This window comes from Leucoraja erinacea, chromosome 17, assembly GCF_028641065.1.
Source record: "Leucoraja erinacea ecotype New England chromosome 17, Leri_hhj_1, whole genome shotgun sequence".
In the NCBI taxonomy this organism is placed as follows: domain Eukaryota; kingdom Metazoa; phylum Chordata; class Chondrichthyes; order Rajiformes; family Rajidae; genus Leucoraja; species Leucoraja erinaceus.
Window position 1 is genome coordinate 19,063,318 of NC_073393.1, and position 72,089 is coordinate 19,135,406.

The 72,089-nt window shown below is 44.7% G+C and overlaps 3 protein-coding genes across 13 annotated transcripts in view; 2 read left to right on the forward strand and 1 right to left on the reverse strand.

Annotated features, from left to right (window-relative positions):
• Nucleotides 1-1,732, reverse strand: part of cnot1 (CCR4-NOT transcription complex, subunit 1) — a 145,052-nt gene extending 143,320 nt beyond the window's left edge. For 5 of the 11 annotated variants that reach the window (XM_055648725.1, XM_055648722.1, XM_055648726.1 and 2 more), the window contains exon 1: nt 371-1,033. In XM_055648725.1, the coding sequence (XP_055504700.1) occupies nt 371-472 (102 nt within the window). In that variant the 5' untranslated portion in view covers nt 473-1,033. The other 6 variants (XM_055648724.1, XM_055648729.1, XM_055648723.1 and 3 more) reach the window with 5 other exon arrangements.
• Nucleotides 1,733-13,807: 12,075 nt separating this feature from the next.
• On the forward strand, nt 13,808-42,025 carry LOC129705242 (lysosomal protective protein-like). The gene is made up of 11 exons (XM_055648737.1): nt 13,808-14,264; nt 20,834-20,945; nt 21,055-21,192; nt 23,616-23,774; nt 25,472-25,563; nt 29,815-29,899; nt 35,061-35,210; nt 37,170-37,300; nt 39,947-40,109; nt 40,592-40,681; nt 41,551-42,025. Exons 1-11 carry the CDS (start codon nt 14,110-14,112, stop codon nt 41,632-41,634), a joined length of 1,359 nt encoding a protein of 452 aa, XP_055504712.1. The 5' UTR covers nt 13,808-14,109; the 3' UTR covers nt 41,635-42,025.
• An 8,926-nt stretch (nt 42,026-50,951) lies between these two features.
• The window catches only part of LOC129705241 (lysosomal protective protein-like), a 23,225-nt gene continuing 2,087 nt past the window's right edge, over nt 50,952-72,089 (forward strand). Inside the window, exons 1-10 of the mRNA XM_055648736.1 lie at nt 50,952-51,209; nt 57,421-57,532; nt 57,639-57,776; nt 59,950-60,108; nt 61,858-61,949; nt 63,167-63,251; nt 64,595-64,744; nt 65,709-65,839; nt 69,578-69,740; nt 70,625-70,714. Coding sequence (XP_055504711.1) covers nt 51,055-51,209; nt 57,421-57,532; nt 57,639-57,776; nt 59,950-60,108; nt 61,858-61,949; nt 63,167-63,251; nt 64,595-64,744; nt 65,709-65,839; nt 69,578-69,740; nt 70,625-70,714 — 1,275 coding nt within the window. The 5' untranslated portion in view covers nt 50,952-51,054. The remainder of the gene's footprint in view (nt 51,210-57,420; nt 57,533-57,638; nt 57,777-59,949; nt 60,109-61,857; nt 61,950-63,166; nt 63,252-64,594; nt 64,745-65,708; nt 65,840-69,577; nt 69,741-70,624; nt 70,715-72,089) is intronic.

Sequence of the window (72,089 nt, forward strand, 5' to 3'; positions counted from 1 at the left end):
CGTTTCTCAAACTTACAACTCCCCCCCCCCCCCCCCCCCATCATCCCTTTCAACAACTAAATAACTAGTGAGAGCATTTTCTTTCCTTTCTAAGATTTGCTTTTAATACTTTGTTTCCCCTTAGGCTTCAGACTTCACCATGTGAGCGTCTATTCGCCGATCTAGTTTCTCGTAGTTAAGCTATCAGAGAAAGATCAGATCACAAAACTGCCTTTCAGTCCATTGTTTTTTAAGTTATTTTACAGTTTCTCCCCACTATCTCTCTCTCTCACACACACACATTGATACTCTCGCTCTCTAATGGAGCAGGCCTCAGGCTTCCTGGGCCTCAAGTGCACAGTGCGCGAGAATCGTTTCATGGCAAACTCACATGAGAGATCTCCTGTTGGCTGGATTTGTAATTCTTCTTGGTCAGGTTGTCCACAAGGTAGCTGATTTGAGACAAGGCCAGCGATAACGAGTCAAGATTCATTGCTGGTCGGGGCGGTCAGCTGAGGAAAGCGGGAAATGGTCATTATTCCCCTTTCTTTTACTGGAAAAAGAATTTTTTCTCTTCTCGTTTCAGCGCTTTCCTCTCTCTTTCATAAATATATATAAAAACGATGGAGGAGGGAAGGGATCGCCTTCTGCTAAGTGTTCTCACGGGTGAATCCGGAGGCCCGATGGTCACTTCAGGAGTGTTTGCTCCGCTTCCGCTCCGGTTCCTCTCAGGCTTCGCCCCCCCGAGTCTGTCTGTCTTCGGCCTGTCCCCGGCTCTCGGCTCACTTTTCTCCTGCTGCCGCTGTTCCTCCTCCTCCTCCGTGTAGCCTGAACATGGCGCTGCCTTGCCGGTGGGATAAGAGAGAGGCCGAGATGGGGAGGAGGGGGGAGGGGGTGAATTGGGGAAGGGAGGGGAGGATGGCGGCGGGGAGGTCGGGGGAGAGGAGACGAGAGAGGAGGCGGCCTGGCCTGGCCTGGCTGCGTTTACTCGGGCTCTCGGCTCGCTTGCTCGCTCGGTCGGCGCGGCTGCAAATGGCGGCGGCAGCGGGGCCTCACTCACTGCGCCATCTTGGAACCACCGACAAACACAACAACAAAAAAAACAAAATTAAAAATTTCCTCAGAAAACTTTTTAGCGCCGGCCAGACACTTAAAAAAAAAGCTCCACTTAAATTTACTCTTTAAAAAAAAACCGATACCAGAAGAAAACAATCCCGAGCCCGCCGATTAGTCGCGCGATTAGTCGGGCGAGAGCGAGACTGCTCCGAGTTTTTTTTTGTTGATTGGGGAGGGGGTAAAGTTGAGGGTTTCCGGTCAGCGGGTTGAAGCGGAGAAGAGTTTTTTTGGGGGGGGGGTTTATTTTTTTTGTTCAAGTTTCTTTTATTTCAGCAATAGTTTTTTAAACACCCCCTCTTTTCTCTCTCTCTATATATATATGATATATATAATTTATATATTTATATATATACGTATAACCAACAGAGCTGGTGGACGCGCCGCTCTCTACCCTCCAGCCCGCCGCCGCCAGCACGCCAGCTTCAACCTTCCCCCCCGCTCCCCCCGCCGAATCCGCGCGCCCGCCGCAGTGGCACAGTCCAACGCTCGCTCGCGCTGCCCGGCGCTAACACCAAATCGTGCCTGCATGAATTATATATATATTTTATTTTACATTAAAATCCATTCACTTTGCCACAGACTCACATCCCTCATTCTCCTGCACATCACTTTGTTGTTTTGAAAAAGAGGGAGGGAGATCTCGCATCACGTGACATTTAATCGGTGTGGATTTTTTTTTAATTGTTGGAAAAGGAGACGAAATGACTGGCAAATAAATATACGGCCTTTGTGTTTGTCGTGGGTTTTTTTAAGTGTGATCAAAATATAATGTGCAATTTTTTTTTAAAGAGTCAAATGGTTGGTGCAAATTGTGGTCATGTGGCTGGGTCATGTGACCAGACGGTGTCGCGGAGATTTATGCCTTTAGTTCCAATTGTCGCTGGTGTGTGCACTTTGCACCAACAATGTACTCTCATCACAATGATCCCTTCCACTTTATCCAACACCTTCATTATTTGCTTCACTTTCACCCATAACGTGCAAATGTTGATCCATGGAAGAGAGCAATGGAATGGACTTCCATGGCATGGAGAAGTGTCTTACAGTCTGAAGAAGGGTCTCGACCCGAAACGTCGCCTTATTTTCATAGATGCTGCCTCGCCCGCTGAGTTTCTCCAGCATTTTTGTCTACCTATGTGAATATTTTCAATTAGTTTACTTTATGGGCACAACGTGGAAACAGGCCCCTCGGTCCGCCGAGTCCACGGCGACTATCGATCGCCCGTTGTCATTTGGTCCATGTTATCCCCGCTTTCTCATCTCAGCTATTCCCTGTACACCAGGGGACATTTAAGTCCAATTAACCGACAAAACCACACGTCTTTGAGATGTGGGTGGAAACCGGAGCAAACCCACGCGGTCACAACCAAAGATCATAGATATGATCTTTCGTCACAACATACAGACAGCACCCGAAGTCAGGATCGAACCCGGGTCCAGCGCTGTTAGGCTATTCACACTTATGATAAACACAAAACATCACAAAACATAGCTCCATCAGCTATTATTTAGATTATTTGACCAAATTTTATTTTAAATCATACAGCAGTACAACTTTAAACCATAGGTTCTGCAATCATTTCAAGAGCAGAGATTTAACGCAAAGGTGAGAAAAGCTGCATTATATGGGCTATGCAGTCATAGAATATAGTACAGTGCAAGAACAGGCTCTTCGGCCCACAATATCTGCTGAACACGATGCAGACCATCTCTTATCTACCTGCACATAATCCATATCCCTCCATGTTCATATGCGCATCGAAAGACGTAAATGCCACTATCATATCTGCCTCCACCACCAACCCTGGCAGCGTGTTTCAGGCACTCAGCCACCCTCTGTAAAAACTTTACCCCGCACATCTTTAAACTTTGCCCCTCTCACCTTAAAGCTATGATCTTCATATTTGATATTTCCCACTTGGAAAAAAGGTTCTGCCTATCCTTTAAACTTATTCTTACAGTTAAATAAAAAAATAATTACATTTGCTCTTCATCTTATCTATGCTTATTGATCCCATGACTGTTATGCTTGTTGAACAAAAAGTTCAGGAGAATACGCCGAGGATACGGGAAGAACCAAGGTGTGTGACGGAGAGAAAGGGTGGAAATCGTGGAGTGCAGAAGACTCAGGTGGCTGTGCCTAATGAAAACAGGTACGCCCTCTTGGGAACTGTCCGGGGAGACAATGTTTCCAGTCCGAGTGGCGGACACGTCGGTGGCTCCAGTCCTAGAGATGGGACTCGACCGGCGAGACCGACGTCAGGCAGAGCCCTAGTGGTGGGTGACTCCATTGTCCGAGGAGCGGACAGGAGATTCTGTGGCGGCAGACGAGATGCGAGGATGGTCTGTTGCCTCCCTGGTGCCAGGGTTCAGGATGTCATGAGCCGAATTCAGAACATCCTCGAGGGAGAAGGTGAACAGCCGGCAGTAGTTGTGCACGTAAGCACAAACGACATCGGGAAAAAGAGGAAGGAGGTTCCCCAACATGACTTCAGAGAGTTGGGAAGAAGACTGAAATGTCAGACTTCTAGGGTGGTTATCTCTGGATTGCTTCCAATACCTCGTGCTAGTGAGGACAGGAACAGGGAGATAGGGGATCTGAATGTGTGGCTGAAGGGCTGGAGCAGGGAGCAAGGATTTAGATTAGATTTATAGAGCACTGGGATCTCTTCTGGGGTAGGGGTGACCTGTACTAAAGGGACGGGTTACACCTTAACTGGAGGGGGACCGACATTCTGGCAGGCAGGTTTGCTAGGGCTACATGTGTGGGTTTAAACTAAATAGTGGGGGTGAGGGATTGACAAATTGGGCGTATAAGGATGGAGTTGAAGGGGCAGTGGCTACAGGAAAAATTACAAAAAATTCTCGAATTAATGGGAAGGAAAGCTCGAGAATGGACAACAGAGTAAGGTCAGGGCCAATTGCGAGCGGATCGAGGGGGGAAGTGAATGCGGAGGTCAAAGTGCTGTATATGAATGCACAAAGTATAAGGAATAAAGTGGACGAGCTTGAGGCTCAGTTAGAAACTGGCAAGTATGATGTTGTGGGAATTACTGAGACATGGCTGCAAGAGGGCCAGGGCTGGGAACTGAATATTCAAGGGTATACCTCCTATCGAAAAGATAGACAGGTGGGCAGAGGGGGTGGGGTTGCCCTATTGGTGAGGAATGAAATTCAGTCCCTTGCAAGAGGTGACATTGAAACAGGAGATGTGGAGTCAGTATGGATAGAACTAAGGAATTGTAAGGGTAAAAAGACCTTAATGGGACTAATCTACAGGCCCCCAAACAGTAGCCTGGACATAGGACGCAAGTTGAATCAGGACTTAAAATTGGCATGTAGTAAAAGTAATGCTGTGGTTGTTATGGGAGATTGCAACATGCATGTAGACTGGGAAAATCAGGTTGGTACTGGACCCCAAGATAGGGACTTAGTAGAGTGCCTTTGTGATGGATTCTTAGAACAGCTTGTATTGTAGCCTACCAGGGAGAAGGCTATTCTGGATTTAGTGTTATGTAATGAACCGGATTTGATAAAGGACCTAGAGGTTAATGAGCCATTAGGAGGCAGTGACCATAACATGGTCAGGTTTAATTTACAATTGGAGAGGGAGAAGAGTAGATCGGAGGTGTCAGTGTTGCAGTTGAATAAAGGGGACTATGGGGCCATGAGGGAGGAGCTGGCCAAAGTTGACTTGAAAGATACACTAGCAGGGATGACAGTGGAACAAAAATGGCAGGTGTTTCTAGGAATAATACAGAAGGTGCAGGACCAGTTAATTCCTAGGAGGAAGAAAGATTCCAAGGGGGGGAAAGGGACGTCAGGGACAGTATAAAATTAAAGTGAAGAAGTACAACGTAGCAAAGATGTGCAGGAAGCAAGAGGATTGGGTAATGTTTAAAGTCCAACAGAAGATAACTAAAAAGACTTTGTGGGGAGAAAAGATGAGGTACGAAGGTAAGCTAGCCAAGAATATAAAGCAGGATACTAAACCCTTTCTTAGGTATGTGAAGAGGAAAAAATTAGTAAAGACCAAAGTTGGATTCTTGAAGACCGAAAAAGGTGAATTTATTATGGGGAACAAGGAAATGGCAGATGAGTTGAACAGGTACTTTGGATCTGACATCACAAAGGAGGACACAAACAATCTTCCTGATATAGTAATGGCTAGAGGATCTGGGGTGACAGAGGAACTGAAGGGAATCCACATTTGGCAGGAAATGGTGTTGGATAGACTGATGGGACTGAAGGCTAATAAATCCCCAGGGCCTGATGGTCTGCATCCCAGGGTACTTAAGGAAGTGGCTCTAGAAATCGTGGATGCATTGGTGATAATTTTCCAATGTTCTATAGACTCAGGATCAGTTCCTGAGGATTGGAGAGTAGCTAATGTTATTCCACTTTTTAAGAAAGGCGGGAGAGAAAACAGGGAATTATAGACCAGTTAGCCTGACATCGGTGGTGGGGAAGATGCTGGAGTCAATTCTAAAAGATGAGATAGCCGAACATTTGGATAGCAGTAACAGGATCGGTCAGAGTCAGCATGGATTTACGATGGGGAAATCATGCTCGACTAATCTTCTGGAATTTTTTGAAGATGTAACTAGGAAAATGGACAAGGGAGAACCAGTGGATGTAGTGTACCTGGACTTTCAGAAAGCATTTGATAAGGTCCCACATAGGAGATTAGTCAGCAAAATTAGGGCACATGGTATTGGGGGTAGAGTGCTGACATGGATAGAGAAGTGGTTGGCAGACAGGAAACAAAGAGTAGGGATTAATGGGTCCCTTTCAGAATGGCAGGCAGTGACTAGTGGGGTACCGCTAGGCTCGGTGCTGGGACCGTAGCTATTTACAATATACATCAATGATTTTGATGAAGGGATTCAAAGTAACATTAGCAAATTTGCAGATGACACAAAGCTGGGTGGCTGTGTGAACTGTGAGGAGGATGCTATGAGAATGCAGGGTGACTTGGACAGGTTGGGGGTGTGGGCAGATGTATGGCAGATAAAGTTTAATGTAGATAAATGTGAGGTTATCCACTTTGGTAGCAAAAACAGGAAGGCAGATTACTATCTAAATGGCGTCAAGTTGGGAAAAGGAGAAGTACACCAGGATCTAGGGGTCCTTGTACATCAGTCTATGAAAGCAAGCATGCAGATACAGCAGGTAGTGAAGAAAGCGAATGGCATGTTGGCCTTTACAGGCACGGAACTCACTATCATAATATGGAGGGGACCGGGGGGACAGGGGGGACACAATTTTTTGTCGGCCGCACGCGCATGTGCACATTCACACACACACATGCGCGAGGCTTCGGAGGCTCAATCCAGCGCTAAATTCAGTTCAACTCTGCCTGTCTCGCCAGGTTAACCTCCAAGCCCTGCCTGGACTGACGGGATACCAGCGCAGCTTCTCCGCGGACAGGCAGAGTTGAGCTGGGTTTAGCGCTGCTTCTGTATTGTATTGTATTCAAATTTATTGTCATTGTCTCAATTAGAGACAACAAAATGAATTTCCCTTTACCGTCAGTATCATAAAAATAAATAAATAATAAATATTAAAACATATTAAAAAAAAATAGAATTTAAAAAAAAAAGCACAAACACAGAAAGTCCACGACACAACACAACACAGTGGCACCAAGGTGAGGAAGGCACCATTGTCCAGCCAGCCTCCCCTCCGATCTGCGCTGGCTGTGGGCCTGGGGGTACAGCTCGCGTCTGACTCCCGACCTCTCTGGCCACTCATGGTGGGGAGGGGGGGCACTCTGGTGCGGAAGGGACAGCGCGGGAGACCAGGCCGGGATCGATCCTGGCTACATATGAGGCGCACGTCTCCCTCCACCAATCACCGCACTCTATCATCAGTCCCACCCCCCCCCCCCCCCACCATTCCACCATCCTCCAATCATTGCGCTAAATCATCATGTCCCGCCCCCATTGCCTGCTGACCGACATCTCTCTTGTCCAATCGGAGCCCTCGTTCAGCAGTCCCACCTCCACTGTCTCGCGAAAGCGGAGATTTTTAAATCGGGATGACAAAAACTTGGGAGGGGGGATGTCCGCCACTTCTCAAAACATGTGGTGGGGGGGGACGTGTCCCCTCTGCCCCCCCCCCCCCCCCCCCCCCCCGGTTTTCCGCCCCTGGGCCTTTATAACAAGAGGAATCGAATATAGGTGCAAAGAGGTCCTTCTGCAGTTGTACAGAGCCCTATTGAGACCACACCTGGAGTATTGTGTGCAGTTTTCGTCCCCTAATTTGAGGAAGGACATTCTTGCTATTTAGGGAGTCCAGCGTAGGTTTACAAGGTTAATTCCCGGGATGGCGGGACTGTCATATGCTGAGAGAATGGAGCAGCTGGGCTTGTACACTCTGGAGTTTAGAAGGATGAGAGGGAATCTCATTGAAACATATAAGATTGTTAAGGGCTTGGACACAGTAGAGGCAGGAAACATGTTCCCGGTGTTGGGGGAGACCAGAACCACTGGCCACAGATTAAGAATAATGAGTAAGCCATTTAGAACGGAGACGAGGAAACACTTTTTATCACAGAGAGTGGTGAGTGTGGAATTCTCTGCCTCAGAGGGCTGAGGAGGCAGGTTCTCTGGATGCTTTCAAGAGAGAGCTAGATAGGGCTCTTAAAAATAGTGGAGTCAGGGGATATGGGGAGAAAACAGGAACGTGGTACTGATTGGGAATGATCAGCCTTGATCACATTGAATGGCGGTGCTGGCTCGAAGGGCCAAATGGCCTACTCCTGCACCTATTGTCTATTGTCTATTGAAAACGAAAAAGAAAGTGCTGAAGTAACTGCAAGCTCTGAAGGTGGATAAGTCACCTGGACCAGATGGACTACATCCCAGGGTTCTGAAGGAGGTAGCTGTTGAGATTGTGGAGGCATTAGTATTGATCTTTCAAGAATCACTAGAGTCAGGAATGGTTCAAGAGGTCTAGAAAATTGCAAATGTAACTCCACTGTTTAAGAAGGTATACAACATTATGAAAGGCCTAGGTAGAGTGGACGTGGAAAGCATGTTTCCAGTAAAGGGGGAATTTAGAAATGGAGGGCACATGCTCAGAATAAAAGGATGTATCTTGACCTTTAGAATGGAGATGAGGATTTTTTTTATCCAGAGGGTGGTGAATCTGTGGAATTCATTGCCACAGACAACTGTGGGGGCCAAGACCTTTGCTATTTTTAAGGTGGAGATTGCTTGATTAGTAAAGGCGTCAAATGGGGTTGAAAGGGAAAAATAGATCAGCCATGATTGAATGGCGGAGTAGACTCAATGAGCTGAATGGCTTAATTCGGCTCCTATATATTATGGTCTTATATTAAGTCAGCAGATCAGGCAACATCGCTAGAGGACGTGGATAGATGACATTTTGGGTCCGGAAAGATGCCGACCTGAGATTCCAACATTTTATATTTTTGCATAAACAAGCATCTGCAGTTCCTTGTTTTTCCACCTTCTCGTGGGTTTTGTATTTGCAGTGGACCACCAGTCTTGCCAATTTGGGGATGGGGATAATTACTCTCTTTTTGAGTAAAGGGTTATTTTTTGCATAATGCAATACGTATAGTTGGCCTGATACCAATTTTAAGATTAAACTCCCTAGTTTGCACAGTGGATAAAGAATCTGTGCCACTTAAATTTGATAATTTTTAATCTTACATATTAAAAGCAATGTAAACTAGTCTCTATGACCTCTCCTCGATATAATCTTTTTTACTACGACACAAATAAAATGGTGCTTCTCCCTAAAAAAAAATATATATTATTTTTTTGGGGATGACACCAGCACTGAATATTGCAGGGGATCTAGCTGGTTATGTACAGCTGTAACAGGACTGCCCCCCATATGTGTATTCTAGCTGCCTTTGATAAAGGAAATCAATTTGTTAGCCTTTCATTAGTTCGCCATGAATACCTAACATGAACCTAAAAACTCTCTGCCAACCCAACTCCCCTCACCTGTATCCACTTGCCATGCTTTGTCTCTCTTTTCCAGGTTTCTTCCCACTAAAATCATTCTGAAGAAGGGTCCTAATCCAAAACATCACCTGTCCATTCTCTCCACAAGTGCTGCACGACCTGCTGAGTTTCACCAATATTTGCATTTTGTTCAAGATTCCAGCATCTGCAGTTCCTTGTATCTCAATTTCTCTGCACATCCAGTTTCTTACAATTTACTGGGTAATCGCTTCCTGCAGTCCAAGTGGACAACCTCATACTTTTCTGCATTGAACTCAATCTTTTTCTTCTCACCTCTTCAATCAATTCTGTTTTATAAAGTTTGATACCCTCCTCCATTATTTATTAACAAAATAGAATCTAAAAATCAGTACTACAGAAGACCATTGAATCACCACTGGTTCTTAGACAATAGACAATAGGTGCTGGAGTTGGCCATTCGGCCCTTCGAACCATCACCGCCATTTAATGTGATCATGGCTGATCATTCTCAATCAGTACCCCGTTCCTGCCTTCTTCCCATATCCCCTGACTCCGCTATCTTTAAGCGCTCCATCTAGCTATCTCTTGAAAGTATCCAGAGAACCGGCCTCCACCGCCCTCTGAGGCAGAGAATTCCACAGATCTGACTAGATTTCTCTTGGTAGAGAAATCTAGTCAGTCCCATTTTCTTGTCTCGATAGTCCTGAACTTTATCTGAAAATAATATCCTTTGAAAACTATAGTGAATTTCCATCCACCACATAGAGGCAGTGCATCATAACTAATGTACATTTTTGTTTTTTCATATATTAAAAAAATGTGTCCTCTGTTCTTTCACCTCCCTGCTAATGGAAAAAAAGGTTCTCTCTATTTACTCAGGCTTTATCTGCCATGATTTTGCACACCTTTATAAAATGACCTCGCAATTGTTTTTGCTTAAGATATTATAACCCTTGATTTGTTTTTATTGGCATCTATGCATCACTGATAAGGTGACTACTGTTGTCCTTGAGAAGGGGTTATTGAGTCACCTTGAAGAGCTGCAATCCGTCTGGTAAAGGTTCGCCCACAAAGTTTTTGGGTAGGGAAGTTGAGAATTTAGGAACAATTCAGTAGAGGAATTGTAATATAAATGTCATGCAATGTTGAGAAGACAGGAAAGGGGATTGGGAAAAGTTTAGAAACCGATGAAGTATGATAAAAAAAAAATTAAAAATGGAGTGCAAGCTAATAAGAAGTAACAAAAGAAAAAACTTTGACATAAACAGTAATATGGCTGCGAAGAAAACGTTGGTCCTTTAGGTTGACACGAGGAAATTGAAAATGAGAAATCAGGACATGTGGGAGGAGAATAATTTTTTAATCACTAGACATAATGTCCTCAGCAACCCAATGGGACTAAATGCTAACAAGTCATCTGGTATCTGATAGCATGCATCTTTAGATTTTTATTTTTAAAAGTGGTTGCATGGGTTATAATCTTCCAAAATTCCCTTGATTTCAGAAATGTTCTAGTAGATGAACAAACTACAAAGGTAAAGCATCAATTCCAAAGAGAATGACATTATAGATCAATTAACTGAAAATAAGAAAAAAAACTAGTGGGTGGATATTTTAAAAAATCACACACATTGAAACAGCAATCGTGTTCATTAAGTTTCTGGAAGATATAATGAGAAAGGACATGGTTAACCAGTAGATTTGTGCATTAGGATTTCTGCACATCCGAAAGGGACAATGTTTTGATCCATGGGGGAATTAAGCATTATGAGGATCTGGCAGGAAATTGGTGCTAACACCAAGAACAGATCAGCCATGATCTTAGATGATAGTCCAAGCTCCGGAGGAGAGGGAATGCCACGTGGTCTATTCCTTATTGATATGTCCTTATGGCTTAGAGGGGAATCAGCAGATGGTGGTTCTCCTTTGTGTCTCTTATCCTCTGGTATTACTATTAGATTATTACTTGTGTACTGAAATGCAGTGAAAAAACTTTGTTTTGTGTGCTATTAAGGCATATCATACTGTATATATGAGTAGATCAGGTAGTGCAAAAGAAAGAACAGAGTACAGCTACAGAGAAATAACAGATTAAAACAAAAGTGCCACGACAAGGTAGATAAAATGATTGGAATATGAGATGTCCATTTAAGAATCTGATAACAAGAGGAAAGTAGCTGTTCTTGAATCTGGTCGTACTTGATTTCAATGTTTTGTATTTTCTGCCTAATAGGAGAGAGGAGAAGAAAGAATGACCAAGGTGCGAGTAGTCCTTGATTATATTGGTTGCTTTCCTGAGGCAGCATGTTGGTGGAGTTGATGGGGGAGAGGCTAGTATGTATGATGGAATGGCTGAGCTTGCAATTTCTTGCAGTTGCCAAATCAAGCTGCGATGCATCTGGACAGGATGCTTTCTACATGGTATTTGTAGAAATTGGCTAAAGTCATTGGAAATATGCTGAAAATACATATCCTTCTGAGGATAGCAGACTTTGCAGGTTTCGGAGATACTGCCAACAGGTAACTTGCAATGCACTTTGTAGGTAGCACCTACTGTAGCCTGGTGTTCAAGTGGTGGAAGGAAGGAATGATCAGAATAGGTGCTTCTTTGTCCTTCATAATGTTTAACATTATTGGAGTTGTGCTCATGCATACATTGAATTGAATTTCCTTTATTGTCATTCAGACCTTTCAGTCTGAACGAAATTTTGTGCCTGCAGTCATACATACAATAATACAATAATAGACAACAGAACAGACAGTAAACACAAATTAACATCCACCACAGTGAGTCCACCAAGCACCTCCTCCCTGTGATGGAGGCAAAAACCTTAGGACTGCAGTCTCTTCCCTCCTCTTCTCCCTCTGCGCTGAGGCGATACCCCACCGGGCGATGGTAAATCAGTCCCGCGGCTCACCGAACTCCACGAACGGGCCGGTTCAAACACCGCGGCCCAGGGTGGTTGAAGCTGCCGCCCTCCAGTCCAGCGGACGCAGCTGTTGACGACGTCTTCCACTGGCCCACGGCCGAACCCCGGACTCAGGCCGCCGACGCCAGAACGCCGTCTCAGCCACCGGAGCACCGTTCCAGCCCCGAGCCGGGTCGCCCTCATGTGAGCGTCTCAGCCCCGCGCCAGGCCGCCCTCACGGGATCGCCGTTACCCTCGAGCTGGGCCGCCCCGACAGGAGCGCCGTTCCACCCTCGAGCTGGGCCGCCCCGACTGGAGCGCCGTTACCCTCGGGCAGGGCTGCCCTCACGGGAGCGCCGTTTCCTTCGGGCTGGGCCGCCCCAACGGGAGCGCCGTTCCACCCTCGAGCTGGGCTGCCCTGACGGGAGCGTCTCAGCCCCTCGCCAGGCCGCCCTCACGGGAGCGTCACAACCTCTCATGGGAGCGCCGTTGCAGCCCCGAGCTGGGCCGCCCTCATGGGAGCGAGCCCAGGGCGAGTCCTGACAGGCTGCCTCCGGAGCCTCGAGGTCGCCAGCTCCGCCATTAGGCCTCAGCGCAGACGGAGGCAGAGAAGGGGGATACGACAAGAAAGTCACATTCCCCCGAACAGATGGAGAGTATTCAGCTCCAACTCCAGGTTCAGCTCCAATTCGATAATCAAGTTTGCTGAAGACACTGTGGTGGTGGGCCTGATCTCAGATAACGGGAGGAGGTGGCTGATCTGGCACTCTGGTGTCAGGAAAACAGCCTCCTCTTGAACATCAAAAAACGAAGGAGCTATAAACGTGGACTATAGGAGGGCACATCATCCAAGGACGTACACACCATTGAGGATAAATGGGGATACTGTGGATAGGGTGAGCTGTTTTAAATACCTGGGAGTCCACATCTCTGAGGATATGACATGAACATCACACGCCGCAGCACTCGTGAGTAAGGCAAGACAGCGCCTTTACCACCTCAAGCAATTGAGGAAATTCTGAGTGTCTTTGAGGATCCTCCAGTGCTTCTACTCAGCAGCTGTGGAAAGCATCTTGTCTGGAAATATCACGATTTGGTTTGGGTACTGCTCTGCCCAGGACCTGCCCAGGACAAGAAGGCTCTGCAGAGAGTAGTGCGTTTGGCCGAACGCACTATGGGAACTTCACTCTGCAGGAACTATACATCAGAAGGTGCAACTCCAGAGCCAATAAGATCATGGGAGACCCCTTCCACCCCTGCAACGGACTGTTCCAGCTGCTACGGTCAGGCAAACGCCTCCGTTGCCATGCTGTGAGAATGGAGAGGTTGAAAAGGAGTTTCTTCATGAGTCATGAAAAAATCCTACAATGATGCCCTGCCTTCTTTCAGTATCTTTCATCTTAGTTGCATCTCACCTTTGGAATTCCACTGGGAGCACCACCAGCTATGGGTTCTCCTCCAAGTTACTGTCCTTTAGGATTAGGGCAGGTTGTGAGGGCCAGCTGTCTCTAGGATTGAGATGGGCAGCCTCTACAGTTATTGGGGTTGAGCTGCCTGAAGGGTTCGGGGGGGGGGGGGGGGGGCAGGTTAACCTCTAGGATTGGGTAGGCAGAGCTTTTTCCTCTCATCTTTTGACCATATTGCAACTCCAGGATTGAGATAGTGAGGCCTGTTCTGGGGTTGGGCTGGGATTATGTTTGGGCTGCCTCATGTAATGGGGCATTTGAGCTATCTTAAGAATTGAGATGGCCCATCAGTCTCTACAGTTTATGTGAGATGACTTTCTAGAAGTCCATAAAGTTTGGGGAGCCTCTAGGATTGGATGGGTTGTTTACCTCACTCATGGTATGTCTGTAATTCCTAGTGCTGGGCAAATTAATCTGTCTGTCTATTTTTACTCCTGGGCCTTTCTATCTCTCTCACAATCTCTGATAATGCCCATATCTCTCTGGCATGTCTCCAGGAACCACCTTGGGACTTAGCCCGTTTTGGAGAAGCTTATCAGTTGCTGGCAATCATATGTTGTTTGTATTCCGAGCCCAGTTATATATATATATGAGCCGCCGACCCAACTGCTTCATTCCCCAGATATCCTCTGGGACTGTTGCTGCTCTTGCTTACTGTCTGCCCAGTTAGTCACAATGCTCTGGTGCTTGTTGCTACTGTGTGTAGGTGGCGCTCTGGGACAACCCGCCCAAGATGAAGTCTTCTCCTTGCCTGGTCTGAACACCAAGGTCAACTTCAAGCAGTGGTCAGGGTATCTGGAGGCAGGTCCTGGCATACATTTGCACTATTGGTGAGTGAGGGGGGTTAATGCCTGGATTCCATGAGGGGCTGATCCAGGTGAGACTCCCAGCCCAAGGCTCCTCGTTAAAGAAAGTTGCTTTTATGTATTACATTTTACAATGCCGATTTTTGAAGTGTAGTTAATTCTAATATTGCTGAAACAATTTGTTTTTGATGATGTTGGTTGAAGGTGAAATATTAACAAAAACTCGAGGAGAATTCCCCGGTTCTCTGAAATAATATCATGGGATTGTTTACATTGACCTGAGGGGGGGGGGGGGGGGGGGACTATATTTAATGTCATTTAAAAGACAATGTAGTACTCGATCATAAATCTACATTATTGATCTCCAGCCTTTGGACTGCTCGGTCCCATAAGATATCCCAAAAATTCATAAGAGGTTTACCATGGAACAAAAACTGGGCATGGGCACACCAGGAAAAATCTCCAACTATCAGTAACTTGCTCAATGCTACTACGCACAGTACATTTCCTTTTATTCCTAAGTGTCAGAGTAACACAGAAAGAGAGGTTTATTCATGTGGTGGAAGTCACATTTGAAAGTGTCACAAACTACTTTGTAACTAATGAAATACTTTTGAAATGTACTTATCGTTGATTGCAGGAAACACAGCAGCCAATTTGTGCACAATAAGGTTTCACAATGGTTCAAGGAAAAAATCTGTTCTTTTGGAGAGATAAAAAGTTAGTATGCCTGCAGGTGACTTTGATACTGGTGGTCCAGTGGACAGTGAAGTAGTTCATCTAAGATTAAAACTAGATTAACTAGGAAAAAGGCTTGAGTCATAAGAAGAGCTGGATGGACTGGAGACTGTTTACCCTGGAGTGTATTAGGCTGAAGGATGACATAGAAGTATATAAAGTCATGAGGGGCCTAGAAAAGGTAAATGTCACAGTCTGTTTCCCAGGGTGGGGAGTCTAAAACTAGAGGGCATAGGTTTAAAGGGAGAGGGGTAGGATTTTCACACGAGTGCGATAGCTATATGGAATAAGCTGATAGAAAAAATGATAGAGAAGGGAACAATTACAACATTTTAAAGTAATTTAGACATGTACAGGTTGAACGATTTTCCTGCACCCTCGGTTCCAGAGCCTTTCGGGATTATCATTTTTCTAGACCAACACTTGTTTGTTCAAAACACCCCTCCCATGTCTAAAGTACCACTAAGTGCCAGAAAGTATAAAATGTAAACTGAATGTGAATGGAATGACTTGCCGACCCATCCCCAGCCCCCACCGTCTCCCTGGCCGTTTAGAGCCCTGGCTTCCGACGCCACTCCCGATTAGCAAGGTCCACCAGCGAGCTCTTCTTCATTCACCTTGTGGTCCAGTGACACAGCTGTTGTTGCAGCTCACATTGTAGCCCCTGAGGACAACGTTTCTTCCGGTCACCATCACCAACAGAGATACCTGTGGGGCTCCTTCCACTCTTATCTGCTGCTGTTTCTTGCTGTCGACGGAGGCTTTGGTCGCTCCCTACTCGACCGCCAATGCCTACTTCTCCAGTCACTCCATCCAGTCGACCTCTCCCTCCACTGCCGCCTCCTCCTCCTTCTCCCCCAGTGTCGCTGACATACTCCACCTTGGCAACAGGTGAAAGGGGAGGAAGCCTCACACTGACCCAATGCGTCTTGTCATTGGTGGCGGCCTGAAGAAAACGCTGTCACCAGGGGGTAACAATGCGAGTCGCAGCAACAGCCATGTGAACTGGTGAAGAAGGTCACTGCAAACCAGTGGCATCAGCACCTAGTTTTAAAGTGAAACGACACAAAGTGTTGGAGTAACTCACCTAACTAAATCCGTCTGAGGAAGGGTCCCAATGTCATCTATAGGGTGATTTCACGAAAGGTCACTGGATCATAGATCCTCACCCACGTGGACGCAAAATTTAACTGGGGTACAAACGTCACTTCCGGTACATGTTATTGATGCTGGAAACGCGTACTTTCACACCCGTTAAAAACCGCGAAAATGGCCCGTTTTTGAGCTGTAAATAACTGTGCCAGTCGGGGTGACCGTGAGGCACAGTTATCTTACTTTAGAGTCCAGAAGATAAAGAAAAACGAAGGTAAAGACAAGAGGGAGCTGAAGGGGCAACAACAGCGGAAGTGGTTAGCAAACATTGGCCGTGGAGATAAAAAGATAGAAAATATCGGGAATTATCACGTTTGCTCACTGCATTTCATCAAAAGCAAGGCATTTTGTTTTATCTTTATTAATTTGTTATATAAAAAGTTTTAAAAGTGAAAAATCCATCATTAAAATTGCAAAATCTTCCATGGTTCTCAGGTGGGTTTTAACATGCAAAAAGAAAATGCTTCTGAAGCTACATTTACCATTTAAATAATCGTAAACCATAAAAGCGTTTTGAAATGAATTTTATTCAGATGCAAGCTAAGGAATGGGATAATTGTCAGCTGTTAATTGGACAAAATCAAGACATTTTATTATTATTATCCAATTAACAGCTGACAATTGACGTTTGTACCCCAGTTAAATTTTGCGTCTACGTGGGTGAGGATCTATGATCCAGTGACCTTTCGTGAAATCACCCTATTCGTGTTCTCCACAGATTCTGACTTGAAGGAGGGCTTGCGAGTCGGGAGTGGGGTTGGAACCTGGCGCTCTAAACAGCATGGGAGATGGTGTGAGCTAGGGATGGGTCGACAGGTCCGTCTGTTATATCTGAAGTCCATTATAAAGGGGTTGTTAAATTGAGGGCTTACTGTATTGTATTTGCAAAACAGTTCGGAGAGAAGATTGAGAGTATAGTTGAAAAGGGATTTTGGGAAGCAGCCTTTGAAAGGTGCCCAGTAAATTAGAGAAAGCTTAACAGGAAGTTCACAATTCCAGAGGGTAAGACAGAATGGTAGAGGAGGGGTTGTGGGGTAGTGCATAGGGGCCAGGCAGATTGATACACACAAAGCTTGAACATTGAGCCAGTAGAGATAGAATTAGGCAAGGCCAAGGAGGGATTTCAATGTTTAGATGTAAACAAATAACTCTTTCATGATGGAGGGACATGGCCGGAAAGAGCGCTCGCCACTCGCAATGCCATGTGCGGCTGCTCAGGGAATTTCAACAGAGCTCTCGTATTTTTGTCCGGATTATAGGGGTGGGCGGACCATCAGTTGCCAGAAAATCAGTGATCAACCTGTACATGGATATGAATGATTTGGAGGGGTATGGGCTAAATAGGACTAGGTCAGGTAGGCACTTTGGTCAGCATGGACGAGTTGGACTGAAGGCCAACTCGTTTCCCTGCTATATAACTCTATGACTCCAAACATTTGTCAGGACACCAAGGAGAACTTCCATGATGTTGTTTGAACAAAGAGAACATGTTTATCTAAAATGCCGCACCACCAATGGTGCAGTGATCTTTTGTAGCTACATGGGAGTCTCTGTCTGTATTAGGTATTCAAGGCCCATTCTGGGAATTTAAAAGCCACAAGACCTTGCTTCTGAGGTGTGAGTGTTGTCAGTGGAGAATTAACCCTTTTTGCCAGAATGGAATTTGTGCTGATTTTAATGAGGCAGAGGGTGCTATTATAGCTGTGCTGTTCCTACCGATTTAAAATTCACTTCTTTCCTAATTCACTCCTTTCTCTTTGGCTATGAGACATCCCTTCTGTGGTATTTTGCAAATTGCAAACACGTGGGTTTTTGAGGAGACGAAGGGGCTACTTAAGGAAAATATAGGGAGGGAGAAAAAGTGTATGGGACGATGAGGTGATGGGAGATTGGTGGGAGAATGATTTAAAATAATCTCTGTGTGTTACTGCAGTGCACCTTGAGATAGTCTTGTACCAGGACACCAGTGACAGAGAAAGTGGGTCTTCAAAACCCATCCTCAATGTGCATACATGCGTTGCATTTGCAAAAATACAAGAGTTTACAAACTAGAAGCTTAAAGAAATCTCAAATTGTCAAGCTGAGGAAGTTGCCTTAAGTACATTTTGAGTCAGGAGTTTCTCAACATGATGCTCCCAGATCTACACGCATCAAGTCTTTCTGCAACATAGAGATGTTTAAATTTGACCACAGAAGTTCAATAGTCGTAACAGGCTCGGATTTCTATGGAACTGGTGGTGCTTAGAACCTGTAACCTTGGTACACTATCAGGTCGAAAGGACAGCCTGACCTGTCTTTAACGTCATTGTAGTTGTGGTCACAAGATATCAAAAGTTATGTAAACTATAACTGGCAGGACTTTAGGAATGAACAGGCTTTCCTCTCGTCACCGGTTGCAACATCAGTCATTCAGCAGGAAGAGACTGGCCTTTGGTGAAGGACATTTCCAGAATAAGAGAAAGAGAAAGCAAAGAGAATTTCAGTTATAGAGCACTACTATGGATGCCTGGAAGCAGTTTGCAATTAATTTTGGACCTTTGAAGTCTAGTCACTTTTATCATGTAAGAAGTGCAGCATTAATTTGTACACATCAAGATTCCAGATATAGCAAGTGTGATTAAGTCCATGTAATGTGTTTACTGAAAAAGTGCTGGAGTAAGGACATGGATAGGTGATGTTTTGGATCAAATGCTGCCTGACCTACTGAATTACTCTAACACTTTGTGTCTTTTTTTTGAAAATCAGCATCTGCAGTTCCTTGTGTCTCAATGTTTTCAGTGATGTTAGTTGAGAAGCAAATAAGCCAGGACACACCAGGGGTAACTTCCCTGTTCTTCAAATTAATACAATTGGATCTTTAATTGGATCTCATCTGGATGCCAGTCCCTCAGTAAAACATGGGAGCGTTGGCTGGGTCTTGTGTTCAGGTCTGTGGCACAAGATCCAGCTACCACCTTCTGACTCGGAGCAAACTGCTCTAAGAATGAGCTAAAGCCGCCGATATTAGATGTCAGCACAGGGTGAACGGGTGATACAGGGTGAACTATAGAAAGCTGAATATTGTGGAAAAAAGGAGCAAATAATTGCAGGAAGGATCCTTAATATCCAGGGAAATGCATGTTTTGTTGAGCTGGATCAAGTGAGATAATTTCAATGAGGAAATATGACGAAGAAGCATGGTCAGGATTGGGTACGTCAAGTGGATTTTCTTGTCAGATAATAATAATTTATTTTTAGCATTGGATGCCTTATGTAGAACTATACAGTACAGAAACATGCTCTTCAGCCCACTGTACATGGGCCAATGATACAAAGAAAACACATAAAAAAAATATTCTTCATATTCCCAACAAATCCACCTCCCACCAATTGTTCCACCTAGCTGCATTAATGGAAATTTGCATTGGTCAATGAATCTGCAGACCTGGTATATGGGAGGAAACCAGATAACCCAGAGAAAACCTACCTGGTCACATGGGAAATGTACAAGCTCCAGACAACACCGTTGGAGCTCAGGATCAAATCGGCATCATTGAAAATGTGAGGCAGCAGCCCTACTATCTCAGGCCCAGTCCGTTCAAAGTTAAGAGAGATCATTTGAGATAGTCACAAACTGCTGGAGTAACTCAGCGGGACAGGTAGCATCTCTGGAGAGAAGGCATGGGTGATATTTTGCACTGAGACCCTTCTTCAGGCTGCCAGTCTGAAGAAGGGTCTCTGCCTGAAGCGTCACTCATTCCTTCTCTCCAGAAATGTTGCCTGTCCCGCTGAGTTACTCCAGCATTTTGTGTCTATCTTCGGTATATACCAGCATCTGCAGTTCCTTCCTACTCATTTAAGATGGTATTGAGAACTGCAAGGCCTTACATTGGGAGCACACAGAAATACTACTTAATAAGCAGGAGGAGTGCACCACTTCACCAACTTCCTTCTTCCCACCATTAGACACTATCTGCCCCATCTCTGCACGTGTCTGCAGTTCCCATGTTAGCTGCATTAGTCACCTCAGAGCCCACAAAACCAGTGAAAGTAGATGCTGGAATCTTGAAATTAAAAAAAAAGTCCTAGCGGTTTTCAATGGGTTAGGTCGTATGTGTGGAGGGAAATGGACAGATGACATTTTGGGTTGGGGTCCTTCTTCAGATGAACATGATTTAGAGTAAAAGTAAGCCATCCTCAATCACGAAGAGCAAATGGGCTGTTGCTCCAGAAACCAACTCATAGAATTATTGCAATGTGCCGCACAGATACAAGCCCTTTCGGCCCATTTCATCCATGTCGACCGTGATGCTTATCTATGATCATTCCAGTTACCTGTATTAGCCCCGTATTCCTTTGCGCCTTTTCTATTCAAGTACCTGTGCAAATACCATTTAAATGTTGTAATTATATCTGCAACCACCACCTCTTATGGCAGTTCATTTCAAATATTCACCTTTCTGCAGATCTCTTAAAAGGTTTTTGCTCCCATCCTAAACCCATGCTGACTTCCCTGCCCTGGGAAAAAGATACAGCCACGGGTAGTGAAAAAGCCACGGGTGTTAACAGGATTGGTGCCATCAGAGGGGAAGAGGAGAAGTGGGCCTGATGGATGTCCCTCTTTCAAAGGCCCAATTGGCGACTGTGAGACGAGTTGCTCACTTGTCTGTGGTCCTGCAGAGTCCTCTGTCGTCCTTATTTACTGTATGTTTTCTGTCCTTCAGGTTTGTGACGTCTCAGCGAGACCCAACTACAGACCCTCTGGTCCTGTGGCTGAATGGTGGACCCGGGTGCAGCTCCTTGGATGGATTCCTCTCTGAAAATGGACCGTTTCATGTACGTCTTCCTGTGACCCAATGACGAGGATTGGGAGTGTGAGCTTTGAGCTGTTGTTTCATCGGGTAGAAAACGTGAACTGCATTTACCATGACGTGTCTGTTTTCAGGTGAACGATGATGGCAGCACACTCTACATTAACGAGTACAGCTGGAACAAGGTAGCCAACATGTTGTACCTGGAGTCCCCGGCTGGGGTTGGCTTCTCCTACTCTGACAGTGGAAACTACGCCACTAATGATAAAGAGGTAACGTGGCTAGCCGATCGTGAGCTATCGTGTTTGGGTCACTAATGATAAAGAGGTAAGGTGGCCGATCTACCTGGCTTTGGTCTCTCAGAACATCCCAGGTTCTGTGGGCTCGGTCACCACTTAAGGCAGAAGCAGGAGTAGCAATATACAATGCAACTTACACGTCACCTGCCCCTTCAGGTCCATTTGCTACTTGTACTCAACAATGAATACATCGCAATGAGCATCCAATAAAGCAGCTGGTGCTTACTGTCCAATCAAGTTGATGTGGACTGATATTTTTCTCCTAGGACTCTTAATGCATTCCAGTCTCTTCTACTTGACAGATTTTTCATCCAAATATCTCAGCCTTTGCTCCTTTTCGCCTAATGGTTTTACTATCATCCCGGCACTGATTTTGTAGCCTTCCCACCATTGTGATTTCTACAGTAACTGATTCTGAAAGATGTTACTGCACTTCGTACGTGGAGTAACGTGTGGTGATTGTTGCTCCAGAGGTAATGGTGCAAGTCCACCTTTGTTACTAAGATGGAGGTTTTTCCTAAGAGGGGATATGTTTTCATGCTCAGATGAGCGGCATCTCAAGAGGATTTAACTGTTGTATGCAGCAGGATCGGAAAAAAGTACATTCTTACTTACTGCAGCTTTACAGGTACATTAATCCAATAACACACCATATAAAAAAATAATAAAATTTCAGTTATTCTAGACAAGCAATACATGGACGTGCAAGCCAAAGTGTGTGGTGCAGATTCAGTGCTGAGGTAGTTTAATGGTTGGGGTTGTGCAGTGTGGTTCAGGGGCCTGATAGTTGTTGGGAAGAACCTGGAGGTAAGGGATCTCAGGCTCCTGTGCCTTCTTCCCAATAGTAACAGCAAGAAGAAAATGTGGGTAGATAAAAATGCTGGAGAAACTCAGCAGGTGCGGCAGCATCTATGGAGCGAAGGAAATAGGCAGCGTTTCAGGCCGAAACCCTTCTTTAGACTGATGCAGGGTCGGGGGGGGGGGGGGGGGGGGGGGGGGGGGCGGGAAGAAGAAAGAAAGAGGAGGAGCCAGAGGGCTGAGGGAGAGCTGAGAAGGGGAGGAGACAGCAAGGGCTACCGGAAATTGGAGAAGTCAATGTTCAAGCCGCTGGGGTGCAGACTGCCCAAGCGGAATATGAGGTGCTGTGGCCAGAGTACAATGGGTCTTTGATGATACATGCTGCCCTCTTGTGGCATCGCTTCCTGTAGATCCCTTCGGAGGTCAGTTCCCATGGTGGATCTTGTATTGACCACTACTTTAACCAGCCTATCATGGTCCTTTCACTTTGCAGCTTGTGCATTTGTAAGACCAGTGGTTGGCACAAGGAGAAATTAAATGGGAGCAGGTGGAGACCATATGGCCCTTGGGCCTGATTCACCATTTGGTAAGATTGTGGCTGATCTTGACCTCAACTACACTTTTTTTCCATATTTTCACAATCCCAGTTTCCTATTATTCAGAATTGTATTGCAGCTTTGATACATTCAGTGACACCACCACCCGATCTTTCTGGGTGGATAATTACAAAGATTCATGGTCATCGGAGATGACGCTCCTCCTCTCTCTTAAATGAATCAGTTTAAATGCCCTCCCCATCCCCTCCCTGTCCCCAGTTCTAATTTCTCCCAATCGAGCAACTATGCTTTCAGTGCCCAAGAAAGGGAGCAGCATTTATCTAGGTATCCTGGGAGTGGAACTAAATAGGCACAGTGCTAACTACTTTGGGGAACAAACAATGTTTAAACAGACTATAAATGACTTAAATGTTATACAAATAACAAGCACAAAGAACTCTCACTTACGTATTTAGTGTGTGGAAAAATACAATTTTATCCTGTTATCTCTGGTAGGTACATACATTTTAGGTTCTTTCATTAATCCTGAATGAGAAAGTATACATTTTAATTTATATATATTTTAAAATCTGGCAGACCCAAAAAGTGATGCCTCTCTTGAGTGCACTCTCTCTCAAACAACTATTTAATGTCTCCCTTAGGTTTTCCCACACTACCTGCATTTGCACCACACTACTTATGAAATAGTTCAAACAAAAATATAGGTGCATTTTCCCTCTTCAAACTCATTTTAGAGTTTTACTCATTTTAGAGTTTGTGTCAATATTGAATTTATTAATGGAGTTGTTTATTGTGAAGCCCTGCATGACGCACTACTCAATGATGGCATTTGAAGTCTTGGTCAGGATGAAACTCCCTGGAGTGAAACCTGAACACAAAAGCTTCTGAACCTGAGGCCAGAATGCTACTGACTGAATTTGGAATTCTTGACATGGCTGGAACTTAATCCCAAGGATAACAGTAAAAGACTTTCTATCGATCATTGACCTATCAACATAATATTAACCACACATCTTTATTCACCCTACCTCATTCCTACAGGTTGCAGAGAACAATTACCTGGCCCTGCAGGATTTCTTCAAAAAGTTCCCTGAATTCGCACAGAATGAATTCTACGTGTTTGCTGAAAGCTATGGCGGTGTTTATGGACCATCGTTGAGTCTCAATATTGCAAATGGTCCAGCCAATATTAACTTCAAGGTATGTGTTCATAAATGCATAAGATCATGTTATTGAAGCAGAATTAAGCTATTCGGCCCATTGAGTCTACTCTGCCATGCTGATCTATCTTTCCCTCTAAACCACATTGTTCTGCCTTCTCCCTGTAACCTTTTAATCAAGAAGCTGCCAATCTCCCCTTTAAAAATCCCCAATGACTTGGCCTCCACAGCCAATTGTGGCAATGAATTCCACAGATTCACCACCCTGTGGCTATAGAAATTGATTCTCATCTTCTTACTAAATGCACATTTTTTAAATTCTGAGGCTATGCCCTCTGACCCTAGACTTTCTGACTTGTGGAAACATCCTCTTTGCATCCACTCTATCCAGGCCTGGCATTATTCATTGTGTTTTTTGTTTCAACATGAATGGCCTTCTTTCCATTGTTCTTCTGTCTGTTATTAAATGGATATTGTGTCCCAACTATGGTCAGGATCACTGTCCCCTGCTTACAACTATAATGTGAGAATTAAGAATTGTGTTGGTATGAGAGAACACACTTCACTGCCATCCCAAAGCATCCTACAACTTATAAATTAATTTGATGTGCAACTGCGGGAAACCAAGTAACCAGTTTTTGCATTGCCCAATCCCATATAGGAAATGAGATAATGAGACCAGTTATGCCCCTGTCCCACTTAGGAAACCTGAACGGAAACCTCTGGAGACTTTGACCCCACCCAAGGTGTCAGTCTCCCTAATGGTCGAAAGTGGTTTCCGCTTCTTCTATGGTCCGGTGATTATTTTAAAAAATTCAAAACCGGCCGCGACTAAAAATAGGTTGCCGTTTTAAACCACCTCCAACTAGCATCGCAACCGGCTTCGACTAAAAAATTACCGATTTTTAAAACGGCACCCTATTTTTAGTCGTGGCCAGTTTTGAATTTTTTTAAATAATCACTGGAACATAGAAGAAGCGGAAACCAAGTCTGTTTCCAGTAACTGACAAGGTGGGCTGTTCCTGCCCATCACAGGCAGGACTGAAGCTAACTTTCAGCTTGTCAGAGCTACTGTCCCTCCTTGTGTGTCCCTCCTACACCTCTGTGTGTGCATGCGTGTGTGTGGTTATCGTTGGGGTGGGGGAATACACCAACAGCACCATTAACCACATCTTCTGAAAGAAAGGTTCCTAAGGTTGTTTTCACGTTCCCAGGACACTCAATGCACCCAGCCCGGTGCTTACTGAAGTATGGTAATGTGGGAGACACACAGCAGTGAACAAGCTCCCACAAAATACCTCACCAGATAAATGGTTTTGGGTGATGTTGATTGAGAGTTTATTCTCTTATTCCGAGAACAAAAAAGACAAATAGCACAGAAACAGGTCCTTTTGCCCATTGATTCTATGTTGACCATTAAGCAACCATTTAAATGAATCCTACCCTTACCCACTTTATTCTCCCCACATTCCCATCAGCTCCCTCCACCCAGTTTCAACCACTTATTTACACAATTGCCAGAAGTGACAGTGACCCACAACCCGCATTCCTTAAGGATGTGAAAGGTAACCAGAGCACCCGAGGGAAACCCATGTGGTCTCTCTTGCTCCACAACCACCCATGTCAAAAAGTTGATCTTGTCCTATAGTCGGAAAATGCAAGTACTCTGGAAGCACTGTGTGTGAACTGTGTGTCTAGTTTATTAACACTAGGATGACACTGTGTCCTATTTTGTAGGGATTTGGTATTGGCAATGGATTGAGCAGCGAATTTTACAATGATCAGTCAATCGTCTACTTTGCGTATTATCATGGACTTATCGGGGACACGTAAGCATCATATTTGAACATCCAGACCGGGAATACTAAAGGTTTGCGAGATCAGTCCCAAGGGATCCCCCCACCCTCTCTCATCAGTTTGTGTCAATGGCTAGGCAGCCCCGTCCAATGTGCGATGAACCTTAGATAGACACAAAAAGCTGGAGTAACTCAGCGGGCCAGGCAGCATCTCTGGGGAGAAGGAATGGGCGACGTTTCGGGTAGAGACCTTCAGACTTCCCATTTCAGGAGTTGATCTCTTATTCTGGCCAACATCAAGGCAGTGTTACCTCCAGCATGGGAGCAATGGTGGGAACAGGTACTCTCACTATATTTAAGAAGAATCCAAACAAGTATGTGAAAGGCAAGGAACACCACAGGCCAAGTCCTGAAAAAATAGGATTAGTAGAGATTAATACATGGGTCAGCATGGACTTGATGGGCTGAAGAGCCTGTTTCTGTGCTATATGGCTATGATTGGTGGGTGAGTTAGAGGGTTCTAACCTTATGACATCCTTGATAACGTAGATAAGTAAAATGATCAGTGAAGAGTTAAAGTAGAGGGAGAGTCCCAAGGAAGAATCTGGTCTAAGGAATACATTAAGATGGAAAAGCAAGGAAGCATAAGTATTTGGGAGAGGGAATATGTTTTCCCACAGTCCCTATTCCATATAGATCCTATAACCATTAAGGATTTCCTCACATGTCCTACCATCTGTAGTGGGAAATGCAAGAAAACAAGGTGAACAAAGTATTTAAGGGAAGACACTTGGGACAAGTGCAAAAGTGAAAGCAATGTATAAAAGATGGATATGACTGCCCATATTCTCTGCCTTAAACTCAATTATATATTCCTCCATCAACATTTATAATAGAAAGCATATTTAGTACTATAATTACCTCTTCTCCAATGAAGCCACCACCTGCACTGTAATGGAAGGTATAATTACAGCACAACAATTTTATGTTGGTACATTGAGAACCTTGGAGTTTATGATGGTAAAAGCTGACAATCAATATTTAGATTTTGTAGAAAAAAATCATCAATAAGGTTTCATAAGTTCATAAGTGATGGGAGCAGAAATAAGCCATTCAGCTCATCAAGTCTATGCCGCCATTCAATCATGGCTGATCTATTGCCCCCTCCTAACCCCTACTCCTGCCTTCTCCCCATAATCCCTGACACCTGTACTAATCAAGAATCTATCTATCTCTGCCTTAAAAATATCCATTGACGGCATCCATAGACTTCTGTGGCAAAGAATTCCACAGATTCACCACCCTCTGACTAAAGAAATTCCTCCTCATCTCCTTCCTGAAGGATCATTCATACTTGTGACATGGGGCAATGCCTTATTATAAGTTACTGTTGGACTAATCCCAAGGTATAGTGTTGTATTGACAGTAACTTATGTTCCAATGGGAAAGAGAGAATGCAGTCAAATGATGATTCCTTGTTGGATTTTCTCTTGTTAGATATCAACATTGCTTTGCATTTGTGTGATGTGAATGTTACTTACCACCTATTAGCCCAGGATATTGTCCAGATATTGCTGCATTTGGTTGAGGGCTGCTTCACGTCTGAGGAGTCACAAATGGTGCTGAACATTGTGCAGATTATCAACAAACATCCTACTTCTGATCTTATGATTGAAAGAAGGTCATTGATGACGCAGTAGAAAATGGTTGGACCGAGGACACTACCCTGAAGAACTCCTTCAGAGATGTCCAATGGCCGTGAAGATTGATCTCCAACCACCACAACCACCCTCCTTTGTGCGAGGTGTTATTCCAACCAGTGGAGGGTTGTTCTCCTGATTCCCATTGAGTCGAGTTTAGCTAGGGTTCCTTGACATTATACATGATCAAATGCTGCATTGATGTCACCTCTTCACATATGGTATTCAGGTTTTTTGTCCATGTTTGGACCAAAGCTGGCCTGAGGTTAGGAAGTGGGTTTCTGAGAGCAAATTGTTTCTAAGCAAGTGTCACTTGATAGCACAATCGTCGATTCCTTCCATCACTTTGCTGATGATTGACAGTAAACTATTGAGGTACTAATGGACCACATTGGATTTGTCCTACTTCTTGGGGACAAGACATACCTGAGTAATTTTGCACATTGTCAGTTAATGCCAGTGTTGTAGTTGTACTTGTACAGCTTGGCCTAGGATTCGGCGAGTTCTAGATAACAAATCTTCAGTACCTTTACGTGAATGTTGTCAGGAGCCATTGCCTTTGCTGTATCCAGAGTCTTTAGCTGTTTCTGAATCAAATTGACTGCTGACTGGCATCTGCCACACTGGAGGAGCCTAAAATGAGCTATCCACTTTGGTACATCTGGTTGAAATGTCGTGTAAATACTTCAGCTTTGTCTTTTGCATTGATGTGCCGGGATTCCACATCATTGAGAATTGGGATATTTGTGAACCCTTCTCCCCCAGAGGGCTGTTTATTTGGCTACCACCATTCAGGACAGGATGTGATAGGACTGAAGAGCTTAGATCTGATCCATTGGTCTTGAGCTGTTAGGTTCTGTCTAAAGCATGCTGTTTATATTGTTTGGCGTGCAAATAGTCCTGTCCTGTTCCTTCACTAGTTTGATCCCTTGTTCCGAGGTATGCCTGGTGCTGAGTAGCCAGTAGCCTGGTGCTACTGCTGACATGCTCTCCTTTACTCTTCATTGAACCAGGGTTGATTGACTGGTTTGATGGTAACGGTAGAGTGCGGGCTTGCCAGGCCATGAGCTTGCAGATTGTGGTTGAGTAGTTCTGCTGTTGTTGATGGTTTGCAGCGCCTATTGGATACCCAATCCTGAGTTCCAAGATCTAATCACAGTCTGCCCCATTTACCATGTGACACGATGATGTGTATTTTCACTGTGAAGATTAGTTTTGTTTCCACGAGGACTGTGGGGTGGCCACTCTTACCTATAATGTCATGATCAGATCCATCAGCGATAAGTAGATTAGTGAGGCGGACATCAAGTAGGTTTTTCCCTCTTGATAGTTCCCTAACACCAGTCTGGCAGTAGTGTCATTAAGCACTCAGCCATCTCAGTCAGTTGTGGTGCTACCCAGTCACTTTTGCTGATGCACATTGAAGACTCCACCCAGAGTACATTATTTGCTTTTGCCACTCCCAGTGGTTCCTCCAGGTGGTGTTCTACAGTACATGGAGTAGTATTGATTCATTAACTGAGGAAAGGTGGTGAGTGGCAATTAGTAGAAGGTTTCCTTGACCTAATCCAACCTGATTCCATGACATTTCATGGGATCCAAAGTCAATGTCAAGGTCTCCCAAGGCAGTTCCTGCAAAACTGTATACCACCGTTTCACCACCTCTGCTGGGTCTGTCTTGCCTTTGGGACAGGACATCCCCAGAGAAAGAGATGATGCTGTCTAGGATGTTGACTGTAAGGTATGATCCCATGAGTATAATTGTGTAAGGAACTGCTCAACCAGCCTGTGAGACAGCTCTCCCAATTTTGCAACAAGCCCCCAAATGTGTATAAGGAGGACATTACATGGTTAAGAAGGCAGTTTCTGCCTTTGCTGTTTCCAGTGCCTAGGTTGATTCTGGATTATCTGTCTGGTTTTGTTTTTTTAATGTGTGGGGTGGGAAAAATCAAACAACGAGTTGGTTGTTTTATATCGGGATCAGTTGAAATTTCGGCCAAGCACTAAACTATCCAGAACTGTATTAGTTCAGTGTGATTTTGTTCAGTTTAATTTAGAGATATTGTGTGGAAACAGATCCTTCAGCCCACTGAGTCCATGCCAAATATCGATCACTGTACTATTTTATCCCACTTTCGCATCCTACACACTCGCGGCAATTAACCTGCAAACCTGTATGTGTTTGTAATGTGGGAGGACGCACCATTCACAGGGAGAACGTGCAAATTCCACACAGGCAGCACTCATAGTCAGGATCAAACCCGGGTCACTGTCGCTGTGAGGCAGCAGCTCTACCGCTGTACCATGAATATTCTATTAATAATAGAATATTGATATTAATAATAGAATATTTGCTATTAGTGGGTTTTATATGCACTAACAATATGGTGTCGCAATGGAAAACAGAGTCTCTCACCATCTCCTGTCTGCTGAGATAAGGAAATAAGATGCACTGGTGATCAATGGTGACTGCAAAATGAGCTTAATGCAAAGGAAACCCCTTATAGTAAGGATGCTTGGCCTGGTACAGTTGAATGCTACATTTGAGTTGACATTATCTCTCTTTTTTTCCCCCTCATTTAAGGGTGTGGGCTAACCTGAATACATACTGCTGTTCATATGGATCTTGCAACTTCAACAAAAACACTAACTATGCCTGCCAACAATCAGTAGGTTCTTTTTCACTTTCCGTTATAATCCATCCGCTCATTAATACTGTACAATGTGCATGTTTAAAAAACATTAACATGGTGCTTTTGAAACCTCAATGTGCCAAAGCACTTTACACTCTGTTAAATATGTCCATTGTTACTGTTGTAAACATGGCAGTGAAATATGAACTAAAAACAGCAATGACTATTTGATCCATATTTGGTGATGCTTGGAGATGAGTACTGGCCGAACAAGAGACTGTAGATGTTGGAACCTTGAGTAAAAAACAAGCTCCTGTGAGAAGTCATCCCGATCCAAAACAATGTCCATTTTCCTTCATGGATGCTGCCTGATGGGTCAGAGGGGTGAAAACAGTTGAAAAGTAGAAGCCAAGCACAGGCAGACTTTACTCAGAACTGCTGTAGATTTGGGAGCAACAGCAGGAGGAGATTAGCAAGAGATCGGACTGATTGGCTCTAGCCCGAGTGGGAGGAGAGAAGTGAGTCAGTGCCGGGAAAACAGTTGAAAACTGAGGAATTGGTTTGTAAATTGGTAAATTGGGCAATTTATCAGTCAATTTAAGCAAGACTGCTCTTAGGGAGTGGCAGTGAGTGAGCGGCCTAGTGAGGGAAGTGCCCTGTGAGTAAAGTGTGAGTCTTTGGCTCGAGAGTCTTCGGCGAGGAGACCACGCAATACGCTTGAGAGTTAGAGACGAAAGAAGGAGATGTCAGGCAAGCTGATTGAGTGCGATGCTTGCAGTATGTGGGAGGTCAAGGACACCGCTGGTGCCTCTGGCTGCTACAAATGCGAGAAGTGCATCCAGGTAGAGCTCCTGAAGGACCGTGTTGGGGAACTGGAGAAGCAAGTGGATGACCTCCGGTTCGTCCGAGAAACAGAGTCATTCCTCGACAAGTCCTACAGTAAGATTGTTACACCTAAGGTACTGGAAGGGAGAAGGTGGGGGACAGTGAGAAAGGAAGGGAAGCATGGAATGCCAACGTCCCCGGGTGTTGTACCTCTTGTGAACAGGTTCACCCACTTAGAAGCTGTCGGGACAGAAGATGTGTTTACACTGAGCGGCGGACTGGCTTGTGATGCGAATAGGGCTGTTGAGCCAAAACCAAAAAGGCCTAAGGCGGGCAACGCCATTGTAGTGCGAGACTCCATTGTGAGAGGTACGGACAGGGGTTTCGGTGGCAACAGACGGGATGCGAGGATGGTGTGCTGCCTTCCTGGTGCAGGGATCCAGGATATCACAGACAGAGTGCAGAAAATCCTCAAGGGTGAAGGTGAACATCCGGACGTGGTAGTGCATGTTGGCACAAACGATGTCGGAAAGAAGGGGATGAATATTCTGCAGCGTGACTTTAGAGAGCTTGGAAAAATGCTGAAAAGCAGGACCTCCAGGGTTGTTATCTCCAGTTTGCTTCCAGTTCCTCGTGCTGGCGAGAGCAGGAACAGGGAGATACAGGACGTCAATGTGTGGCTGAGGAACTGGTGCATGGGGCAGTAATTTAGATTCTTAGATCACTGGGATCTGTTTTGGGGTAAGGGGGAACTGTACAAAAGGGACGGATTGCATCTTAACAGGTGTGGGACCAGCATTTTGGCAGACAGGTTTGCCTCTGCTACACGGGTGGTTTTAAACTGAATAAGCGGGGTGTGGTGTCGAATGGGATAGTGGAGAATGGAGTTAAAGGGTAAAGGTTTCTTAAATGTGTGAGCGTAGAGACAGAGGGGTGTGAAATGAGGGTAGAAGCAATAGGTAGCAAGGAGAAAAGTAAAAGTGGCAGGCCGGCAAATCCAGGGCAAAAATCAAAAAGGGCCACTTTTCAGCATAATAGTATAAGGGATAAGAGTGTTGTAAAAACAAGCCTGAAGGCTTTGTGTCTCAATGCAAGGAGCATTCGTAATAAGGTGGATGAGTTGAATGTGCAGATAGCTATTAATGACTATGATATAGTTGGGATCACGGAGACATGGCTCCAAGGTGACCAAGGCTGGGAGCTGAACATCCAGGGATATTCAATATTCAGGAGGGATAGACAGAAAGGGAAAGGAGGTGGGGTAGCGTTGCTGGTTAGAGAGCAGATTAACGCAATAGAAAGGAAGGACATTAGCTTTGAGGATGTGGAATCGATATGGGTAGAGCTGCGAAACACTAAGGGGCAGAAAACGCTAGTGGGAGTTGTGTACAGGCCACCTAACAGTAGTAGTGGAGTTGGGGATGGCATCAAACAGGAAATTAGAAATGCGTGCAACAAAGGTAAAACAGTTATAATGGGTGACTTCAATCTACATATAGATTGGGTGAATCAAATTGGCAAGGGTGCTGAGGAAGAGGATTTCTTGGAATGTATGCGGGATAGTTTTCTAAACCAACATGTAGAGGAACCAACGAGAGAGCAGGCTATTCTAGACTGGGTATTGAGTAATGAGGAAGGGTTAGTTAGCAGTCTTGTTGTGCGAGGCCCCTTGGGCAAGAGTGACCATAATATGGTTGAGTTCTTCATTAGGATGGAGAGTGACATTGTTAATTCAGAAACAAGGGTCCTGAACTTAAAGAAAGGTAACTTTGAGGGTATGAGACGTGAATTGGCCAAGATAGACTGGCGATTGATTCTTAATGGTTGACGGTGGATATGCAATGGAAGGCATTTAAAGACTGCATGGATGAACTACAACAATTGTTCATCCCAGTTAGGCAAAAAAATAAATCAGGGAAGGTAGTGCATCCGTGGATAACAAGGGAAATCAGGGATAGAGTCAAAACAAAAGATGAAGCGTACAAATTAGCCAGAAAAAGCAGCCTACCTGAGGACTGGGAGAATTTCAGAGACCAGCAGAGGAGGACAAAGGGCTTAATTAGGAATGGGAAAATAGATTATGAAAGAAAACTGGCAGGGAACATAAAAACTTACTGCAAAAGCTTTTATAGATATGTGAAGAGAAAAAGATTAGTTAAAACAAATGTAGGTCCCTTGCAGTCAGAAACGGGTGAATTGATCATGGGGAACAAGGACATGGCAGACCAATTGAATAACTACTTTGGTTCTGTCTTCACTAAGGAAGACATAAATAATCTGCCAGAAATAGCAGGGGACTGGGGGTCAAATGAGATGGGGGAACTGAGTGAAATCCAGGTTAGCCGGGAAGTGGTGTTAGGTAAATTGAATGAATTAAAGGCCGATAAATCCCCAGGGCCAGAAAGGCTGCATCCCAGAGTACTTAAGGAAGTAGCCCCAGAAATAGTGGATGCATTAGTGATAATTTTTCAAAACTCTTTAGATTCTGGAGTAGTTCCTGAGGATTGGAGGGTAGCTAATGTAACCTCACTTTTTAAAAAGGGAGGGAGAGAGAAAACAGGGAATTACAGACCAGTTAGTCTAACGTCGGTAGTGGGGAAACTGCTAGAATCAGTTATTAAAGATGGGATAGCTGCACATTTGGAAAGTGGTGAAATCATTGGACAAAGTCAGCATGGATTTATGAAAGATAAATAATGTCTGACGAATCTTATAGAATTTTTCGAGGATGTAACTAGTAGAGTGGATAAGGGAGAACCAGTGGATGTGTTGTATCTGGACTTTCAGAAGGCATTCGACAAGGTCCCACATAAGAGATTAGTATACAAACTTAAAGCACACGGTATTGGGGGTTCAGTATTGATGTGGATAGAGAACTGGTTGGCAGACAGGAAGCAAAGAGTTGGAGTGAATGGGTCCTTTTCACAATGGCAGGCAGTGACTAGTGGGGTACCGCAAGGCTCAGTTCTGGGACCCCAGCTATTTATGATATATATTAATGATTTGGACGAGGGAATTGAATGCAACATCTCCAAGTTTGCGGATGACACGAAGCTGGGGGGCAGTGTTAGCTATGAGGAGGATGCTAGGAGGCTGCAAGGTGACTTGGATAGGCTGGGTGAGTGGGCAAATGCATGGCAGATGCCGTATAATGTGGATAAATGTGAGGTTATCCACTTTGGTGGCAAAAACAGGAAAGTAGACTATTATCTGAATGGTGGCCGATTAGGAAAGGGGGAGATGCAACGAGACCTGGGTGTCATGGTACACCAGTCATTAAAAGTAGGCATGCAGGTGCAGCAGGCAGTGAAGAAGGCGAATGGTATGTTAGCATTCATAGCAAAAGGATTTGAGTATAGGAGCAGGGAGGTTCTACTGCAGTTGTACAGGGTCTTGGTGAGACCACACCTGGAGTATTGCGTACAGTTTTGGTCTCCTAATCTGAGGAAAGACATTCTTGCCATAGAGGGAGTACAGAGAAGGTTCACCAGACTGATTCCTGGGATGTCAGGACTTTCATATGAAGAAAGACTGGATAGACTCGGTTTGTACTCGCTAGAATTTAGAAGATTGAGGGGGGATCTTATAGAAACTTACAAAATTCTTAAGGGGTTGGACAGGCTAGATGCAGGAAGATTGTTCCCGATGTTGGGGAAGTCCAGAACAAGGGGTCATAGTTTAAGGATAAGGGGGAAATCTTTTAGGACCGAGATGAGGAAAACGTTTTTCACACAGAGAGTGGTGAATTTCTGGAATTCTCTGCCGCAGAAGGTAGTTGAGGCCAGTTCATTGGCTATATTTAAGAGGGAGTTAGATGTGGCCCTTGTGGCTAAAGGGATCAGGGGGTATGGAGAGAAGGCAGGTACAGGATACTGAGTTGGATGATCAGCCATGATCATATTGAATGTCGGTGCAAGCTCGAATGGCCTACTGCTGCACATATTTTCTATGTTTCTATGATGCTTCCTGCGGCAGCTTATTTTTTGCTCATGAATGCTTACTGTATAATCTGACTGAGAAGATACAGGCCATACTTTCACACTGCACATTGTAAACTCCTTGATTTTGTACTCTGCCTATATGGACATAATCCCCAATCATGTGTAATCCCTACGCGTGATTATGGATTATGCCCAATGCACCTTTGAAAATGGGAGGACAAGCTACAGTATTTTACATACAGGCAGAGTACAAAAATCAAGAAGTTGCAGTGTGTAGTGTGAAACGGTGGCCTGTATCTTCTCAGTATATGACAAGTCTTTGGCCTGGATGTAGGACATTGTGAAAGGGGAGGAATGCAGATTTCGCATCAAGGGGATGAACTGATGGGTATTTGAATAGAAGTGAAAAAATATTATTTTTCTTTTAACAGCTCTACGAAGTAAACAAGGTCATCTACAATAGTGGACTCAATCTGTATTCACTGTACATGAAATGTGCTGGGGGTGTACAGAAATATTTTGGACGATTAGAGGCAGAAATGAAGAACATCTTCCGGTTTTATAAGTTTGACTTGCAGATGGTAAGAAGTATCCTTTTCCTATTCTGCTTAAAATACCAAAGCGCCACCTCCTTTCCAAACAGTATGAAATATGAGGCTAATGTCTCCACCATTGCTTTCACTATGTTAGTTCCAATGAGCATTAACCCTTTCATATAATCTCTTCATTCACTTATCTAACATGTTTATGATTGCTATCCACTTCCAAGTTTGGGATTTAATACTCAGAATCAAAATGGCCTTAAATAAAGCGTTTCTGAGTCAACCAGCCCATTACTATGGCAACAATATAAATCACAGCTTGGTAAAGCAACTGCTCTCCCTAAAATTGCAAGATTCGAGAACAATTTCTTCCCCGCTGTTATCCAACTCTTGAAATGGCCTCTCTTATGGTAAGGTTTAGTTCCAATCTTCCAAACTATCTCGTTGTGACATTTGCATTTTTGTAGTCTGCACTTTCTCTGTAGCGATAACACTGGTTATTTTCTCTTCTGCACTACCTCATATTTGTGTGTATGGTATGGTTTGCTCAGATTACAGGCAAAACAATGTTTTCTACTGTACACATGCAATAATATACCAATACAAATAATAGCTAGTCCTGTGAAGGAGTACAGATTTCCTTTCCTAAAAGTATGAGATACTAATTTCGAGTTTTACAACTATTAGGTAGTTTTTTTGGTCTCCATTACCAACACTGCCTTTATACTGCAATTTCAAAATGGCAACATAAATGATGCATGGATCATGTCACAGATGAGAGTTAAACACCCATCTCTAGGTCATTGGTCCAGGCATCTGGATTATTAGAATACTAAATTACCCAGTATCCAGATGCAACTTGGTATTGGCCTCAACTCCTTGTTTTGCACTCCACTGTATAAAATTCAAATAGGCCCAATTCCTGCCAATTCAATTTCCCATTTCTAATCCCAATTAGGATTACTATCTTCCCATACACTCCATTGTTTAAATTCCCAATGGACTAATCTTTCAGTGTGCACTCCTATTGCATACAATTCTAAAAGGTCATTCCCATTCGTTAATCATAGGAAAATAATTAGGGCATTTGGCCCATTGAGTCAACTCTGCCGTACAATCATGGATGATCTGTTCATCCCTCTCAACCCCCATTCTCCTGCCTTCTCCCCATAACCCTTGACACACTTACTAATCAAGAATCTGTCAATCTCCACCTTAAAATTAACCAATGACCTGGCCTCCACAGCTGTCTGTGACAATGAATTCCACAGATCCCCCCCCCCCCAGATGAAAGAAATTCCTCATCTCCTTTCTAAAGGTACATACCTTTTTTCTGAGAGTGTGCCCTCTGGTCCTAGACTTCCCCACTGGTGGAAACAGTCTCTCCACATCCACTCTATCTAAGCTTTTCACAATTCGGTAAGCTTCAATAATATCTCCTATCTCCCCTCTTCCCTCCAAACTCCAGCGAGTACAGTCTGAAGAAGGGTTTCGTCCCGAAACGTTACCCATTTCCTTCGCTCCATAGATGCTGCTGCACCCGCTGAGTTTCTCCAGCATTTTTGTGTACCTCCAGCGAGTACAGGTCCAGTACCGTCAACCGCTCATCATACATTAACCCTATCATCCTCGTAAACCTCCTCTGGACTCTCTCCAACACCAGCACATCCTTCCTCAGATATGGGGCCCAAATTCACGCACCTATTGAATTCTAATGGCTTCCTACACACTCACTGCGTAGAATTGATGAGCCCAACCCTTCCCCTTAACTCTCATCCTGAAGAATCCCACAGGGCCAAACTCCTTCCTTCTGTACGTAATCTCATATAAATTTCCTTATCTTGGTATTAAGTCCTGTAGCTTCTAATTATTGAAACGGTTTTGAAATGAGTTCACCTACTACTCTGTGAAGAGCTGTGGTTGTATCTGTTATCGAACAAAAAATTCCCCTGTCATCATTCACACACCACTTACGTTACCACCTCCCTCTCTTACCAGACTGCAGACGCATCCAGAAACCAAGCTCCCCCGTGCATCAATGACACAGCTCAGTGGACCTGGCTAAATCGTGCTGATGTGAGAACAGCTCTGCACATCCCAGCAAATGTCCAGGGCTGGGAGCTCTGCAGGTAAGGGGACACCTAGTACATTCGAAACAGCATGTGCACAGGATATGTCATTGCTTAGATGCACAGCTATCTTAGATACAGTACTTTCCATGCCCTTGTGATGTCCAAACATGCTACATAATCAAGAAGTATAACAGTTCTGCTAATGTAGGCTGGGTGATATTACATTTGTGCCCAGCCAGGTCTCTTCCATAGCAAGTAAACTGGAATACCCTATAGTGATGTTGACTGGGGCAGAAGAAATATGTATTTAAACATCGGGGGGAAATTACCTGTACAGGTACTTTCTAATAATATCATTGGATCTTTCATGTCCACATGAAACAAGATGATTGCTTTATGCCTCGCACGTTCTCTGCGGAGACTAGTATCCCTAACTTTATGTTGTACCACACTCAGCCACACTGTAAATCTGCAAATCTCCCATTTAATGCCTTCCTTACTTACACTTTAGTCACCTTCTTTAAGGCAAACAGTCAGAGATAAACAGCATAGAAATAGGACCTTCGGCCCGCCAGGTCCATGCCAACTATCAAACATCCACTTACACAAATCCTACATCAATCTCATTTTTTATTCTTTCTACATTCTCATCAACTCCCCCCCCCCCCCCCCCCCCCCCCCCCCCCCCCCCCCTCCCCTCCCCCCCCCCTCCCAGATTCTACTATTCACATACGCACAAGTGGCAATTTACAGCTGTAAATGTCTTTGGGCTCTGAGAGGAAACCAATGCACCAGTGGGGAGAAGAGAGGGGTGGTTAAAGGTCTATTTCACTGGTTTATCTTTCTCATGCCTGTCTTAAAACAGTGCTTTTATTGTATTCATTAGTGCACAACTATGGTTAGTTCATGGGTTAGATATGCAGGGTATCAAACAACAACCCCACCCGCCCGGGATCGTTAATTATGCATTTTGGAAAGTTAAACCAGGCCATGACATACACGGTGAATGGCAGGGCATTGTGAAGTGTGGTTGACTAGTGGGACCTTGGAGCACAAGTACATTGTTCCCCAAAAGTGGTGATACATGGCGATAAGGTGGTGAAGAAGACATTTGGTAAGCTTGCCTTAATTGGCCAAGGGATTGAGGACAAGAGTTAGGATTGCACTAAACATTGATTCTAACTGGCTGTGCACATTGTGTACAATTATGGTTATCATGGCCGAAGGGACTGGTTTCCAGAGCACTACTATGGACATTGTGGGACGAATGGATTCTTCGCAGCTCAGTCACTGAGAACACACACGCACGCACGCACGCACGCACGCACGCACGCACGCACGCACGCACGCACACACACACACACACACTTTTACTCCGAGAAACACTACAGCTGCTGCTACAGAAAAACGTGCTTCACATAACTTTCAACAAACACACTCACCATATACATGGCAGTAAGCTCTCTTGAATTAGTCAAATGGTTCAGGGTGGTGTCTTCATTGTGGGCCTTCCGCACTCAGCGCCACCTCTCCACTAAGTCACAGAATAAGTCACGGTTTAATTTTGCATTAAACACAGTCCTGATCTAATAAAACGTTTATTCACGGTTTTTCCTTCCAAAAACTGTTGCAAACTTTTCAATAAGGCACGGTTAAAAGGCGCGTTTTCAAAACAAACCTGTTGCATTTGGCAAGCCAACTTTAATTAGGCAAGGTACACAAAAATGCTGGAGAAACTCAGCAGGTGCAGCAGCATCTATGGAGCGAAGGAAATGGGCAACATTTCGGGCCGAAACCCTTCTTCAGACTGATGGGGGGTCTGGCAACTTAGGCAAGACAACTTTAGCATTCTCAAATCAACTTTTCAATTAGGCAAGGCAACTTTAGCATTCTGAAACCAACTTTTCAATTAGGCAAGGAAAGTTTAGCATTCTCAAACCAAAACACACTTTTAGCAAGCATTTTCAAACCACATTAAGGGCACTCACAGTTTAGTCGACATGTGGTCAGTGTTATTCACAGCTCGGACTGAGAGACATGACCCTCTCGCTCCCCCATCTTGCAGAGACTGACTGAGGCACTCAACACTTCTGGATTTGATAGTCCTTCCGGAAGGGGCGTGGCCTTCAAGAGCGAGAATCTCAACATTTTTTAAACACTGATAACTCTTTTATTTTTCACCGATGGGAAAAATCCTCTGGTCCTGCGCGGCGGAGGGGGACTCTGAGTAAGATGGCCAAAAATCACAGCCGTAAGTGGCAGCATTTTTTCTAAAATCAATATACAGAACACCAGGAAGTGGTCAAGATCAGACTTTTAGTAATATAATAATAATAATAATTTTATTTATAGAGCACTTTAAAAACAATCATAGTTGCAACAAAGTGCTGTACATCACTAATCATTGACAAAAAAGTTAATACACATCAATAATAACAATCAAAAGAAATAGTAGGAGAAGATATGTAAAATAAAGAAACATTAAAAACAATAAAAACAGAAGCAAAGTCTCGGGCATGGTCAAAAGCCAGGGAGTACAAATGTGTTTTAATATAGATAAAGGGTGTGGATAGGATTGTCACAGACTTCTTACCCAGGATAGGGGAGTCTAATATTAGACTGAACACACTTCTCGGCATCTGCATACAATGGTGTCTGTCTTGTTGACTCTAACCTCTTATAATTCATCTGCTCCATTTGCAGTCAAGAGATAAGTGAAACCTATGACCGTATGTATACCAGCATGGAAACCTTTTACCTGCAACTCCTCAGCAAGGGTCTGCGTGTACTGGTCTACAACGGAGATACAGACATGGCCTGCAACTTTCTAGGAGACAACTGGTTTGTGCGGTCACTGAATCAGAAGGTAGGTAGTATCCCATTCAGTTTTCTCAGGCTGTGCATTAGGATCAAGAAGGATTTGCTTCCACTCTGGTTTTGGTGTTTGATGGTGTCAATTGCAGATTTTGTGCACTGGTGATGGTGGAGGAAATGAATGTTGAGTGCGGTGGATGAGCTGATGAATGTTGTGACAGTCACCAAATGAAAGAAAAGTCTTGCAAAAGGCTTTTGGCCCCAGGCGCTGAGTGACTGGTACTGATCAGGTGTCCTTTCCATCAAAGCCCCCCCCCCCCCCCCCCCCCCCCCCCCCCCCCCCCCCCCCCCCCCGTTCACAGCAGCCCCCCAGCATGGTGTGTGAAACTCTCTCCCCAGAACAGCCTGGAGGTTCGTCATACAGTGGGATAACTGTGCATCTGTCGGAAGCTCGTGCCTGTGGGCTTGGGGAGGGTGAGATTACAAGAGGGGCTCTCCTCGGCAGCAGTAACCCATTGCCTGTTTTGTCATTAGAAAACAGTCGAATACCAACCATGGATTTGTGATGATCAAATTGCTGGGTTCTACGAGCAGTATGAAAACCTCACCTTCCTGACTGTCAAGGTAACCAACTCTCCCTCTTCACTCTACCAAGTTAATTAGAAGTAAGAATACTTTTGTAGATTAAGCATTTGTTGCCCCACTCTGACCCATGTGATATCCACTCCATTCCTTTCTGAGCTCTATGATAACCCCCTCTTTGTTCCGCTGACTCATCTGATTCTCCACGCCCCAATATCTGTCCCAATCTGATCCATAGGATACACCATTCTCCACTCTCTGTCCCACACATTCCTCTGTTATACCTAACTCCACAAACCATTGTCTTCTGTAATTACACCCTGACACCTCCCTTTAAGTCCCTTTAAGTCGGACTTCAGTCAGTCGAAAGAAGGGTCTCAACCCGAAACGTCACCTATTCCTTTTCTCCAGAGATGCTGTCTGATCTGTTGAGTTACTCCAGCATTTTGTGTCTCCCTCTATTTAACATATTGATTTGCATATTCCCCCGATGACTAACATTTACTGCCCACCATCATTCCACTGACTAGTTGGTGATGACTGCCTTTCTGGATTTGTAGTTCTCAGGAATTGGTCATGCCAACCTTCTTGCTTGCTGTGAAATCCTATCCAAGAAACTAGAAACAGGGAACTACAAATGTTGGTTTACCAAGAAAAGACAAAACAAATGCAGGAGTAACTCAGCGGTTCAGGCAGCATCTCGACCCAAACTGTCATCTATCCATGTTCCCCATTGACGTTGCCTGACCCACTGAATTCCCTCAGCATTTTGTATCTTTCCCGAGAAAGTAGAAGATTGGTGTCATCTTGAGCATCTCTTGGTTCAGACACAGGGATCACGGTGGATGGTTCTGGGTGCCTTTGTTATTAGGGGAATGTTGATAGCCTGTTTCTGCTTTGTTTCTCTCCAGGGAGTTGGACACATGGTACCACAATGGGCACCAAGGCGAGCATTGAAGATGTTTGAGTCCTACCTCTCCAACACTCCATACTGAGACAGCACCAGACTTGGTCTTCCAGTTAGCCGGCTTACTGTTCGATGGCCTTATGATTGATTATTTTCTTGCTTCTCTTGCTTCAATGGGCTTTTTAATCACTATACTCCAAACAAAGCAACAGCACCAAGCTAAGCCATGTCCAAGTAGCAATACCTAGACTTTAAACAGAGACTCTATCAGGCTGACATGCACTCTGTATTACTACGAGTAATTTGAAAAATTCTCTACATTGAAACAGGTGAAATGTGCTTTCTGGGAATGGTTCTTTTTATACCTGCAGGCCTGGGGCATTAGGGCTGCCTTGAATAGAGGTTGTTCTGGGGTTGCTTTTATTCAACCCAAATAACTGAACCAATGTCATTAAAGGCAGCAATAATGCAGTATAGATTAGATCAATGTTTCCCAACCTTTTTTTTAGCTCATGGCTTCCTTGGGCTCTTTAATTTTTATTTGCCCCCCCCCCCCCCCCCTTGACATTATTAGTGGGAAAAATGTGGGCCCCCTTCATTCAACCTGTGGCCCCCTAAATCCCCAAATTTTTACTGTGCCCCCCCCCCCCCCCCCCCCCTGAGATTTGCCATGGCCCCAGGTTGGGAATCACTGGATTAGATGAACAAGATGGTGGAAGAAAAACTCTGCCACACCCTTAAGCAACTTAGTGGATCCAGCTCAATACCATTCAAGTAAAGGTCTCCAAGAGAGGCATTTGCAGACACCTGGATAACATTGGGATACAGTGTTGCCCAGAACACCACTAATCACCATCAGCAATCCCATCCTATAGACAGACCACTAATGTGTCCTGGGAAACATATGCCTTCTCCAGCCCAGAGGAGCCATCAGCGCAGCATGGGGTCAACCCTATCCACAGGATCTCCTCTTCAATTGAGGGGATCTCCTTGTTCTGAGGGGATTTTGTCAGCCCAGCTTGGCTCAGTTGGGTGGTGTTGCCGTTTCTAAGTAAAAATCCAGTTTTAGTATTTGGCTATTTTGCATTCAGGGATTACCAGTCCCTGGGAATGCACAAACCCATTGGTTCCTTGAAGGAGCCCAATCATTAATGATTTACTATGATGCTAATGCAATTTTCTAACTGATGATGAGGGGCGATTGAACAAATTTAAAAATTTGTTTACCCCCTCAGGAAATAACTCTTAGTTTGTAGTGTGGAATACACCTTCCTTCTCCTGGTGAACACAGGGTCAAGGGCTACAGGAGTACCAGGCACTGTCGTGAATGCTCAGTTTGCATCGGCACAGGAGCTCGCGTGGACCTGCTCTCCAAGGCCTTTGACACTGCTTATATTTTATTCTCTACCCTGCTGGCTGCTTAGAATGGGAATGTGCTGTGGCCCTTCAGAATGTGCACAGGGTCAGGCAACAACAGGGTTTTCTGAAGTACAATGAATTGCAAATAAATCATTCAAAACTCTACTTCTTGCCTCAATCGTGAATGGGTGGTTTGGGTTGGCAGAGACCAGGATTGGTTTGGAGTTTCCAGGAATTTAACATCAATCTCCAGGAAACTGCTGTATGCAATATGGAAAATAATCTAAGCGTTCCTAAACATAATTAACTAATAAGGAAAAAAAAATACAGTTGCTGGAGATCTGAAATAATAACGGAAAAAACTGGGAATGCATAGCAGGTCAGGCAGCATCTTTGAGAGAGTAAAACAGGTAATATTTTGTGCTGAATATCCTTCATTGAGATTGTCTTGAGCCTGGAGAGTTGCTCTGGTTCTTTCCCCACAGATGCTACCCGACCTGCTGAGTGTTTGCCAGCTCTTTCTGTTTGTATTTCTCATTAAGAGCCAGTTATTCATACATAATTGTAGGAAGGTCTTGCAATTTACCTTGCGAATGGAGCCACACCCATCAGGTCAACTTTTGCTGCGATGATACAGACATGAGTAACTCTCTCTTTCCCAGATAGTCTAAACCACATATAAAATATGGAATATGGAAAATTCCACCTGGAAGAATTTTGTTTGGTTCAGAAAGGATGGGACACTTTCTGGAAATTTAGAGGTTTCAAACAATATTTCCACATAGTACAGCCCCGTCAGTTTAGGATGACTAATACGCAGAGGGGGGAGGGGGGAAAGGGGTGGGGGGGGTCTTGGGGTACATTTCTAAACTCAACTGTGGTGTCGGAGAAAATCAAGTCTGTGGCAAATGGAAAGATAGGCATTGCCTGAGATGGAATGTTTCAGTGGTGAACTGAGACTGGAAAAGGAAGATCTGCTTTCTCTGCAGTGGAGGAGGTTAATGTGGTGACACAATTGACATCTATAAAGTCATGAGGGGCACATATAGGGCAGGCTCGGGGAAATTCTCCCATAACCCCCTTCATCTTCCTCTTTTCCCTCTGAGAAGCTGTTTAAAGGCAACAGGACTTCATGAGTCAGTGCCAATATTTACCGGAGAAACACACGCAACTCCCAATCCAGCAAAGAGTACTTTTTTTAATAAACCACCCACTGACATGCTCATTCAAGGGGTACTTTAGTGGATGTTGTCTACATCTCTATTCCAAATTGACTTGGATGCAAATGTAAATGGGTTGGTTAGTAAGTTTGCAGACAACAGCAACATTGGTAGAGTTGTCAACAGTGAGGAAGGTTGTCCAAATGTACAATGGGATATAGATCAACTACAAAAATGGGCGGAGAATTGTAAAGTGGAGTTTAATCTGATCAAGTGTGAGGTGTTACAATTTTGGAGGTCAAATGTAACCCTATCTGTGCCCCTCATTAGGTATATGTTTGATGGCATCACCCTAAACATGATTGACATGCAGAAGGACCTTTGGGTCCAAGTCGATAGCTCCCTGAAAGGGGCAACACAAGTAGATAGAGTGGTAATGGTAAGGCATATGGTATGCTTGTAATCTATAGTCGGGGCATTGAGTATAAGAGTCAGAAAGTCACGTTGCAGGTTTATAGGACTTTGGTTAAGCACATTTGGAATATTGCATCATGCAGTTCTGGTCACCCTAACATGGGAAGGATGTGGAAGGTTTGGAGATGGTGCAGGAGGGGTTTACCAGAACGCTGTCTGGAGTAGAGAGGTATTTAGCTACAAGCAGATGATGTACAAACTTAAATCATAGAACAGCACAGCACAGGCACAGGCTCTGCGGCCTACAATGTCGGGGTTGAACACAATGCTAAGACTAACCCTTATCTGCCTGCACATAATCCATATCCTTCCATTCCCTGCATATCCATGTGCCTTTTCAAAAGACTCTTAAATGCGGCTATTGTATCATATCTGCCACCACCACCACCCTGGCAGCACGTTGTAGGCACTTACTACACTCTATGTAAAAAGTGTGCAGACATCTCCTTTAAACTATGCCCTTTTTACCTTAAACATCTGCCCTCTTGTATTTGATATTTCCAATAAAAGAATGGCACAAAGATGCAGCTAGTAGAGCTGCTGCCTCGTAGCCCCAGCAACCCAGGTTTAATCCTGACCTTCTGATGTTTGTGTGGAGTTTGCATGCGCCAAACACCCGGGTTTGATTCTAATTACGGGTGCTGTCTGCACGGAGTTTGTACATTCTCCGTGTGACCTGTGTGGGTATTCTCCAGTTTCCTTCCACACTCCAAAGATGTACAGGTTTGTAGGTTAATTGGCTTGGTATAATTGTAAATTGTCCCTAGTGTGTGTTGGATAGCGTTAGTGTGCGGTGATTGCTGGTCGGTACGGACCTGCTGGGCCGAAGGGCATGTTTCTCTGTATCTCTAAACTAAACTCACCTAAGCCTCCCACGCTCCAGTGAAAAACAATCCAAGTTTGTCCATCCTCTTCCAGAGAGAACCTGCCTGATTACAGAATATGAAAAGAAGTGACAATTAAAAATAGAAAGGCATTGATAGAGTATAAAAAATAGATAGGCTGCAAACATAAAGTGGAATTCACAAGTTTTCAATGGGCAAATAAATCTAATGAAATGGCTCACTAAAGACACACATGTTGAGGGTGGTGTAAGGTATTGGCTGAATGAGTACTTTTCACCAGGAGCTTGAGATCGGAGTAGATAGAACAATGAGAGGCACAGATATAGTCAGATTCTTCTTATCTAGGGTGGAAATTCAAATACTATAGTCATAGCTTTAGTGTAATGGGGGATGGTTTAAGAAAGATTTATGAGGTATGTTTTTCACCAGGGAGCAGGGTATTTCAAATTAATAATGAAGAGAGAACATACTTGAGGTAGAGCATATGGGGTCAAGGGGCAACTTCTCTGGGGACAAGGAACGGGTGACGTTTGGGGTCGAGGCCTTCAGTCGGCCTTCATGGGCTCAAGGCCCAAAGTGGACACAAAATGGAGGGAGGCCAACTCTGGGGACATCGTTAAAAATCAATAGCAGCAACTATTGAAAAATTGGCTGGTTAAAGTAGTAAGTCAACAAGACCAGATGAGATGTATCCAGTGGATGAAGAGCTGATCAGATTTCACTCTCTCCTCAGCCACCTTTAGCCACTGTAAAATTCATCTCCATCTTATGTTTGCTTAACAATATTGCAAAAGCTACGATCCCATCCAACGGGTCCACAATGCGAGACAAGTCCGAATCAAGGTTGACAATGCAAGACAAGTTCTGCCAACACTCTTCTCTATCTTTCTCACCACAATGTTGCAACACCCTTTGGTGAGGAGTGCAACTCATCGTTCAGTGGGGAACTGTTCAACTAACAGGAATGCACTCCGGATCCAAGGTCACTTGATCCCCACCAGTTGAGCTGCAGGATACAGGCCGTGCTTGCACTTGTTCAAACTCAGAGACTGCGTGCCAAGATACTGGAGACACTTTCATCAAAGCAAGTAAGAGGATGCACAATGTAGCTACAAGAGCAAGTCAGAGGATGGGAATCCTGTGGTCAGTAACTCACCTCCTAACATTCCAAAACCTAACCTCCATCTAAAGGTTCAGGTCAGGCGTGCGATCAAACACTCTCCACCTGTCTGATTGAATACGCTTAACACCATATAAGATACACTAGCCCACTTAATAAGCATTCCATCAACAACCATGCACTCACTCCACCCCCGATGCTCAGCAGCAGCAGCAGTTTGCACCATCTACAGGATGCACTGCCAGCTACGCACTGTCTTCCTAGACAGAACCTTAAGCCCCTGTCCCACTTAGGAAACCTGAACGGAAACCTCTGGAGACCAAGGTTTCCGTGCGGTTCTCGGAGGTTTTTGTCAGTCTCCCTACCTGCTTCCACTACCTGCAACCTCCAGCAACCACGTGTAACCTCCGGGAACCACACGGAAACCTTGGGTGGAGCGCAAAGTCTCCAGAGGTTTCCGTTCAGGTTTCCTAAGTGGGACAGGGGCATAACAAACCCACCACCTCTCCCAGCTGGAAGGCCAAAAGCACCACATGCATGGGCAGCACCATCATCTGGAAGAATCCCTCCAAGCCACACACCATCCTGGCATGAGAATATTTTTCCTTTCATTCACTGTCACTGGGTTAAAAACCCAGAACTCCCTCCCGAACAGCTTTTTGGGTAGAATCCTACCACAAGGACTGTGGCACTTCAAGAAGGCAGCTTACGATCACCTTCTCGGGCAATTTTGGGATGGTTAATAAAATGCTGGCTCAGATAGTGAAGCCAACATCGCTCGAATGATTTAAAAAAATTGATATGTACAAGACCAAGGTCCTCTACCAATTTGCCCCAGATGCACTCTATTGCCCCTTGACAATAAAGGTTCATGGCGAGAAAGAACATGGACCACTTCCCATATCTCAAGAGTCACCATTGAAGTTTTTTTGAAGAGCTGGACCTCAGGCCTAGCACAAGACATGAGGTCTATTGGGCAGCGGTGGGCCTGTCTTCCTGTGTGCTTGAGACCTGGACTATCTTCAGCATCTCAAGAAAGATGTCACCAACTCCCCCCTGCAAAATCCTACAAATCACTGGAAGCATCAGTCAACCAATACCAGTGTCCTCTCCCAGACCAACATCGCTAGAAATGAGTCCACGGTTCGTACATCAGAATCACAAAGCTCTATTGGGAGCTTTGTCCTGGGAAGAATTTACCAGGGGAACAGAGGATACAATTCAAGGATTTCCTCAGCGCTCCCACAGCGGAAGTGACATCCCCACTTGACTCTTGAGAAGCTCTGATCCATGACACTCAAAATGTAGAAGGAGCATTCAGGATGGTATTGAGAATAATGAGGCATACAGATGGAGCACGCAAAAAAAAAATGACCCTCGTGCAGACTATCCTGCCACCCATTCCATCAGGCACATACTGCTCTTTCTGTGGAAAAGTCTGGGGTTTCAGCATTCACCACCTCAGCTATCTCAGGACTCATAAAACTGGAATGGAAGTAAATCATCTTCCAACCTGTGGGGTAACCCATGAAGTGTGTGTGTGTGTGTGTGTGTGTGTGTGTGTGTGTGTGTGTGTGTGTGTGTGTGTGTGTGTGTGTGTGTGTGTGTGTGTGTGTGTGTGTGTGTGTGTGTGTGTGTGTGTGTGTGTGTGTGTGTGTGTGTGTGTGTGTGTGTGTGCGTGTGTGTGTGCGCGCATTTGGGTGTCATATGCGTCGGGACCAGAACATTGAAATTCTTACTTGCTGCAACTTTACTGGCACATTAAATGAAACAACACAACAAAAACATATACAATAAATTATCAATTATATTAGGTAAATCAGACTGTAATAGTGCAAAATAAAGTATATAGAACAAAGTCCATGGTAGATCATTGCTGAGGTCAGGTTGTGTTTGGGATTGTGCAGGGTGGTTCAAGAGTTTGATAATAGAATGGAAGAAGCTGTTCTTAAACCTGGAGATAATGGTTATTTGGCTTCTGTACATTATTTCCAATGTTAGCAGTGATCAGAACAAGCCAGGATGGTGTGGTGGGTGTCTTTGTGTGAGGAGTGACAGTATTTAAAGAGTGGCATAAACAATGACATAGAGGTAATGTCATGGTGTTGTGAAATTCTGCTTTACCGGCACTGCTCATTGTACACAGGTTCTCTCCCACGGGCATGTATCTCACTCCCAGGCATGGCAACCTCTCACTCTCACTCACAGCAGCTGCTTCTTCAGCTTCTCCCTTCGCCAGTGGGTGTCACTGTCATGTACTGTCAACTGACACCCTTTTCCCATCTCTGTGTGAAAGTGCAAGCAGCGGTGGTGAACCTAGATTCTCACTTTAAAGCATCTTTTTGGGAAGAGGCCACAGTGATTCTGACGCACTCTTGTTTGCTGTCAATTTCACAAGCATTATTTGTGGACACAATTTGCTTCCAAAGTTGGCTCCATCCATTTTCAGGCAAAGCTATCTGGAGGCAAAGAACCTTAATGCAGGGGGCTTTCAATACAATACAATACAATATTTATTGTCATTTGAACCTCAGTGAGGCTCAAACGAAACTCTGTTTCTACAGCCACACAAACAAAAAACGATTCCTACCAGACACACAACCAATTCACACAAACATCCATCACAGTGAACCTCCTGCTCACTGTGATCGAAGGGATGGATTTCAGCCCACTAGATCCATGCTGACCATCAAGTTACCATCTATACTAATCCCATCTTCCAGCACTTGGTGTGTGGCCTTCTATACCGTGGCAATTCACGGGCTTACCTCTTTGTTAGATGACCATTAGGTTCAATGACATCAGATATGCAGTCTTCGTTGTCATTCTGAGTGTGGCTGGTGAGACCAGCCCTGGAGATGCAGTCTCATTGGAGTTGCTACATTTAAAGTAGACACAAGCCCTTTTGGTCAAAGCATATTAGACTGTTCTACCCCAGCACAGGACTCCAGCTCCAGCAAGGAGGCAATGCCTGTTGCGTGCATGGAGACCAATGTGAAAAACATTGCTGGTGCAAGCCGGCAGGGAACAGGAAATTGGAAAGCGTTGTTGTGGGCCAGGAGGAAGGAGCAGCCATGCCGGACCAGATCACTTTGTGGAATTCATATTGGAGATGATGAATTCATATTGAATTCCACTGAGCGGCAGTGGAAGGACCTGATGAGACTGCATTGGGCCAGGCTGACCTCTACTTCACTGATCTAGTGTCGCCAGGACACCAGGCCTAAAAGTGAGAAAATAAGAGATTACATAATTTCAGGCCAAGATCAAACTTTTGAGAGACTTGAAAGTTGCAAGAACGTGTTGATCTGTGCGGTGTTCCAGAAGAGGATCTATTGTTCCCATGCAAAGTGTGATTTGACTGGACGATAGCATGTAGAACAAGCATTTCACCGCATCTCTGCACTCGTGACAATAAATAAACTACAACTACGACTGTTGCAGGAATCCCATTGTGTTGAGGCTGCCTTTGTTACAATCCTATCACTTACTTGGATGCCCCTGGTTCCAGTGGGCATGTTGAAGAACTGGAGTGGCATTCGGGATCTGACCATTTGGATTAGGTGGCCTGTCCAGCACAGCTGTGCCCTCAGAATCAGGGTCTCAATGTTGACCAAATACATGTTTGTCACCCTGTCCTGCCATTTGATGCCCATGTGTGAGCGCTGACATCTCACCTAGAAATACTCAAGCTGCTTATGTGCCAGTTCCACAGCCATACAAAAAGGCTTGTGAACACTGTGCTTTGTCCAGGCCGATCTTGTTTTACAGCTTGACATTACTGAGCTTGTCCAGGTACTTCTTAAATGTGTGGGTGTCTCCGTCTCCAGCACCACCTCATGCAGTGTGTTCCTGATTCCAACCACCCTCAGTGAAAAGATTATTTCTGAGTTTTCTTCTAAGCTTCTTGTATTGACTATAAACTTACGCCCTTTAGTTTTTTGGCACCACTTATAAGGGGGAATGTTTCTTCGTTTCAAGTCGATCTATGCCCTTCCCGGTAGTGTACACCTCGGCCAGGTCTATCGCAGCTTCCACCGCTCCAAGGAAAACAACCCCAGCGTATCCAATCTCTCCTCATAACTTGAAGATTTTCTCCCAAACAGTGCCCTGGTGAAATCCCTGGTTGCTGTGTGAATATCGTGGGGGTAAAATGCTCTGCTAATTACTTGGATTGGGAAGTGTTGGGGCGATAAGTTCGGGGGTTTCTCGGCAGCTCAGGCATGAAAGTTTCCACCACCCACACATGAACTGGAGCCGAGCTCTGCTCGCTTCCTCTTGATGTGGGATTCACGGGGGTGGGGGTCGAGGACTGGGCTGCAGCAGTCCTCTCATTATCTCCCACTATCACTGGATTCCACTCCCTCCCTCCCTCTAACTCTATCTCCCTCTCACACAACACGCACCCTCTGGCACGTTTACAAGAGCCCTACTTCAGTTGTGGGCGATCATGTGATATTTCTATCCGGAGCCGGAGTGCATGAACAAACCTACTTCCTCATTCCCCGCCTAGTCGCCACCCTCGTTCTCCGCCTGTCCAGCCAGCCACGATGCTCCGGTGCTTGTTGCTGCTGTGTGTGAGCGGCGCTCTGGGGCAACCCTCCCGAGATGAAGTCTTCTCCTTGCCCGGGCTGAGCGCCGGGATCAACTTCAGGCAGTGGTCAGGGTATCTGGACGCAGGTCCTGGCATACATCTGCATTACTGGTGAGTGAAGGGGGATTGATGTCACCGGGGGCTGAGTGAGGTGAAACTCCGAGCCCGAGACTAGTTCTGCTGGTAAACAGGACTGGGAAGAGACTGGGTTAAACTGTGTGCAGTTGGGTGAAAGGGAGGTTGAAGGAGATGCTATATCTGTTATCGTCTCTAATCACTTTCCAGGAGAAACAGTAGCGACTCTCCGGCCCGCTTCCCCTTTTTGGGTTTTCCAAATCGTTCGATTTTTTAGTCTACGAAGAGATTTTTCATTGTTAAACAATGGTCACGCGGAAGACATGTAGCCACTTAATTATAGTTACACAGCAGGGAACTCGCCCTTCGGCGAAACTCGTCGTTATTGTTATTGTATCTGCCTCAATTACTTCATCCAACAGCTCGTTTCATATACCCACTGTATGAAAACATGCCCCTCAGTTTCTTATAGAAATATAGAAAATAGGTGCAGGAGTAGGCCATTCGGCCCTTCCATTTAGCCACAAGGGCCACATCTAACTCCCTCTTAAATATAGCCAATGAACTGGCCTCAACTACCTTCTGTGGCAGCGAATTCCACAGATTCACCACACTCTGTGTGAATTATTATTAAATCTTATTAAAATTTCCCCCTCGCACCTTAACCCATGCCTTCTGGATCCCCCTACCCTGGGTAAGGGACTCTGTGCATTCAACCTATTTGTTTCCTTCATTTTATACACCTCTATAAGATCCTTCAGTCTCTATGCTCCAAGTAATAAACTCCTAGTTGCCAGCCTCTCCCTATAACTCAGTCCTCCAAGTCTAGCGGCATCCTTGAAAACATTCCTGCACTCTTTCCATCGTAATGATTCAATGAAAAAAAAAAAATGATTCAATTAATTGTCATTGTCAGTGTAATGCCACCTTTCCCGCAGGAGGGTGATCAAAACTGAACAGGCTTCTGGAGTTTGCAATGAAATGAGAAATAAAAGGATGGGATATTTAAGAAGGAACTGCAGATGCTGGAAAATCGAAGGGAGACAAAAATACTGGAGAAACTCGGCGGTTGAGGCAGCATCTATGGAGCACTCTTTCCAGGTGCAGCAGAGGTTTACCCGCACCTCCTCCAACCTCATCAATTGCATCCGTTGCTCTAGATGTCAGCTGCTCTACATCGGTGAGACCAAGCATAGGCTTGGCGATCGCTTCGCCGAACACCTCCACTCGGTTCGCAATAACCAACCTGATCTCCCGGTGGCTCAGCACTTCAATTCCTTCTCCCATTTCGAATCCGACCTTTCTGTCCTTGGCCTCCTGCATGGCCAGAGTGAGGACCACCATAAATTGGAGGAGCAGCACCTCATATTTTGCTTGGGCAGTTTACACCCCAGCAGTATGAACAATGACTTCTCTAATTTCTGGTAGTCCCAAATGTCTCCCCTTCTCAGCTCTCCCTCAGCCCACTGGCTCCACCTCTTCCTTTCTTCTTCCCATCCCCCCCCCCTCACATCAGTCTGAAGAAGGGTTTCGACCTGAAACGTTGCCTATTTCCTTCGCTCCATATACACCTTGCGTCACCCGCTGAGTTTCTCCAGCATTTTTGTCTACAAAAAGGATGAGAGTTATCTTTGATGTATCTCACAAGAGGAAAGTCAGTGGGATCTGGACAGGCTGGTGGAATGGATAGAAAATGGTTAAAGCTCGTTGTTGATTGGAAGAGTGCAAGGAGGAAGGGCACATCCTGGATGGGTTACAGACAGAGATTTGTTGGTAAATTAGCTAGTATATGAAAAGTGAGCTGAGCAGACTGAGAAAATTGTTAAATATGCCATCAAGTGTAGGGCATTATAAATGGAGATAGAGAAAACAAGATCAAGGAAGTCAATTTGAACTTTTATAAACATTGGGTTTAAAACACCAGTTTAGTGCATCCAGTTCTGGCACCACATAAGGGGATAGATGGAGGATTGATATAAATGGGTGGGTGATGATTGCATAGACTCGCTGGGCCAAAGGGCCTGTATATCTCTAAGGCTCTTCAGTTAACTCCGAATTCTGTGAGGCAGAGACCATTGAAAAGCCTGTTTCGAAATTTGAGATTTAACAGTTTGCAGTGCAAATCAGAGGAAATATCTACCCTTACAATGGTCACTCATTATTGGAACATATCAGTGAGACAAGCTTGTCATCTGCTTATATGTAAAGCCCAAATTAGTCATTGGTTTGGGCAGCTGAAGGAGATGTCGACTCAGGAGGATTCTGGCTTCATGAGCTGACATCTGGACCTGATGGACCAGGTTGCAGTTCACTAGGCACCACCTCTGGACATTCCTTCTGAGAGTAGCGGTCTGTGGGGAGAGGACCCTTGTGCTTAAACAAAAGCCAGGCAAGGATTTCAAGGTGACATTTCTGTGTTCTGGGTCTGGTGATCATTCTCAAGATGCAAACTTAGACCTGAACCATCATTTATCCATGTCCTCCAGAGATACTGCTTGGCCCGCTGAGTTACTCCAGCACTTCTTTTCCATGCAAACCTAGACAGTTGAGTTCCTACCATTTTCCCATGGGATGGAATGGCCATTGACATGATTTTCCCATCCCCACTGACAATTCCCTGACAGACTGGAGATGGAAGCTGGGGAATCTACTCTGTACAGCCCAGGAATTTACTGCCATCATCAATTAGGACAGAATGATTAGAGTTGCTTGAAGCCAACCACAGTCGCAGACGCTTTGTGACTCATAGAATCACGTGCCATCCTATCCGATCAGTGCAAGTTATGTTAAGTCAGGTTTATGATCATACACATCAGTATGGTGAGGTAGAGGTACAATGAAAATCTTGTTTTCAGCAACACCACAGGCACATGGACTCAGACGATACACAAAACCATAAAATACATATAAATCACACTTAAATTACACACAAATTCTGTAAGACAGTGAAAAGAAAAAGACTACAAAAACCCCCCCAATAAATTAGTGCAAAACACAATTGGTACATTGGGGGAATAATTAATCTGCCTTTATTTCTGTGTGTGGGTGTGAATCATGTACTTGTGATCTCCAGAGGTTTGCAAATGGGTAGATTGTATTTCTAGATCTTTTTAATGATCACCCAATTCAAAATGTCCAACTATTAATAACCTGCGCAGTGCATCTCTATTTAGCCATAAGTGTCAGAGCCACATAGAAAGATAAAAAGCTTATTGATGTGGTGCAAGTCACATTTGAAAGCGTCACAAACTGCTTTACAACTGATGAAATACTTCTGAGGTGTACTTATTGTTGTATTGCAGAGAACACAGCAGCCCAATTTGTGCACCATAAGGGTTCGCACCAGTTTAGGGAGAAAATCTGCTCCTTTAGAGAGAGAAATATTAGTCAGGGGAACCAATAGAAATTGGGATTTAAAAGCCACTAGGTTATGCCTTTGAGCTGTAGGTGTTGTCACTGGAGAATTAGTTCAGAATCTGTACTGATGTCAGTGAGGGCAGAAGGTGGGATTATCATCCTACCGATTTAAAACTTGTGTAAACCAGCCCCCCTGAGGGTGAGCTTCACAAGTAAATAACTAACACTTTACGGATTAGAAAAAAACTGATAGTTAAATTGATGCCAAGTCTGGGGATGAGCAATGATTCACTCATCTCCATTTGGCTGTGGCACATCCCACAGCTGATTCTTATTGTTCCCAAGAACTGTTTCTTACTTCAATGTCCTGCCCCATTCCCAATCCCTTTGGCATCTTTACTTCACATTGGTTGGCATAGATATAGGACCAAAGGGCTTGTTTCTGTGCTTTATAACTCAATTACTCTATTCTGCACATTGTGACTACATATTGACTGTGCCGGCTCTCAGGGCAGCTATCTAGTTCCACCCTTCTGTCTTCATGTAAATTTGTTCTCCACCTTGTGTTTGTATAATTCCCTGTAGAATACACAGCTTCTTAAACCTGCCTCCACTACATCTGCATGCAGTGCATTGCAGATTCTAACTACATGTCGTGTTTTAAATAAATTCCTCATCTTAATTCTTTGTGATTTTGACTGTGGAAATTTGACCCCTCTGCCACCAACGTTCCACTTTCCATTCTCTCCAGAATGGGGAAACATATAACATAATATAGAAACATATAAAATTATTAAGGGATTGGACACACTAGATGCAGGAAACATGTTCCCAATGTTGAGGGAGTCCAGAACCAGGGGCCACAGTTTAAGAATAAGAACTGAAATGAGTAAAAACCTTTTCACACAGAGAGTTGTGAATTTGTGGAATTCTTTGCCTCAGAAGGCAATAGAGGCCAATTCACTGGAGGCATTCAAAAGAGAGTTAGATAGAGCTCCTAGGGCTAGCGGAATCAAGGGGTATGGGGAGAAGGCAGGAATGGGGTACTGATTGTGGATGATCAGCCATTGAATGTTTACATTGAATGGCAGTGCTGGCTTTATGGGCCGAATGACCTACTCCTGCACCTATTGTCTGTGTATCTAATTCATCATTTTATGTACTTAGTCAAATATCCACAGCTTTCTCTCTAAAGGAAACATGAACAGGCAGGAAATGGAGTGATATGGATCATGCAGGCAAATGGGGTTGGTTTAATTCGGCATCACGGTTGGCATCTACAACAAGGGCATAAGGGCTTGTTTCTGTGCTGTAATGTTCAATGAGACAGTCCCAGCCACTGTAATCTTTCCCTATAACTGTCAACCCTCAGATGTTTAGTTTCGTAATGAATGATTGCTGATCCACTTGTGGGACCAGCACACAAGGAGTCTCCTGGCTTGGGTGCCATCTTGTGCTGTTCCTCTGAGGTGTTGTCTATCAATGTCCCTTGTTGAGACGGAGGTGAATCGAGATAATGAGCGAGTGGGATCAGACTTCTTCTGGAGAAGATGGAATGAGTTGTGACTGAGCCGAGACTGTGCCTGAACGGTGGTTACAGCCTTTCCATGGAAGGAGGACAAAGCTCTTCAGCACATGGCAATTACCCACGTTAGGTGTCCACATGAATCACTTTTGCATAAAGAGCCTTGGGCCAAGTGCCGGGGTATCCTCTGGTCAGCATTGGATGAGTTGTGCCGAATGGCTTGTTTGCATGCTGTTCCATTCCACAGCAGAGGCCAGAGGCAGTGCGTGTGTGTGGTCTGGTTGGTCAGGGCACTGAGGATCTGACGTGATCATACTTGGGGAGTTGGGACTATCCACAGTGGAGGAGGAGTTCTGACCCCTCCAATGACCTCTTCCAGTTGGGGGTAGATTGTGCTGGTCAAGAGACCATGAAAGGGACAACTTGACCTGCCTTTATCACAGCGGTTGTGGTCACAAGATAGCAAATGTTATGTAAACTACAACTGGCAGGTCTTTGCTTTACAGCCTTTCTAACCATCAGGAGTTGGTCATTATTGCAACATTAGTAAATCAGCAGGGAGACGAGCCATTGGTGCAGGACGTTGCCAGAATGAGAGAAAGCAGAGGGTGTCTTTTCGAGAGCACTGCTGCAGATATCTTGGAGTATTTTGCAGATAACATTGGATCTTTAAAGTTTAGTCTTGTAGGCAATGCAGGAATTATTCTGTACACAGCAAGATCCCAGATACAGAACTGTGATAACGACCATGCAATGTTTCTTAATGATGTTTATAATGATGAATAAAAACATTGCCCTACCCTTCATGGACAATGTTTTACCATTATTAGAACCTTTAGAATGCAACACCTTGGGGGTAGATCGGTCCAGCACGGGAACCTAACCGAATCTTGAACCCAGGATTAGATGAAAATTTATACTTTATAATCCACGAACCTATCTCCAAAGATGTATTATTAGTAAATCATTCCATTCTTTTTTTTTCGAATCTTGACATTTGTGGGGTTTTTTTTCCTCTTTCTCTCTTACTCCCTATCTTTAAAAAAAAAAACTAGAAGCAGAACTAATCCACAATTGATAATATTAATAATGTACGACTGATATATATGAAATGTTTATAATATGTTTGCTTCTAATAAAAATATATAAAAAAAAAAAAGAATGCAACACCTTGCACTTAACAGGATTAAATTCTACCTGCCATTGCTCTTGGAACCATCAGAGGGGAAGAGTCGAAGTGGACCTGACGAATGTCCCTCCGTCACATGTCCAGTTGGCGACTGTGAGACGAGTTGCTCACTTGTCTGTGGTCCTGCAGAGTCCTCTGTCATTGTCCTTATTTACTGTGTGTTTTCTGTCCTTCAGGTTTGTGACGTCTCAGCGAGACCCAACTACAGACCCTCTGGTCCTGTGGCTGAATGGTGGACCCGGGTGCAGCTCCTTGGATGGATTCCTCGCTGAAAATGGACCCTTTCATGTAGGTCTTCCTGTGACCCAATGACGAGGATTGGGAGTGTGAGCTTTGGGCTGTTGTTTCATCGGGTAGAAAACTTGAACCGCTTGAATGATGTGTCTGTTTTCAGGTGAACGATGATGGCAACACACTCTACATTAACAAGTACAGCTGGAACAAGATAGCCAACATGTTGTACCTGGAGTCCCCGGCTGGGGTTGGCTTCTCCTACTCCGACAGTGGAAACTACACCACTAATGATAAAAAGGTAACGTGGCTAGCCGATCGTGAGCTATCGTGTTTGGGCCTGTCTGCCTCTGCTGGAAGGTCATAGGTTCTAGTTGCTCGGTCACTATTTAATGAAGGAGAGGGAGTGGAAATATTCAATGTAAACTTTCTCCAGAGATCTCACCCAATGCTGCTTTGTTCCCTCCATCTCCTTTACTCCTGGTTCTGGAGCTGTTCACCTCAGTAAACTATTGACATTTTGTGATCATTCTTCATTGGTTTATGTAGCAATGATTCACTTGGGTCAGATTGGCAGTGATCACGTTCCCTTTCCTAAATGGTGTACAGTCCAAAAAGAAAGTTGTTCACTATTTGGGGCAGAAAAGAAAGATTATCTATACGGTGAGAGATTACAGAACTCTGAGAATCAGAGATATCCGCATGCCTTTGTGCATAAGTCACAAAAAGTTGATATGCACCTAGTTAGCAAGTAGTTAGAAAAGCCAACAGAATGTAATTTATTTAGTGGGGAACTGAATGCTGAAGTGGCGAGTTACCTGAAATCACTGGATATTGAGTCCGGAGGGCTGGAACATGCTGATTCACTGGAACAGTGCAGGGGACCAGTGATGGAGCGGTTGTGAGAAGGAAAATTAAAGTGACAGGCGTTTGGAAATTCAGGGTCACCCCTGTGAACAGCAGAGTGATCACTCAATCTATTCTTACTCTCTCCAATGTAAAGACCTCCGTGTGCATGAAGTCCAATTGAGAGGTACCCGTGAATTGTGCCTACTTCTGGAAAGGCAGAGTGGATTTCTGACTGGGGTGAGATAAAAGGGCAGGGGTTTGCAACTCCTGGGGACAATGCCATGTGAAGAGCAGTGAATGGTGGAGATAGAAGAGTGGTTAGGGAATGGTCCCTTTGTGATTCTAAAAGAGGGGAAGGTATATCTGATGTGGGTGAAGGATAGATGTTGAAAGTAGAAGTTTGGGGGGGTGGGGGGGGGGGGAGTGAAAGGTGAGGATCATGAGAAGCCTACCCTGTGCTCTATGTTGGAGGAAAGAATGGATGTGGGAAATTGAAGGATTCTGTCGACCGTGGTGTAGAAGCCACATTTCATGAAAAAAGGTCACCTGTACTCAAGGTCTCAAATGCAGTAATGATACAGGAACTGTGAGAATGAAATGGAATAGATATTTGCTGGAAGCTAGTTGAGGGGTGAGAGATGTAATGCTGAACCAGATGATATAGTCTGTAGTTTGTAATGGCTATTGATATCCCTCCCCCAAGGCGGAGATCCAGAAAGGGAATAGTCATGTCTGGAATGTGTGAGAAACTGAGAGGAGGATAGCAACTGACAGCAACAGTGGTGACATTTTCAAAATCCCGAACACTTGCAGGAAGCAGCTTCAATATTGTTGTCATGGTATGGAATACGAGTTCAGGGATTGGGGTGGGATAGAGACAAATGGTGTACATGGTGTTCCATGTACCCCACAAAGAGAAAGCCACAGTTGTGCCCATATGGTTCCCATCATTACACCTTGGATTTGCAGGGAGTGGATAGAAGGAATAATGGTTTAAGGCGAGGACAAGTTCAGCCGGGTGAATGAGTGAGTTGGGGGTGGGGAGGGGTGGTTGGGGGTGATGGGGGTATCTGGTTAGCCTTCTGTTCAAGGAAGGTCCTCAGACCACAGGTGAGAAGTGGAAGTGAATTTGTTCTACAATTGGAAAGGCAGATTGGGTGCTAAGATGAGCTGGTTGGGACCACGAATATGCAAACTGGCAAAGTGGGTGAAGGGTCTATGAACATGGTGCCCTTGGCATCATCTTAGTCGACATGCCCTATCCATCACCACCACATTCCCTGCAACTTAAAACCAACCTTTCTTGACTAGGTGTCTTTGACCTCTAATTGTAACGTGTTTTCCCTCTCCACAGATTCTTCTTGACTTGTTGAGCATTGCTGGCATTTCTTGCTCTTCTTTCTGTTTAATTGTAGGGCAGTATCTCACTCTTGCTGCAACATAACACTAGCATTCCAATGCTAAATGTACTGAGGTCAGAGCTCCTTGACATGGCTGGAGCTTAAAGCCAAGGGCAACCCTCCTCTAGAAATATCAAAGAAGGCGCCTGCTGGCCTCTGTCAACCTTTGATCTTTTCACAGAAAGCAACCAGTAATCCTGCTCCCTATTCACTCCACTCCTGTAGGTCGCAGAGAGCAATTACCTGGCCCTGCAGGATTTCTTCAGGAAGTTCCCGAACTTCACAAAAAATGATTTCTACATATTCGGTGAAAGCTATGGTGGGATTTACACTCCGACCCTAAGCCTCAAGATTGCAGAGGGCACAGCGAAAATTAACTTCAAGGTATGCATGCTTCATTTCAATGTACAGATCTCAGTCAGCCTTCTTTGCACTTTTCTGGGCCAGCCTGTTAGATTACATTTGAAAATATAAGATCGTCAGGGGATTAACAGAGTATATGCTGGGATGCTTTCACTAATGACAAATAAAGGGACAGAATCACAAAATAAGAGACCGGTCATTTAACGCCGAGGTACATGGGCATTTCTTAGATGTGTTGAGTCTCTGGAATTCATTAGATTATTAAAGTGGAGATAGATAAATATTTGGAAGATTGAGGCATTGAGGGGAACTGGCACAGAATAGGAGTTGAGACCAGCATACATCAGCCATGGTCATATTTAATGGTGGGGTAGGTATGGGGGCTGTGGCCTACTCCTGCTCTATTTTTCATGTTAGTAAATGGATGTCATGTCCCAGCTGTGGTCAGGATCACTTCTTCTTCTTCTTCTTGCGTATGGCGTGCACAGTCTAAAGTTGTAGGACAACTTGTTCTATTTGATTGTGCACACCAGGTTGATTGTATTTGTCGAAATAGAGCGGACCACGTGAAGGTTGCAATATCCCACCCCGTCAGGATCACTGAGCCTCGCACACAATCTAATGGAGATTGCTGCCAGTAAACTCGATGAGTTGGTCCGAGGGGCTTGTCTTCATACTGTTCAATTCTATAGCTCTGGTGCTGTGTACAGCACTGGAGTAACCCATTGCCACTCACTTCTAGCGTGTGTGCGTGCGTGTGTGGCCTCCTGCACATATTCCAACAAAGTCCAATGTCAGCTCAGGGAACAGCTCCTCATTTTGTCGAGCTGCACTGTGACCCGTGGGATATCGAATTCATCAATTTTAGATAAGCACCCTTTCCAATCTTTGTCAGATGGTGAAGACCAGCAATATTAATTGTTTTTCCTCTGCACTGATGCTGTCTGGTCTGCTGAGAATTTCCAGTGTTCTTGTAATTCGGATTTGTAACCGTTGTGGAATTATTTTGTGTACCAGCAATTTTTATCCTGTCCTCATTCATCTCCCTGGTTTACATTATCTTCAGGCAGCTCAGTTGTGATTAACAAGCCTCCACTCCCTCCACTCGGCCAGCACCACTTGCATCCTCCAGTCACATTGTTCTCTCTCCGCTCTGAGTTGCGACAAAGACCTGAAATGTTGACTCTGTTTCTCCATCCACAGAAGCTGCCTGACCTACTGAGTATTTTACCAGCATTCTGTTTTTTTAAAAAACATCAGGTTTCAATTATGCAGAGAGCCATGAGCAAGCTCCCACAAACTGCAGCGTGTACACACCCAGATAACTGCTTTAGTGATGCTGAATCTTATTGTATTGTGTTTAAGAAGGAACTGCAGGTGCTGGAAAATCGAAGGTAGACAAAAGTGCTGGAGAAACTCAGCGGGTGCAGCAGCATCTATGGAGCGAAGGAAATAGGCAACGTTCCTTATTCTACTTCAGTTGCTGGAGGAGAATTTGGACATCTGACTCATGCCAGAATTTTACCTACCAAGAAAAGGGTTTGAGACGATTCCTTTAGTAGCTTAGAAGACCAAAGCAGCAAATATTAAAGTGACACTTATCATTGGCACCAGTCATGTATGTGGGCTTATCTCAGCTGTAGATGGGGAGGAGCTGTTCTCACTATTCTGTTTGTCTAATATGGTTTCATTGGACAAGGTACCTGTATGCTTGAATGCAACACGATCCCAGTGTTTGATGCTCTGGTGATGCTCTGTCCTCTCTTGCAGGGGTTTGCGGTTGGGAATGGTCTGAGCAGCTTGTATTACAACGATCAGTCACTCGTTTACTTTGCATATTACCACGGACTCCTCGGAGATGTGTAGGTATAGTGCTTGAACCTCCAGACTGGGAAGAAAAGAAGTTTGCATGATCAGTCTCCAGGGAGCCCCCCACCCTCCATCACTTTGTACCAATATCTCGGAAGCCCCAGAGATGATCTCCCATTCCCACCACCGCCATATCCCTGAGGTAGTGACACTTCCAGCGCGCGTGTGGTTGGGGACAGAATGAAGCTCCCTCAACACTGTTGAAATCCACACTCCTAGAGTTAGACACAGAGTGAAGCTCCCTCAACATCATTGTGTCACACATTCCCAGGGTGACACACAAAGTGAAGCTAACTCCACATTGTTCTAGCATGCACCGCCTCTATGCTGTTCCATCATACAATCCCAGGGTTAGACAAACACACTCTCAGGGCACAGGTTAGAAACAAGGGAATATTAAAAAAAAAAGAGCATGGTTGCTGCCTTGGCAGCTTCTTCCTGCTGGCCTTTGAACTGATTCAGTAGCTTCAGGGCCAGGGCTGAGCTTCCTAACCTCAGCTTGTGTTCTCCAGCAGATGTGTTCTTCGGGCCATGCCAATCCCGCGAGAGAAACAGCACTGATAATGAAAACATAACAAACATAATCAATTGGGCATTGTGTCACTTCCATTCTCTTGCAACAGATTACATTCTGAAGCAAAGACATTAAACATAACAGTTGACATTTAGAAAAAAGTAGACAGTCCGAACCAGGACGGAAAATTAATTACCAAAGAGTATAATTTTAAATCGGGAAGCGAGGAGGGGCAGGATAAAGCCAGCCCAGTAATGGATTGATACAGGTGAGGAGGGATGTGTAATAGGCAGATGTTTGGACAAAGGCCAGAGATGTAAAGATAGAATGTGTGTGACAGAAGGATTAAATAGTTGTGAATTGTGTAGCTGGCGGGAAGAATTTGGATGGAAGGGGAGAAATAGGTGTGAATCCAAGGAGGTGCAGGGAGGGGGGGGGGGGGGGGGGGGGGTGGGGGGGTGGGGGGTGGGGGCCCATAAGGTGATGTAATAACCCAAAATTGGAGAATTGAGTGTGGGTATGGCAATAAGGGGTCTCTCAGTATCTCCCTTCTGCAGAGATAGGGAAATATTGGGCAAGGGCAGCTGCAGAATGATCTTGCTGTGGGATTAAGCAAGGGCAAGGGTGGAAGTGCGGTGTGGTGAAGGTGCCCAACCTACTAGATCACATTATTTTTCTCCTTCTGTCTTCCCTTAGACTCTGGGCCAACCTGAATCGGTTTTGCTGCATAGATGGATCCTGCAACTTCCACAACAACACTAAGAGCGACTGTATAGATTCAGTAGGTTCCCATTCACTTCTTTTCCATGACAGACCACCTACATCAGACTGCAGCTTCTGCTTACTATGTCCGGGGCCAATAATAAAACAGACACAATAGGAGTGGCTGCGAATAACACAAAACTCATGGTGTCTCGGGCAGCAGTAATTCCTACTCCTCTGTACATTTTTGAGACCTGGACTAAACTAAATCAGACACCTCATAGCAATGGAGTGAAACTACCCACAATATTTCTGCAAAATACTTCAAATCCACTGGCGGGGTAAGCAAACCAACAACAGCATCCTCCCCCAGGCTTATATCCTAAGTGTTGGGCCCCACTTACATTCAGTCTGCTCCAGGGGAAGGCCAACACCAGACCTTTGGAGCAGTTATTCTGTACTAAATTCATGGTTAGACGTGACCAGGTTGACAGAGGAATTGATTCAAATGATGATCTGACAGCCTTGAAATCATGTGGCACCCTCACTGAACCAGGGGAATCACTGCTTCATCAATCGCTCAAGATCTGGAGGACAATGGGTTGACATTAAAAATCTTGTTTCCAGTTGTTGAGCACACAGTAGCTCGGTGCAAATGGTGGAAAGAGTACATCAACTCCCAATACCATCACCCACCCCACCAGTACCACCAGCCACACCTCTGGCAGACTCTGGTCATCAGAATCTGCCATTTGCGCCATTTTGCCTTCACCACCTATCACCTCCAGCCATGGTTGCTATCTCCACCCTTTTCTTCCTCATCTGCTAATCAATCCCTCCTCGCTGGAATCCACCCCACCATCCCCCTCACCTCTTTCTACCAGCTATCTCCCCTCTACTCCATCAGTCTGAAGAAGGGTCCTGACCCAAAACATCGTCTGTCATTTCGGCAGGATTGTTGAAACGTCAATGTCCCCAAAGCACTTTCCACTCAATTCAAAGGGTCCACAGTTACTGTAGTGAACAGGGCAGTGAACGACTGCACGGGCAGCAGCAAGGGGACAATGACTGCATCATCTGTTGTTGTGGTGATTGGCAGATGAATACACACCCAGTTGACTGAGAATAACTGCCCACTCTTTTTCTCAAGTTGAACATTGTCTGATTTGACTCTGTTTAACACGACATTCGCCTTTGTACTCTTATCTATATGTTGAAAACCCAGACTGCAGCAGGCTTGTTTGTATGGTGACCTTCACAGCTCTTCATCGGTTTTTGTATGTGGCCCTAAGCTTGCGTTGGTATGACCGTTGGCCTAAGATGTTCTTGGATGGCGAGGGACCCAGATTTGGTGGAAGGGGAACGAACCACTAGTTGAGTTAACCTGATACTTTTTTTATTTTATTTTTTTTATTTTAACAGCTCCGTGCAGTTAATTTAATAGTCTTCGAGAGTGGACTCAATCTGTACTCACTGTACATGGACTGTGCTGGGGGATTGGAGAGATACCATGCACGCTTTCAAAAAGACATGAAGAATCTCTTCCAGTTTTACCAATTTGATACAGTTAAGGTATGAAGATCATTGCCTTTTCCCGGAAAGCTTTGAAGGGTTCATCCCTTTCCCATGTGTACAAATGTCCAATGCTCACATTCTCTCCATTGTATAAAATGCCAACAGGAGCACCACTTCCCATTCATTGAATATCAATGCTCCAGTTGCCACAGTGAGCGTTGACTCTTGTCTCTGGATCATCAGTCCAAGCTATTTTACCAGTCCAATAGTTTGACCACTCCACCCTTGCCATACACTCCATGGTTTAAAATTCAAATGAGCCAATGACTCTAGTTCAGCATATCAAATCCCATGGATCCACCCTCTTTCCAATGCATCCAACTTAAAATATGATCAGAATTAACCCTTGCCCAAGGACTATCACTGCACACATTTTTGACAGACCAGATCGCCTCTCGAGCATTGATTTCTGTTGAATCCCAATGGGCCCAACTCTCCCTGTGTAGAGTTGATGAGTCCAATCCCTTCCCCTTAATTGTCACCCTGCAGGATCCCACAGGGCCAAAACCCCTCCATTATGCTCCAGGCTCTATATATTTGTTTGAATTAAATAGTTTAAGCATATCCAAAATGATCTTGCCCATAACTTTGCGAAGAGTTGTGGATGTTTTTGATGCTGGGTGGAAGTTTCTCACTCTGTAGTGGTACACCATCAATAGACAAATGTGCAGGGGTAGGTCATTCGAGCCAGCACCACCATTCAATGTGATCACGGCTGATCATCCACAATCAGTACCCCGGTCCTCCCTTCTCTCCATATCCCTTGACTCCGCTATCTTTAAAAGCTCTATCTAACTCTCTTGAAAGCATCCAGAGAACTGGCCTCCACCGCCCTCTGAGGCAGAGAATTCCAGACTCACAACTCTGTGTGAAAAAGTATTTCCTCATCTCCGTTCTAAATGGCTTACCCCTTATTCTAAGACTAGCAGATCGACGGCTGCTGTCTCTTTTCTCTCACCAGACCGCAGTAGCAGCCCATGAATTTAAACCTCCATGCCTCAATGATACAACTCTATGGCTCTGGCTAAATCGTGCTGACGTGCGAATGGCCCTGCACATCCCAGGAAATGTCCAGAGCTGGGACCTCTGCAGGTAAGAGGATATGTCGTAAACTCCAAACATGACCTGGACAGGTTACTGACCCAGTTGGGTCAGCTAACGAAAAATGACTCGCACAGGGCTTTTCACAGAGCATGCGAGTGGAACAGGTAATCAGAGATTTGGACCAACATTCCAAAAACCCAAGATTAAATTGCAAGCACAGCTTCTGGAGAGTTTAAATTCAGTAAGATCTCTAATTAAAAAAATAAATCCAACTTATGAACATGAAAACCTATCAAACTGTTGTAAAAACACATCACTTCACCAAAGCATTCTGCAAAGGATTCTACATGTGGTTGATTCTTAAATTAGCAATGTTACAAAATTTTGAGATTTTAAAAATCAAGTCTGCAATTTATCCCATCAGATAAAGCATAACAATACGTTTAATTTGACACCAAATTCACTTTCATATCTCAAGTATTAAAAAAGTTATGGCCATTTTCATACTCGGAAATTAGCATCTTGTTCCCTATTGATTTTCAATGGACATTACAAAAAAGCTGTGATCTTGGATAGTCAAAAGCCCATTTCTTAAGGAAAGATTAACATTTTTAAATAGTCTAAGTGTCCAAAGATTATTCACAAATAATTCACAATATAACATGATTTTTATATCTAATTTACATTAATTTATAGGCCAAATGGAAGGAATTTAGTGTTCAATTGCTGTAAATAAATGCCCATTTAAATCGGCTTTCTAGTGGGTTCATGTGGAACGCGCTGGTTTAGAACGTTGATATCGCGCTGGATTAGTGCCCTCAAATGCCGAGAAAAATACTGCGGGATATAAAAAGCCCAAAATGAACTACTCGCTATAGATAACTTGATATATAGGGTTATATATATGCCCCATTTAATGTAAAAATAAGGTACATACCTTTAATTGTTTGCTTTATAAAACCCTGGGGCTGCGAGAGGTTGCGGAATAAGACAGTAATTTAAAAACTATTAGAACTGTATTATCGAGGCCTATAAAACTAATAATACCTTTTGCGACCGGGTCTTGCAGCGATTTTTCGTTAATGATTTACTAGGCTGAACATCTGCGATTAGTACAGCCTAGTAAAAATCGCGTTTTAAACCCGCCCCCTCCAAACAGCGCCAAAATCGCGGCCATGGCTGAGGGCAGATTCCCAATGACGATTCAGGTAGGTTTTGTAACATACCTACTTAAATGCCCTCTGAAATTGGCCAGGTCCCTCACTTATACCAATGTTGCCATGTTTAAACAGAGAGAATAAAACCAGACCAACCACTTAGCATTAACAGTAACTCCAATTCAGACGTGTTAAAGTCATTGTCAACCCAGCTCACCTTGCAGTGCTCTTTCCCACAAAAGTCTGGGACCAGTATTTAAATGGGGAGAGCTGTCCCACAGACTTGTGGTGCATCTACCCGTACTTGGACACCGTGCCAGACTACCCCCATCACAACTCCAGAGTAATGCTGTTCCACCGGCAAGACAGACCCCTGGGAGGTGGTGGCACAGAGTGATACAAGCGGGAGGGAATTGTCTCGAGTACCAACTTTGATGTCAGTACCCATGAAGTCTTCGGCAATCAGGCTAAACAAGGACACAGTAACCTCCTGGTCATCAGTCACTGCCCTTCCTCCGCTGACAAAGCCGTGCTGTTCCAGTTGAATAACACTTGGAAGCTGCAGCTGAAGCAGCAATTGCACAGAATGTATCCTGGGTGGGACCATCGAGATCCACACTATGTATTTTCGACTGATGTGGAAGGATAGGAGCACCTAGATGGTGTCTGTGGCCAGTGGTGAGTGAAGCACCACAAGGAATAAACCAACCTGATCTCATCCTCGCCAGTTTACCGTGGCAGACACATCTGAATATGAAAACGCTGGTAGAAGTGACCACCACCAAAGTCCTTGTGCTGGTGAAGTCCTGTCTGCACATCGAGGAAACCTTCCATGTGCTGTGTGGAATAGACTCAGACCAGATCTGGCAGCTCAAAGCAGGCTGTTCACAAGGCAGTGTGGACCATCAGCAGCAGAAATGTACACCACCACAACTTGTAACCTTAAACCTTACACTATATCGTTCACTTTGCCATTACTATCAAGCTAGGTAACCAACCCTCATTCTCTGCAAGGGGAGGAGATGGGCATACTGGGAGCAGCGCCAGGCATAACTAATAGTGACGAGGTGCCAGCTGACTGCTGTTGCAACACAGCACGTGTGTGCTTAACCACAGAAACAGCACGGAGTAGACAGAACTGAAACATTTTACGACCAACAAGTCGGATTAAAACTCTGCAGACCTGCAATATCCAGCCATGAAAGTTGGTGGACATTTAAGAGATAAGAGGAGAAGGCGGGGACGAGCTCAGGGCATGGTTAGGAACTTGGAACTAGATACTGTAGTTATTACTGCGAGGTGGCTGAAGGATCAACAGCACGGGCAGCTCAAAGTTCCAGGGTACAAATACAGCATGATCCCAGATAGATGGAAGAATATTAAGGTTGTAACAGTGGTGGATTTTAACTTCCCAGATATTGACTGAGAGGACTGCCATAGTGCTAGGGGTTGGATGGGGTGGAATTTGTTTGGTGTATTCACAAGGAAAGGCTTCTCAATCAATATATAGATGGCTTGCATCTGCACTGTTTGTACCGAGGCCTGAAGTGTAAATGCTGTCAGAAACAGGCCTGAACATTAGTAAACAGGTTAGAACATAGAATCTAGAACTGTACTGCACAGGAGTAGGCCTTTTGGCACACAATGATGCCCCGCATATCAACATATATCTGAATGAATGTATTCCATATCCTTCCATTCTGTGTGTATCCATGTGTCCATCCAAAAGTCTTTTAAAAACCACTATCATATCTTCCTTCACCACCACCCCCAGCAGTGCATTCCAGGCAATCGCACCCTCTATGTAAATTCCATCTCAAACAATCCTCTCCCAGAGCTTCTCTACTACTGTTGTGAGGTTCACTGGCCTATAATTCCATCTATGCTCCCCACTTCCCTTCCTAATCAAAGGTTGTAAAATAGGTGATAGCTTATAGCAAGCTTGACGACCTGTTCAACTCTTTGATGGCTGTGAGTGGACTGATGGGCAAGTAGATAGCTGGATCATGCTTTTTCTTGTGCCCGACATAGCTGTAGGATAAAGCTGCTCTTGTGATTTTGCGGTTACCCAATTAGAGTCCAATTTGTAACATAGGAGTGAATTTACAGAAACAAGATTATAAACGTTAATTTGACAATGATAGGCCAACCTGCTTGTGATTTGTGAGAGAGAAATATTAGCCAGGATGCTGGAAGAAGTTGTTTGCTGTTAGAAGAGTGTTTGGGATTAATATTGGAATGGTTTACCAAGGAACCAGCACGTACAAAGAAGTAAAAAGCTTGGCCTGGAAATTATCAATGAGTCTATTGTTCACGAGATTAGAACTTTGATGTCTGTCCTAATTCTTGCATATTTGAACAAGAACAAAGGGAGTAAAAGGTAGTCACTGAAGGAGCTCTACCACCGGGAACCTCCAGGAACCGCATGGAAACCTTGGGTGGGGCGCAAAGTCTCCAGAGGTTTCCGTTCAGGTTTCCTAAGTGGGACAGTGGAATAAAAAACAAAAATCTATCCAATCAAACCCTTGAGAATTTTAAACTCTGCTTAGATACTCCTGAACTTGCTACACTCAGGATTTGAACTGTGATTATTGTTGATTTATTCTAACCTGCGCTCATCCATCTACAGTGACAAGGTTTCTAAACACTATTACCGCATCTACTCCACCATGCACGACTTCTACCTGGCGCTTCTCAGTAAGGGTCTACGTGCCCTCGTCTATAATGGGGACACAGACATGGCCTGCAACTTTCTGGGAGACCATTGGTTTGTGATGTCACTGAATCAGAAGGTAAGCTGCCACCCAGTCGGTCACTGTGGTGTTCTACCTAGACCTTTAGACATGTTGGTCGCTATTATTGTGCCTTTGTTATTTGCACAGCTAGTCTGCCCCAGGGATGTGTGGAAACAATGAATCATACATGTTAAGGAAGGGGGAAAAAAGTAGCAAGTTCCCGACTAGAGAAAATATCTGGGTTTTCAGATTTATGAAGAAATATTTGCTAGGGCTTCTTTCTGAATCCTTACTGATTAAAATCACTTTTGGGCGATGGATGCAGCTGTGAAGGGCAAGTTACTACCCTTTGCTAACTGCCATGAGAAGGTGGATCGGACTCTTTCTTTTACACAGTTGTGCTGGTTATGGACCCCTCTATTGATGGTTAATTAAAGAAGTTACAGCTAGTGACCAGGCAGGCTGATGCAATTCCAAGTTGGTAGAGAGTAGTCAGTGGTTTTCCCTTGCACCTGATGCCCTGTCCTACTGAGTAATGGATGCCTCATGGCTTGGGTTATCATTGCGGGCGTGGTGTAGATGATACACACTGCAGGCACTATGGAGCTGTGGTGATAAGGGTGAGACGGTTAAAAATGAAGATAATGTCTTGTGAAAGATACTTGGCCTCTGAAATTAAACCCAGGCACTGAGATAATCCCAATTATCGGGTGTCCTTTCTATCAAAGGCTCTCCCCATCTACAGCAGCTCCCCAGCAGGGTGTGCAGAACTCAATCTCACAGAAGCCTGGAGGATCGTAATTCAGTGGAATAACAGTGTCTCTGTCAGGAGAGAGGAAGCTCCAGTTTGTGTGATTGGGGAGGGAGATTGCAAGAGGGGCTCTCCTCAGCTGCAGTTGTGTAGTCCCATGAGAGTAACTGATTGTCTCCTTCATCATCAGAAAACGGCCGACTACAAACCATGGATTTGTAATAACCAGATTGCTGGGTTCCACGAGCAGTATGGAAACCTCACTTTCCTGACTATCAAGGTAACTAACCCTCCCTCTCCACTAGAAGTCAAGTTATTACTGTAGGACAAGGACTGTCTCACTACAAAGATAGATATAAAATGCTGGAGTGACTCAGTGGGGCAGGCAGTATCTCTGGAGAGAAGGAACAGGTGATGGTTCAGGTCAAGACACTTCTTCAGACTGGGGATTTGTGTGCAGAATGGAAATTAGTGTTAAAGTTAATGAAGTCAGTGAGTTTTGCATGTGTGCAGGAGGTAGCACCAATGTAGTTGTCAATGTAACGGAGGCAGAATTTGGGGATAGGGCTGGTGTACACCTGGAACTCACTGACTTCATTAACTTTACTACTAATTTCCATTCTGCACTCAAATTCACCTGGACCATCTCTGACATGTCCCTACTGTTTCTTGATCTCACCGTCATCATCACAGGAGACAAACTATCAACTGACATCTATTACAAACCCACTGACTCCCACAGCTATCTAGACTACACTTCTTCCCAACCTGCTTCCTATAAAGACTCTATCCCCTACTACCAATTCCTCAGTCTGCACCCAAGATGAGGTGATCCATACCAGGACAATGGAGATGTCCTCATTCTTTAGGGAACGGGGTGTCCCCTCTTCCATCATGGATGAGGCCCTCACCAGGGTCTCCTCGATATCCCGCAGCTCTGCTCATTGTTCCGCCTCCCGCCAATCCTAACAGGGACAGAATCCCCCTAATCCTCACCTTCCACCCCATCAGCCATCACATACAACACATAATCCTCCGACGTTTTTGCCACCGCCACTGGCCACATCTTCCCATCTCCCCCCCTTTCCGCAGAGACCGTTCCCTCCGCAACTCCCTGGTACATTCTCCTGCAACTGCAGGAAATGCAACACCTGTCACTATACCCAGGCAGAGGTTCACTTGTAGCTCCTCATCTACTGTGTCCACTGTTCCAGGCGTAGACTCCTATATATCGGCGAGACCAAGCACAGGCTTGGTGGTCTTTTCGCTGAACACCTCTGCTCAGTCCACCTAAAGTCCACCGCTCAGTCCACCTAAACCTACCTGATCTCCCGGTTACTAAACACTTTAACTTCCCCTTCCATTCCCACACTGACCTTTCTGTCCTGGGCCTCCTCCATTGTCAGTGCAAAATGGAGGAACAGCACCTCATATTTTGCTTGGGCTACTTGCACCTCAGCGGTATGAACATTGGGTTCTCTAACTTCAAGTAAACCCTTGCTTTCCCTCTCTGTCTCTCTCCATCCCGCCTCCTTCCCAGTTCTCCAACTGGTCTTACTGTCTCCAACTACATTTTATCTCTGCTTTGATGTTACTTTCTCCCAGCTAACAATGATCTGTTCTACATTTTCCTTGACCTTCATTCCCTTTGTCCT

Bases quoted from the DNA above. Each gene is read 5' to 3' on its own strand.
- LOC129705242 (XM_055648737.1), top strand. From the start codon at position 14,110: ATGCTCTGGTGCTTGTTGCTACTGTGTGTAGGTGGCGCTCTGGGACAA. The intron at 23,775-25,471 runs GTATGTGTTCAT...CCTATTTTGTAG, and splicing joins CAGCCAATATTAACTTCAAG to GGATTTGGTATTGGCAATGG. The intron at 40,682-41,550 runs GTAACCAACTCT...GTTTCTCTCCAG, and splicing joins TCACCTTCCTGACTGTCAAG to GGAGTTGGACACATGGTACC.